At 46.9% G+C, this 72,089-nt stretch overlaps 2 protein-coding genes and 1 long non-coding RNA gene across 3 annotated transcripts; 2 read left to right on the forward strand and 1 right to left on the reverse strand.

Moving 5' to 3' along the window:
* The first annotated feature begins 34,343 nt into the window (after window positions 1-34,343).
* On the forward strand, window positions 34,344-36,111 carry LOC124674016 (thioredoxin H-type-like). Its single transcript, XM_047210054.1, has 3 exons — window positions 34,344-34,508; window positions 35,550-35,672; window positions 35,747-36,111. Exons 1-3 carry the CDS (start codon window positions 34,419-34,421, stop codon window positions 35,891-35,893), a joined length of 360 nt encoding a protein of 119 aa, XP_047066010.1. The 5' UTR covers window positions 34,344-34,418; the 3' UTR covers window positions 35,894-36,111.
* A 10,177-nt stretch (window positions 36,112-46,288) lies between these two features.
* LOC124678632 lies at window positions 46,289-47,506 on the reverse strand. The gene is made up of 3 exons (XR_006994564.1): window positions 47,372-47,506; window positions 46,737-47,122; window positions 46,289-46,563 (listed from the first exon to the last, which is right to left on the reverse strand). It is a non-coding gene; the product is annotated as an uncharacterized LOC124678632 (long non-coding RNA).
* A 2,858-nt stretch (window positions 47,507-50,364) lies between these two features.
* On the forward strand, window positions 50,365-50,970 carry LOC124677000. Its single transcript, XM_047213009.1, has one exon. It carries the CDS (start codon window positions 50,569-50,571, stop codon window positions 50,812-50,814), a length of 246 nt encoding a protein of 81 aa, XP_047068965.1. The 5' UTR covers window positions 50,365-50,568; the 3' UTR covers window positions 50,815-50,970.
* Window positions 50,971-72,089: the final 21,119 nt, after the last annotated feature.

Here is a 72,089-nt window from a genome sequence, read left to right on the forward strand (position 1 = left end):
TTTATGGGAATGTACGAAGGTTGAAGACGCTAGGTGTCCCGATCCTCCAACTAGTTGCACACTAACATTAGTCGCATATCCATGTAAGCCATAGTAGCTTCATCATGAAGTTGTCATGATTTTATGGGTAAAATAATGAGTGAAATTGTTCATCACATTAAAAAGTTACTAATAGTGAAATCCAGAACACTTGTCATGTGATGATCAACTTCAAAGTGAGAACCTCAAGGTTATTGGTATTTGACCAACAAGCCTAGAAGTTATTGATGTTGAAGTGTTTTCTGAAATATGAGGAAAGTCGAAAGAGAAACTACAAAAAGGATTTTGGCAGAAAGAAAGAAAAGACTAGAAAGTCTAGCTCAGGTGTATATAGATGATATACATGTTATGAATGTATTCTTTGATTGGTCACACAATGAAGTTCTTGGGTATTTGTACCATATTGGTTGGTATGAGATGTCATACAACACAACGCAATAGAAGAATACAATGGCCTAAGTGACTAATAAGGAATGTGGTAATAATGCACATCTGGAACAAAATAAAGTGTTATTATGTTTGTCGTTGGCATTCTACCTAGCCCTTCAGATTTATAATAAATAAGTTAATAATTGTTATTTTGCTCTGGTCAAATGAAAACAATGAGTTTTTCAAATTATGACCTTACTCCATGTACGATGGATAAGTTATTATAAATCTTAAATGGTGAAACACACATGCATAACACTGACGTTAAAATGCCATAAGGCAAATGATTTGAATTCCACTTATATGTGGAACCGCCATTTAGGTCATGTTAGAAAGGAACGCATGAAGAAAATCCATGCAAATAGATTTTTGGAGTCATTTGATTTTTGAATCGTTTGGCACTTGCAAATCTTTTCTAAAGAAAAATGACTGAAATACCGTTCATAGGCCAAGAGTTGAATGGGAAACTAACTTAGTGAAAACATACATGATGATGTATGTTGTTCATTGGGCATAGTTGTGTGCGGAAGATTCTTCTACTTCATGAAAACTTCCAACAATGAACTGAGTTTATATATATGGATATATTTATTTGATAAGTAAGAAGTTTGAAACATTTGAATAGATTCAAATAAATTTCAGCATGAAGTGGAAATCATCGTAAGAGAAAATTCAAATATCTATGATTTGATCATGGTGGAAATATTTGAATTACGAGTTTTAGCGAACATCTAAGAGAGTTGCAAAATTGTTCCACAACTCACGTTTCTTGGAACACCATAGTTATGATGGAGTATTCAAAAGACATATCCAAACCTTGTTGGATTAATGATGATATAAAATAAAATGATGCCATTATATTTTATAGATTATGCTTTAGAGACTACCGCTTTTACACTAAATAGAGCGTCATCATAATCCGTTGAAATGACACCATATGAGTTATGGCATGGGTATAAGCCCTAATAGTCCTTTCTTAAATTTCGGTATGCATAGCATAAGTAAATGAGTTTACAACCAAAATCAAATGAATGTCTTTGTTGGTTATCCCAGTAGAATAAAATGGGAATTCTTTCCACTATGAAGTCAAAGACAAAAGTGTTTGTCGATGTTACTTGCTTATTTCCAAGAAATTGTTTCTAGCGAAGTATTTGAGTGGAAGGACAATGGAACTTGATAAGGTTGATGAACCTGAGCATGATGATCGTAGTAGCGCAGCATCGGAAATGGTTCCGGAAGCGGCCACGACGATCATGGCTCCCATGTCTACAAAGTGTTATAGTCATGGAGATCGAAGTACCTATAGGTATGGTTTACTTTGTGATCAAATAAATGATTTGTGAACAATGAATTGATTTTGAAACAATGATAAACCAACTACATACAAAGAAGCTATGATGGACCGTGACTCGTTAAAATGGCTAAGAGACATGAAATCCAAGATAGTATCTAAAATCAAGCTTGGAGCTTGGTAAACCTTTTGAAGGAATAAATACTTTTTGAAAGTAAATGGATCTATAAAATTAATAGACTTGGATATAATATCCTTGAAGAAGCTCGACTTGTCAAAATATTTTTTACGATAAAGTTCAAAGAGTTGACTCGCGATAAGATTAGATCTTCAGTAGCGATGCCTATAGTCTATGTGGATTGTTCTAGTAATTGCTACATATTTCTTTTATGAGATATGCTAGTAGGATGGCAAAATACATTACTTAACAGAAGTGTGTATTAAAGGTGTATACAAGATACTAGAAAGGTATACAAACTTCACTGGATGAAGTGAGTATCTCGGAGTTGGAATCTTCACTGGATGAAATAATCAAAGAGTTTTTGATTTCATCAGAAACGATGAAGATGCTTGCATTTGCAAGAAATTAAGTGGGAGCGCTGAGATATATTTATAATACTTTATGTAGATGACATATCGTTGATTATAAATAATGTAATCATGTACTTGATATGATTAGAAAGCTTCATTGAAAATTAACTTCAATGAAAGGATATGGACTAAAACCATATTTAGCGTCAAGATCTATGAACATAGATTGAAACACATAATAAGTTTAAGTCAAAGTACATAGAATGAATATTTAAGTCGTGCAATATGAAAACGTTAAGAAGGTGTTCTTTTCCATGTGGAGGTTTAATTAAACAAGACTTGAGTGTATTTGACACTCAATGAGTAAAAACACATGAGTGATTTTAGATCACAAATAATATGTACACAATCAGATGTCCTATGCTCTAAGGTGTTAGGAGCATATATCAGAATGATTCATATGATGATCATTGGACAACGGTAAGAATATCCCTGAGTGCTTTGTCAGAGCCGAGGATACATATATATACATATATATATATATATATATATATATATATATATATATATATATATATATATATATATATATATATATCAGCGGATTTTCTAACTAGGAGGATAGCTGCGCATGGGGCTAGCACCGTTGGATCCTATCCACCTCACGTTATGATTAACAACAACATCACGGTCGGTTCGACCAAAATTCTATAGCTTTGCTCACCGGCACGCACATGTCGTCACAGTGCTTTGAAGGGGTACTGCTATAGTACTTTCTCTCTCATGCATTAAACACTGCTGCTATTAAACCGTAGAAGCTCTTTTCACGTAGGTCGTACGGTGAGCTAAATTAACAACCGGACCTCTGACCTACATCAGATTTTGGTACGGAAAGAGTAGAAACTTGGATGCAAACGAAATCGTTCTGTTAATTATCTCGTAAATCCCAATCTGACTTGTTAAGCATAGATATCAGATCCCATGTTCATTTCAAGTAAAAAAGTAAAAAAAAAAGATTTTATAAGAAAGGGTGTACATGAGGTCCTTTAGTGTTAATAAACACAAACTAAAAATCGAAAATATTCAATCATTCCAAAGACTCCTTCGAATAAATCACAGAAAATCACAGACAAACAATATTTATAAACATCAAATTTTCAATTCATATGAAAGTAAGCTGAGCATCCCATGTCGTTTTTTCTCCAACGGTGCTGCCCACTTTCTCCACGGTGAGCCTTCTCTCGCCTCGCTCCGCCGCCGCCGGTGCCCTCGTGGCGCCTGGTTTTCCATTTGTAGGCCGTTGGCCTAATCCTCCTCCACAAGCTTTCAAGAAGATCAACAAGAACTGAATCACTCAGAACCGCGGACATAACCACCACAAAATCTTCACATAAATCTGCAAATCAGCATTTTTTAGACGCAAAATCCATCAACCTAGCTCTTAAAACTACAGAAATATCAAAAATAAATCAGACTAATTATCTGATGGAAGCAGCAAGCCTTTCCAACCTCAAATCCATGTGCCACGAAGGCAACAACAACAGGAATAAATAACCTCAGATTCCAACCGTAATTCCATCATGGCGCTGGGTGAGCACAAGCACGCTTAGGGCATGAGCAATGGAGGCAGCTATCCAACTAGGCTTGGATAAAACTTTTGACATATGCATGTCATGTTATGGTCCCATTAATATGTCTTTCTCTCAAAAGCTGATTTGGTTTTTCTCTTTCTATCTCACATTTTCCACTTTATGGCTGAAGAGGTTGCCTCCTGATGAAGAGGCTGCCTCCTCATCCGAACCTACTTTGGACCACCCGAACCTAGTTAAAGGTGTGAGGCAATACCCTAGGGCTATGCATTGGGCATGCCCTTACGCGCGACAGGTAGTGAACCAAATTATATTCAGAATCAAAACGTCGATTCAGATAATCGATGCATCTCCCTAGAGAGAGAATCAGAGAAAAATAAATATCTTCAGTGTATACACCCTCTAAGTTTCTGAATCAATGTAGAAACATGGAAAAAATTCAATCACCGGCTCACCTCAGCACCGGGCAAAAGTAGAAGAAAACATAGAATGCCGCAGCAGCGAGCATCTGCATCCTAGCGGCGACGCACGAGGGCGAGCACAACCACGACGCAGCCAAATCCAAATGCTCCACATACATGACAGAACAAATCCAACTCTATTAGCATTGGAATAGCAAATCCAGATCGGGAAAAGTTGAAGAGCAAATCTAGAGAAAAAAAACCAAGATGTGGATCCAACTACACGCTGTCTCGTCGCTTCCCGCCGACAGCCACGACGTATCTTCCCGACGCCCCTCCTCTCCACCAGGCATGCCGGCTGACGGAGGGGAGTCTCCACAGCGGGATTCGCCGCGTTCCACCTCTGCGCCGTTGGAGGAAGGCTGAACGGCAGCTGGAGAGAGTGGAGGAGGGGCGCCGGCCGCGTCCACGTAGTGAAGTTTAATCGGGCGGCGCGCGGTGCAGGGAAGAAAGCCGGGGTGTAGATCTCGTATCCATGGACAGCCCTCTTCCTGTTGGCGGGGCGCGGGCTTCCCGGTGTGCCGGAGCGCGGGGGCTCGGTGCCAGAGCACGACGGGTGGCGGTGAGGAGCGGATCTCCTGTTGAGCGGCGAAGGAGACGTGGAGTACTTGCCGACGCAGTGGGCGGCTTGGATTTGGGGAAGGGGCGGTGCGGAGATGCGGTCAGGCGAGGAGGAGAATCAGGTGGCATGGGCGACCCGGCCGGCCTAGTGGATTTGGGCTCGATGCAGTGCTTGATGTGGTTCTGCCGCGGGGATGGAGGCGGCGCCTTGGTGCTGCCTGCCGTCGAGGAGGAGGCGGGGCGAGGAATGGGCCGGGAAGAAGATCGCCGCCCCGCTCGCCACCACCATGAACGGCGCTGCTCCAGCTCGCAAAAAAGAGGGATGTGCCGGTGGCGTCGGGAACTCTGGTGGCCCCATGGTGCAGCGCAGTGGATGGGCAGCGGTGTTTCCGCGGCAGGGCGAGGGAACGCCGGCCGACGTTGGATTTGGGATCGGGGTTGGTGGTGGTGGTGTTGGTGGTGGTGGTGCTAGAATAAAACGGAGGCGTGGGAAAGGATGGGATAGGGAGTGCGGAGATTGGTGGTGGACGGTGGGTTTCGACCGCGTGGTCTATGGGAAAAATGGGCTAACGGCGTCAGTTTAGATGGATGGTGAAAAATTGCTCTATATGCTGATCTAATGGTTAGATGGGTGTGCACAGCTAGCCATGTGAGTAGCTCGCTATTTCCCATATATATATATATATATATATATATATATATATATATATAGTTTTATATGGGGTAATGACAAACAAATCATTGTAAGGTGTTACACCGATATTAGTTTGGTCACATATTAAATAAATTTCAATCTCAATTAGGCTAAATGTGTTCATTAAAAGGTAGCACAATGGGCCAGAAAGAGTCTATGCTCTAAATATCATGACGGATTCTACAAACGAAGGCAGAGTATCTCATTGTTTTGACAATGACCAAGGGTGTTTGAGTCGAAGAGTTCTTTGAGAACTTGGTGTAGTTCCGGTAGTGTCAGAACTATTAAATTATATTGTATGTGACAATATTGGTAACATATTTCAGATCGCGGAATTAAGGTTCCACCAGAAGACCAAACATATACGATTAATGCCGACTCGTTTGAAAAACTGAGTAATGCGTAGAGACGCAAATGAATTGCAAAATACATACGTTTCTGAGTATGTCAGATTCGTTGACTGAAACCTCTCCCATCAGCAAACATGATAAGCACCGAAGACCAAAAGCGTTATATCTTTACAAATGCAAACTAGATTATTTACTCTAGTGCAAGTGGGAGATCTGTTGGAGATACGCCCAAGAGGCAATAATAAAAGTGTTTATTGTTATATCTTAGTGTTCATGATAAATGTTTACATCCCATGCTATAATTGTATTAACCGGAAACATTAATACTTGTGTGTTTTGTAAACATAAAGGAGTCCCTAGTAAGCCTCTTGTTAAACTAGCTTGTTAGTTAATAGATGATCATGGTTTCCTGATCATGAACATTGGATGTTATTAATAACAAGATCATATCATTAGGTGAATGATGTGATGTACATACACCCATAGTAAGCGTAGCATATGATCAAGTCATTTAGTTCTTTATGCTTCAAGCTTTAATATGCATAGTAACTTTATCCTTCGACCATGAGATCATGTTAATCACCTACACCGGATGGATGCTTTGATGACACCAAACACTACTGCGTAAATGGGTTGTTATAAAGGTGGCATTAAGTGTTCGGAAAGTATAGGGTTGAGGCACTTGTATCAATAGTGGGATTTGTCCATCCTAATGACTGGATAGATATACTCGGGCCCTCTCGGTGGAATGACATCCAATTAGCTTGCAAGCATGTGAATGGTTCACAAGGGATATCATATCACGATACGAGTAAAGAGTACTTATCAATAACGAGGTTGAACTAGGTATGAAGATACGGACGATCAAACTTCGGATAAGTAAAATATCGCGAGACAAGGGGAATTGTTATTTTATGTGAATGGTTCTTTCGATCATGAAGTCATCGTTGAATATGTGGGAGCTATTATGGATCTCCGAGGTCCCGCTATTAGTTATTGATCGGAGAGGAGTCTCGATCATGTACGCATAGTTCTCGAACCGTAGGGTGACACACTTAAGGTTTGATGTCATTTTGAGTAGATATGGAATATGGAATGGAGTTCGAATGTTGTTCGGAGTCTCGGATGGGATCCAGGACATCATAAGGAGTTCCGGAATAGTTCGGAGAATAAGATTCATATATAGGAAGTCACTTTCCAAGTTTGGAAATGATCCGGTGCATTTATGGAAGACGCTAGAATGTTCTAGAACCTTCCAAAAGAAATCACCATGGAAGGTGGAGTCCCTGGATAGACTCCACCAACCCTAGGCCGAACAAAGGGAAAGGTGGAGTCCATGGTGGACTCCACCACCATGGCCGGCCATAGGGGAAGGAAAGGGAGGTGTCCCACTTCCCCTAGGTTTCACCAATATGGAAGTTTTTGAGTTGGACTCTTATTCGGATTTTGGGCAAACCCTAGGGGGTTCCACCTATATAATGAAGGGGAGAGGGAGGGGCTGGCTACCTCTTGAGCCGCACCACCAAAGGGCACCCAAGGCCGGCGCCCAAGTGCCCCCTCTCCCAAACCCTAGCCTCTCCCCTCCTCCATCTTCTCCCGCGGTGCTTACGGCGAAGCGCTGCCGAAGATCTCCACCACCACCATCACCACACCGTCGTGCTGACGGGATTCCGAGTAGGATCTACTACATCCGCTGCCCGCTGGAACGGGGAGAAGGACATCGTCATCAACACCGTACGTGTGATCGAGTGCGGAGGTGCTGCCCGATTGTGGCACCGTCAAGATCTTCTATGCGCTTTTGAAAGCGGCAAGTGATCGACTACATCCACCACGAGATTTATCTCGTTAACGCTTAGCGACCTTCGAGGGTATGTTGATCTTCACCAGGTTGCTACCATCTGCTAGATTAGATCTTGGCTTGTTATTCGTTCTTGCGGTAGGAATTTTTTGTTTTCTATGCTATGGATCCCTACAGATCCGCCTTTCCTTATATGTCGTATTGGATCCGGCTACCCCTAATGGGCCAGGCCGGATACGACTTCCAGAGTTGGTCAGTGGTTCCGGCTCCTTGTTCCTGTGTTGGACTTCATCCATCTTGATCTACATCAACTCGGGCTGCCCGATGGGCCATATGCCACCATCACTTGTCTATGGGCCACCCGGGTTTGCCGGATTTGAAGCACTCGTCGATGGTACACCCATGAAGTATACCCACAACAAAAGGCATCACTAACTACATCAGAATGGGAAGCTATGAGAGATGGCAATAATCTTTTAGCAAAGCTTAGATGCCACAAAGAGTTAAAATGGGATCAAAGTGCTATACTAAATAATTTCACCTTATAGCTGACCATAAGCTTAGAAGAAAAAATAGATTTCAATACTTGAACATGACGACGGGACGATTGTTGGAGAATTGAATCTGAAATATTACATCATAGATTGTTTTGAGCACCGACGCAAAACTCTTGAACTTTGATACAATCTAAAACTCGGGATATTACACAAATATCTCCATAAGAGAATGGTATTATTACGTCTAACTTCACATAAAATAAAGTGTATGAAGCTATCTCTCAAATGAAAAATATTAAAACTCCAGGACCAAACATGTTTCTTGTTGAGTTTTATCACAAGTTTTGGGAAGTTTTAAAAGGGGATATGAGGGCTACGTTTCATGACTTGCAACAATGGGAGGTGCCTTTGTTTCAACTGAATTTGGGTGACATCACCCTTTTGCACATAAAAAGGATAAATTCAACAGCTGTTGGAGATATGCCCAAGACGCAATAATAAAATGGTTATTGCTATATCTTAGTATTCATGATAAATGTTTACATCCCATGCCGTAATTGTATTAACCGGAAATATTAATACTTGTGTGTTTTGTAAACATAAAAGAGTCCCTAGTAAGCCTCTTATTAAATATGATCATAGTTTCGTGATCATGAACATTGGATGTTATTAATAACAAGATCATATCATTATGTGAATTATGTGATTAACACACACACCCATAGTAAGCGTAGCATATGATCAAGTCATTTAATTCATTTTGCTACAAGCTTTAAGATACATAGTAACCTAATCCTTCGACCATGAGATCATGTTAATCACCTGGACCGGATGGATACTTTGATGACATCAAACACTACTTCGTAAATGGATGGTTATAAATGTGGCATTAAGTATTCAGAAAGTATAGGTTGAAGTGCGTGGATCAATAGTGGAATTTATCCATCCAAATGAAGGATAGATATACTATGGGCCCTCTCGTTGAAATGTCATCCAATTAGCTTGCAAGCATGTGACTGGGTTACAAGGATGTCATATCAAAGTATGAGTAAAGAGTACTTATCGGTAACGAGGTTGAACTAGGTATAGAGATACCGACGATCGAACCTCGGATAAGTAAAGTATCGCGCGACAAAGGGGATCGGTACCGTATGTTAATGGTTCGAATATGTGGGAGCCATTATGGATCTCCAGGTCCCGCTATTGGTTATTGATCGGAGAAGTGCCTCGATCATGTCTGCATAGTTCGTGAACCATAGAGTGACACACTTAAGGTTTGATGTCGATTTAAGTAAATATATGGATTATGGAATGGAGTTCGAATATTGTTCGGAGTCTCGGATGGGATCTAGAACATCACGAGAAGTTTTGGAATGGTCCGAAGAATAAGATTCATATATGGGAAGTCATTTTCCAGGGTTCGTAAAAAGTTCGGTGTTTTGACCGGAGCTTCTAAAAGGTTCTATAAAGATTGAAAGGGTTTGGATTATTATGTAAGGTTTCGGAAGTGTCCGAACGACCCGAGCTGTCTAAGGAAGTTCGGAGGGTTCCATAATAGGTGTATCCAAATTTTCCTTAAGGGTTAATTCGGATTTGGCGAAAGAGCCCTAGTTCTAGTAGGTTTTGGCCGACAGAAACCTACCGAAACTCTCCCAAACTTTGGGGAAGGTCTTGGACGACCCAAGGACCTTTTCCACCTATAAAAGGAGGGCAAGGGGAGCCCCAAGGGTAGCACAAGTCGCAGCCCAAGCTCCCTGTCCCCAAACCCTAGTCGCCCCCTTCCTCCTCCTCCCTCTTGCACGGCTTCGACGAAGCCCTGATGGATTTCTACACCACCACCGTCATCACGCCATCGTGCCGCCGGGATTCCGAGGAGGATTGTGGTGACCCTGCATACCACTGCATGTTGTAGTATGCCAGTCGTTGATATAACATTCGCGAAGTACCATTCCGCAAATATCACATCCCTCAGAGTAGTACAACAGAACATAGCAAGGTCCATAACTCATTCACATATTATTACAATACACATACACAAGACGTCTCGGAGCTCCTCTTGGGTCCTAAGAGGATATCTCCTGGGTTCGAGGTGAACCCAACTCAACTTACAATACCATTGTCTCATTAAACAAAACATTTATTTAATCGAGCAGCTACATGTAAGAGTTTGTGCTTTGCTCGGCTACTACTACTCCTCGGATATCTCTAGGCTTGTTCTTCTCCGGAAGCCTCCCGGATCCGTAGACGATGATGTAGTCTACGCCTTCAACTCCTCCCGAGAGGTCAGGTGCATCATAGCCGATAACCTCGGCTCCTTCATTGTTGTCGTAGTCCTCCTCCGGACGGTTCGGACAATCTAAGCATGGGATTTAAGAGTGGTATGAGTACGAGCGTACTCAACAAGTTCATTATAGATAAGAGGTGTTTAATGCACTAGCTACGATATTAGACCGAGAAAGTCTAATACCAATGCAAGTTTTGATAAACATTTCTTCAAGAGATTGCTTTTATTTCAAAGAGCTATGTCCGTCGGCCTTCACCGGTTTACTAGAACTTCATGGAGCTCCTTTCCGGCCGCGTTCGCAGTTCCTCAATCCGGAACAGGGAGTGACGAGTCACGATTCTTTACACTCGCAGAGGTGTGTTGCTTTACCCATAAGAGATCTTAACCTTGGTGCCAACCGGGCAGCTTTCCCGTCCACACTTCCTTCGGTGTGAGGCCCGGTATAAGGTCTAGCCAATCATGTTCCTCCGCTACCTCGAACACCCACCCTTTTGTAAGAATGTCCTCCCTATATCCATGATGAGACCGTTCCGGGCATTCATATGCCTTCCCCTATCATCATGGATAGACCGTTCCGGACACCTTACAATCCCTCATAGACCGCAATACCGTGGGGACTTAAGGCTTCCCCGACCAACCGCTTGCACTTCGAACGACAAGTGTCTACGGACTGTGCCGTGGGGACTTAAGGCTTCCCCAGCCTACCGCTTGCCGCCGACAGATACAAGTGTCTACGGTAAAGCGCATCCGTTGATGAACGAGAGGTGGAAACACTTTTGACTACTCCGTCCCACTCCGGATCTTATGGTTAACACGGGTATTACGGCACAAGAATCATCGGCGACATTTGTTGTTTAATCCTAGATGGATATAAACCCGTGCAATGGAACCTCCACCATATCAACACAATCCATGGTTCCATTGCCCACCACTTAGTCATATTCATAGTTATGAAAGTAGTGGTTTTGATTTTTGTGCAATAGTGATAACCATAATACTTTGCAAGTAATTTGATAGAAATACTCAAATGACATGAGCAAGTGATGAACTTGCTCGAACAACTGCAAAGTTCTGCAGTTGGAAGGTATGGACTGACCCTTGTCCTCTTGTTCTGAAAAATAGCATCATTGTCCGATAAGGGCAATGGTTAAAGAAGCAATAATGCATGATTCCAGTTTTAGGGTTTGTTTTCCCCCCCTTCCGATGTCGTTGTTATTTTATGAGAGGTTATATACTAAGAACATCTTAGGGATACTTGATTTAGGGTAAATCCAACCTTGAAATGTTGTCAAGGTGTTTTGAAGTCCAAAGGCATTAATGGACTTATTTTTATTATTGAAAAATATATGTGTGATTTAAATGATTATTTAAATCCTCAAATTAAGACTCATTCTTAATTGTCTTCAAAAATTCTCTTTGATATTTTATTTAGGTAGAGAATTTTATGCTGATACATTTTCATATTTTTATTTATTTTTTTGGAGTTATATTTTATTTTATAAAATTCCTGGAAATTCTTGTTTTATTGGGTATTTTGGAAAATGCCCAAAATACCCCTCGGCCCCACTTGTCAGGAGACCGAGCTGGTTAGGTTGGACCAGCCCACTGGGCTCGGTCCAACCGACCCAGTCGCGTCGTCTTCTTGCTGTGTCCTAACCCTAATCCCCCTCTCGGCTCCTGCGACGCCGAAATCGCCTCCGCCGTCGCCGTTTTAATCGGCCGCCTCCGGCCATCGCCGGCGACGAGATGGTGTGGATCCGGACCGCCTCTCGACGGCGGACATGGTGGTCCGCGTCGATCTGACGCTTGCGTCCTCGTTCGCTCGCCATCGACTCCCCCGTGCGCCAGACCTTTGGCGTCCGCCGCCACCGCGCGTTGGAAAGGCCGTGGACCTTCCCCCTGACGCTCCCCTGGCGTGTGGTGCTGCGCTGGGGTGCCGTGGTGGTCGCCGTGGCTTGGCTTGGCCAGGCCTGGTGCCGCCGTGTGCACTGGCGTGCGCCGCCGTGGCCGCCGTGGTCATGTCGACCACCTCCTCCCCGGTATGTGCTCCTCCTTCTCCTCTCGCCCTCTCGTCCTACCTCTTCTCCTTCCTCCGGGTGCTCCGGCATCCACCGATTGTCTGCCGCTTCTATACCTATGTGCTCTGCTGCTCGTGCTTGCTGATGCCATGGATCCTAGCCGATGTGATTTGTTGCTGCTGCCAAGCGTATGCTGCTGTTGTGCATAGGCTGCTTCTGTGTGTGCTGCTCTTCCCTGTATCTTGCTGTTGTAACTCTTGAGCTCTTGCTCAAGAGATAATTGTGATGCTTAGACTCTATTAAATTGTTCCTGCTGTTGCTATATAGATCCTGTCTCTCCTGTGTGTGCATTTCCATGCCCCTGGCTTGATCAGTGTGCTTGATCCTTGCATTATGCAAGTGCCAGTGCCCTGGGTGTGATGTGTATAGGGCTGTGAATCTTGGAAATGCTCAATTGAGCATGGTCATTGACTAAACAACACCATCCCTTAATGGTGTGCTTCGGATACAATTGTATTTAATTTATTTACTTATCCGTGATGCAATTCTTTATGAGATGTGGCTATATAGTTGATCCGGTTAAATGTGTGGTTGCTAGTCTTGGCTCTAGCATGTCTCATCATGCTCCGGCAAGCTTACGTGTTTATGATCGTGCCTCTCTTACGCTCATCTTTGTGACTCGTGTGACACCAAAATCTGTATCGATGCATGCTTTGGCTTGCTCAAGCAGATTCTTGATGCTTGTAATGATCCATTGGATCATCTTGCTAGATCCGAGTGCATAAGTAGCTTAATTATTTCATTTATCCGTGCGGTTCTTGTTGTTTAAATAGATAAATGATGTGAGCTGTGATACGGTGATGATCATAATGATTTAATTTGCTTGGCTGGAGGGATGCCAACACTGGTTGGGTACCCTAGCCTCTCTCGAACCCATCCGGGTGATGATGCAAGTACTTGGCTTGGTGGTTTGATTGTTTTGGTTGGTTGAGGTGGCCTTAGCGGCCATTCTTGGTCGCTCGGGAAGCTCCCACCATAGTTGGCTTGATGTGAATAGACAAATGCTTTCCGGGTGATCCATTTATTGGATTGCCGGTAGCCCTTTGATGTTGACAATATTAGTAGAAACTTGTATTTCTACCATTCTGATGGTGTAGCTGGACTGTTAGGTGCTTGGTGACTTTGATTGGCTAATTAGGATCAAATCCATGATGGATTTCTCTGGTTGTGTCACTGTGTTGACACAACCAGTGTTCCCTTGGTTGTTTTCCTGCTAGCCTTTGCTTTATTTACTGGCACCAAATGGTTTTGCAACCAAGTGATGATAAATCCAGGGTTTCCCACCCTTATTTGATTCTGTGATGCAAGTGTATGCTTATTTATGAGCAAAACAGGGTTTTGCTCAGGTTGATCTTATTTATACCTCACTCCAGCTCCTAGAAAATGAGTGTTGGTGTAGAGGATTGCTTCTGTGATGCTTGGTTTGCTTGTCCTTCTCCTCCTTACAAGCTTGTGGTGCTTTACTCCATCCGGTACTTGCTCACGGTACGACAGTTCTTGGTGAAACTGTCCCTGGATGGTTTCGATGGCTTGTGGTTTTTCCTGTTCTAAGTGTTCTTGGTGTTCTTGATGAACTTACCACTCTGCTTGCTCGATGGATGAACAAATGACTAGGGTTCATCTGTTGGAGAAGCTTTTATATGATCTCCCTCTCCTTCTGCGGTCGACAACACAGACCTAACAAGCTGCCGGTGACTCACCGGCAGTGTGTGTGTGGTGTGCTTGCATGCACACTCGTCGTGTGAGCAGCCAAGGCTGTGTGTGTGTGCAAATTCGAGGGTACCCGGCTTGTGTCTTAGGCTGTGAGATGATCAGCTCGGCCACTTTGAGCTTATCAGCTCATTTCACCTTTCCATTTGATTTCTAACTGGCCAAGTGGCTTTGCCACTTGGCATAACTTCTCTTTGTTGTGTTTTTGTGCAGGGATCAACAATGGCTCAAAATGGATTTGGAATTCATCAAGTTCAAGATCAAATGAAGATGATCTTGTAGAATTTAGTCTAGGATCATTAAGTTGTAATTTTTCTTTATTTTTCTTTCTTCTATTCCGCCCATTTATGTAATGTGTTGTAATTCATTTATTTCCATTATGAATAATGTAAAGACAATGTATCTTGTGTGTTATTCAATAAAGCTCAAAGTTTTCTCTAATGAGCTTTACTTTAATATAATTGTTCATCTTATTTATTATTGATCATTTACTTAATGAATTTCCTCAATTAAATTATTTAAGTGATTATTTAATGTTTGAATTTGAAATTCAAATTCAACCTTGGTTTGAATTCAATCATGTCATAACATTTAGAATTCAATCATGTGAACTCTCCCCTCTCTTCTCAAAACCCTAAACTAGTGAAGTGAGAAGCAAGTTTGTCGCACTCTCGAAACCCTAACCCTGTAAGGTGTCGAGAGAGAAACTTGTCCCCCTTCGATGCAGTTTTTGTTAAAAAGCGCGAAATTTCCCCGGAATTTACTATGCAATGCACATCCCTTTCTAAAATCTACCCCTCGATCGTCTCTAAACCTGGGACATTACAGCCTTTCCCCCTTAAAGAAAACTTCGTCCCGAAGTTGTGGTTGTAATACCTGAACAGCTCGGGGTATGTCTTCCTTAGGTCTTCCTCTTTTTCCCAGGTGGCTTCCCTCTCGGGGTGGTGCTTCCATTGTATCTTGCAATACTTGATCGCCTTATTTCTGAGTTGTTTCCAGCTTTCCTCGAGAATCTTGGCTGGCTTCTCGATGTATGTCAAGTCTGGTTGTAACTCAAGCTCCTCATGTGATATTGGTTCATCTGGGGTCTTCAAACACTTTCTGAGTTGTGACACATGGAATACATTGTGAACTTGTGCTAACCTTCCCGGTAGATCCAATTCAAAAGCTAAACCTCGATTCTGACTCAGTATCTTGAAAGGTCCTATAAATCTAGGACTGAGTTTCCCTTTAACTCCAAATCTCTGGAGTCCTTTCATTGGGCTTACCTTAAGATAAACCATGTCTCCAACTTGTGGCTCCCAAGTTCTCCTCTTCTGATCTGCGTAACTCTTTTGCCGGCTTTGGGCTATCTTAAGCCTGTCTCTGATAATGTCAATGATTTGTTGTTTTTCCTTGACATAATCAGGGTTGAACTCTTTGCTTGCTCCGGCTTCATATCGGTGATCTACACTTCCTTCCATAGAGAGCTTCAAATGGTGCCATCTTGATGCTGCTTTGATAGCTATTATTGTATGAAAACTCTGCTAGTGGCAAGTGTTCCTCCCATGATCCTCCGAAGTCTAGGGCACAAGCCCTAAGCATATCTTCTAAGATCTGATTGGTTCTCTCAGTTTGTCTGCCTGTTTGTGGGTGATATGCGGTACTATAATCTAACTTGGATCCTAAAGCTTCGTGAAGTTGCTTCCAGAATGCTGATGTGAACACGGATCCTCGATCCGACACTATCTTCTTAGGCACTCCATGTTTACTCACGATCTCTTTGATGTAAAGATCAATGAGTTTCTCTCCTTTGTCCTGCTGATTTACCGCTAAGAAGTGGGCGCTCTTCGTCAACCGGTCCACGATTACCCATATCACGTCCTTCTTTTTATTAGTCATGGGTAGTCCGGTGATGAAATCCATCCCTATTTCCTCCCATTTCCACTCTGGAATAGGTAGAGGTTGTAACTTCCTCGCGGGACTCGATGTTCAGCCTTCACTCGGCTGGCAGGTATGGCATTCTGCAACATATTGTGCTATCTCCCTCTTCATGTTATTCCACCAGAATAGTTCTTTTAGGTCCATGTACATCTTTGTACTTCCCGGATGTATGGAATATGGGGTTTGATGAGCTTCTCGGAGTATTACCTCCTTGATTTCAGCAATATCCGGAACGCAAATCCTCTTCTGGAACCACAGAGATCCAGATTCTCCTCGGTGAAATTCTGATGGTCTTCCCTCATCTATTCTCCTCATCTCTTCTACAATGAATGGATCGTCCAACTGACCCATCATTATCTCATTCTTCAGGTTGACATTCAACTCATCGGCTACTTGCAACGCCGATAATCCTTCATGGGCTTCCTTCTCCCAAAGTTGTATTTGGGCTTGGCTTATTTCCTTCCTCAACTCCGGTGATATTTCTTGTTCCACTCCTCCGGTACTTTTTCTACTCAGGGCGTCTGCTACAATATTAGCCTTCCCTGGTGTATAATTGATTGTCAGATCATAATCCTTAATCAATTCTAGCCATCTTTTCTGCCTCATGTTGAGTTCTTTCTGAGTGAAGAAATATTTGAGGCTTTTATGATCTGTATAGAGCTCACACTTAGCTCCATAGAGAAAATGTCTCCAAGTTTTGAGTGCAAAAACGACAGCTGCTAATTCTAAGTCATGTGTTGGATAGTTCACTTCATGAGGTCTGAGTTGCCTCGATCCATAGGATATCACTTTCCGGTCTTGCATGAGTACACAACCCAATCCGTGCTTAGATGCGTCACAGTACACGGTGTAATCCTTGCCAACTTCCGGAACTGCTAACACCGGTGCTGTGGTGAGTTTCTCTTTCAGAGTTTGAAAACTCTTCTCACACTCCTCTGACCACACGAATGGTGTGTTTTTCCTTAACAACTTCGTCATAGGTCCTGCTATCTTAGAGAATCCTTCAATGAATCTCCGATAATATCCTGCCATTCCTAGGAATCCTCGGATTTCCTTGACAGTCTTGGGTGCTTCCCATTCTAGAACTGCTCGCTACCTTACTCGGATTAACAGCGATTCCATCTTTACTAATGACATGACCAAGAAATTCCACTTGATCTAGCCAAAATTCACACTTGCTGAGTTTGGCGTAGAGTTGGTGTTCCCTTAGTGTTTGCAACACTAACCTCAAATGTTCGGCATGTTCCGCCTTATTCTTCGAATATATCAAGATATCATCGATGAATACGATGACAAACTTGTCTAGATATGGCATGAAGATCTTATTCATGAGGTTCATGAATATTGCTGGGGCATTTGTTAATCCAAAAGGTACTACAAGGTATTCATGATGTCCGTACCTCGAAACAAAGGCTGTTTTCGGAACGTCTTCCTTCTTGATCTTAATCTGGTGATAACCGGATCTTAGATCTATCTTGGAAAAGACTCCCGCTCCTCTAACTTGATCAAATAGATCTTGTATTCTTGGAAGTGGATACTTGTTCTTGATTGTGACGTTGTTCAGATTTCTGTAGTCTCCGCACATCCTTCTTCCTCCATCTCTTTTATCCACGAAGATCACGGGTGATCCCCATGGTGAAACACTTTCTTGAATGAATCCCTTTTGTTCCAAGTCATCCAATTGCTCCTTCAGTTCTTTCAATTCCTTAGGCCCCATTTTATATGGTGCTTTAGCAATCGGAGCTGTTCTTGGAATTAGGTCGATAGTGAATTCTATCTCCCTATCTGGTGGCATACCCGGTAATTCCGCAGGAAACACATCCTGGAATTCATTTACTACAGGTATATCTTCTATCTTCACCTCCTTCATGCTATTCAGCTGTAATTCAACTTCAATCTGTGTGTGTTTGTCTCCTTGGTAGATCATTCTACTTCCATCGGGGCTTTTCAAAGACACCGTTTTGTTTACACAGTCGATCAATGCTCCATTAGCTTCTAACCAGTTCATACCAAGAATGACATCAATGTCCTTCATCGGTAAAATGAACAGGTCCGCGTCAAACGCGCACTTATTGATCATAATGACTTGTTTTTGTTTGGCATGGGTTACTAATATCGTTCCCCCCGCGGAAGTATGGTTATGGGTGTATCTAACTTAGTGCAACTAATCCCATGTTTGATGATGAATTGTTGAGAAATGAATGATGTAGTTGCACCGGTATCGAAAAGTACTTTGCCGGGATGAGTGAGTATCCGGAGCGTACCTATCACCGCCCGGTCGGAGTTGACCACCTCCTCCCAGACTGGTACAATTCAGCTTGCCGAAGGGCTTCTTATTCTTCCAGCTCCCTCCGGTGTTTCCTCGACTTCCTCCTCCTCCAGATTGACCTCCTCCCGTGTTTCTCTTGGGGCAGTCCTTCAGCATGTGCCCCTCCTGGCGACAACCAAAGCATATAATCCTTGGTTTCTTGCAATCCCTGGCAAAATGCCCTGGAAGTCCACAGCTCCTGCAAACGCTTTGATTTGCAGTCTGGAATGCCTGATTCTTCCTACTACCATAGTAGTTGATGTTGTTGTTGTTGTTGTTGTTGTTGTATCTAGGCTTGAAACTCAAGCTGGTGTTAGGCTTGTTACTAACAAACCTCTTCGGCTCATACTTGGCCTTCTTCCTCTTTTCTTCTTGCAGTTGTTTGAAGTCATCTTCAAGAGTGATGGCTGCATCCACCAGCTCTTGGAATTCCGTTGCTCTCATCATCCGCAGCTGTACCTTGAACTGGGGACTTAACCCCCTCAGAAATCTCTTCTTCTTCTTATCCTCGGTATTAACTTCCTCAACCGCATACCGAGACAGCTTTGAAAACTCCCTGACATAGGTCAGGATTGCCTTGTCCTTCTGCTCGAGACTCTCGAACTCCCGACGCTTCAGTTCTACAATACTTTCAGGGACATTGGATTCCCTGAACTTCCTTGCGAACTCCTCCCAGGTAAATACCTTTCCTGCCGGATACACAGCTACAATGTTGTCCCACCATGATGCGGCAGGTCCACATAGCAGATGGGTAGCATATCTAACCTTCTCTTGATCATTGCATCCAACAGTGTTGAGCTTGCGCTCAGTATCCATCAGCCAATCTTCCGCATCCATAGGCTCTGGCGCGTATGCGAAGGATATCGGCTTGGTGTTTTGAAAGTCTGCTAATGAGACTCCCTGGTTCTCAAGTCTCTCCACCCTATTCTGCTGCATCGGATCTCGAAGGAATTTGTTCTGCAGCTCCGGTGTTACACGCTGCCTCTCTTCACGCCGGTTGCATGTACTTGGATAAAGTTTTGCTGCGTCATGGGTGGTGGTGGTGGTGAAGCCGATCTCCGGCTGCACCCTCGGCCTCTTCCTTTTCCTTTGCTTCGCGCTCCATGCGCTGCGCTTCGATCTCGTTTCCTAACGTTCCCGACATATCCCCCTAGTTACGCAACACAAGATGATACTCATAATTACTCCATGCGCAAGTTTTACGAGCTCAACTTAGTGCACGGAACTAGTCACGCAATGGAAATCAAGAAGCAAATCCAAATCATACAAAACATATACCATATATTTACATACATAAGTGGTCTTATTACATAACTCAAGTCGATGTGAGTATGCAAACTCACTTATTAAAGTATATGTACAAATTTATACAAATGTTACAAACTATAATACACGTGGTACTTGTGTATTATAGCCACACCTCCCTTGGTGGTCTTCTAATCGGTCTTCACTCCCGGTACATTCCAGGCTTCCATCCAGTCGAACGTGTCATCCTCCTGATAGACCCTGGAACATAAGGTTTCCCCGTTGGCTTGTAATCCGAGTCGGATGATGATCCTAAGGAGAAATCAGTGTTCACAAACTGATCGTTGAGTGCATCATAATCCACCCATCGGGTGTACTCTCCTGTAGCCCCACCATAAGGATTACCAAAACCCATACCCGACTCAACCTGTGTCGGATATCCTCCATACACTCCTTCATTACTAGGATAGCTCTGGTTCTGGGTTGTGGCATCATCGTTCATCTCTCCATCATAATACTCAGTAGTACTATGGGTTCCAGTATCACTACCCCAACGCCAACCCCTGGAATTCTCAATTGGAGTCTCGGAACGCTGGTTGTTTCCGGATTCCTCGCCGCCTTCGTATCCCCCATAGGAACTACCCGAGATAGTTCCCGGGTGTAACAGTGTAGGTTCACGTGCAAGTGGATCAAAACTGATGTAGTCACCGAGCTGAATAAGCCGGTGTGTGTACCACATTCTCCATAGGTTCTTTGCCCCTACTCTCCTCCTTGGGTTCAGTGAACTCCTCAAGCATCGTATCAATTGCTCCTATCAGATGATGATTCAACTGAAAGAGTAATGATATGAAGTTACTAGCTGTTATCCATGTATTTGGCTGCTTCGGCTGGTTTACTTTTGGCATATTTGAAATGGTTCGAGCATGGGATCATTATCTTCCTCCATATGAGGAATGTGGGTGAATTCGGAACCCATAAGCTCTTTCGTCTTATGCTCCCGAATATCGGATATGGCTCTCATCACAGCTATATGATAGGCTGTATTGGTTGTCCTTGCTTCCCCAGCTGGCATGACTACGCTCATTCCCAAAGATTCGGGAAGTCGCAGTCCTACTCTGCACTTGGCCAACACCGGACCATCATAAAACATGTACTTCTTTACTGGAATCTGGGGATCGCACCCAAATTCTAGTAACATGGCTCGTAAGATATCAGCAAGTCCTCCCTGGTACTCGTTCAGCGTTGAATCCATAACTTTCACGTTTCTTCCCGGTCGTGAACTTGCCATATTGGCTGTAGAAATAGAAAGATTATGAGATTAGTAATAATACATCATAATAGAGATAATAAAGAATTATCGCACTAAAAGATATGGTTGTTGTATTCTCAATTGAATATACACCATATTTTTAGAGAACTCTTTACTAATCCTATTTGACTCCTAACGTTTTAGTCCCATTTACTAGGTTCCAACCTAAGGTCAAAGCTTTTGCTCGATACCTACCGTGGTGACCCCGCATACCACTCGCATGTTGTAGTATGCCGGTCGTTGATATAACATTCGCGAAGTACCATTCCGCAAATATCACATCCCTCGAGTAGTACAACGGAACATAGCAAGGTCCATAACTCATTCACATATTATTACAATACACATACACAAGACGTCTCGGAGCTCCTCTTGGGTCCTAAGAGGATATCTCCTGGGTTCGAGGTGAACCCAACTCAACTTACAATACCATTGTCTCATTAAACAAAACATTTATTTAATCGAGCAGCTACATGTAAGAGTTTGTGCTGCTCGGCTACTACTACTCCTCAGATATCTCTAGGCTTGTTCTTCTCCGGAAGCCTCCCCGGATCCGTAGACGATGATGTAGTCTACGCCTTCAACTCCTCCTGAGAGGTCGGGTGCATCATAGCCGATAACCTCGGCTCCTTCATTGTTGTCGTAGTCCTCCTCCGGACGATTCAGACAATCTAAGCATGGGATTTAAGAGTGGTATGAGTACGAGCGTACTCAACAAGTTCATTATAGATAAGAGGTGTTTAATGCACTAGCTACGATATTAGATCAGAAATTCTAATACCAATGCAAGTTTTGATAAACATTTCTTCAAGAGATTGCTTTTATTTCAAAGAGCTATGTCCGTCAGCCTTCACCGGTTTACTAGAACTTCATGGAGCTCCTTTCCGGCCGCGTTCGCAGTTCCTCAATCCCGGAACAGGGAGTGACAGGTCACGATTCTTTACACTCTACGGAGGTGTGTTGCTTTACCCATAAGAGATCTTAACCTTGGTGCCAACCGGGCAGCTTTCCCGTCCACACTTCCTTCGGTGTGAGGCCCGGTATAAGGTCTAGCCAATCATGTTCCTCCGCTACCTCGAACACCCACCCTTTTGTAAGAATGTCCTCCCCTATATCCATGATGAGACCGTTCCGGGCATTCATATGCCTTCCCCTATCATCATGGATAGACCGTTCCGGACACCTTACAATCCCTCATAGACCGCAATACCGTGGGGACTTAAGGCTTCCCCGACCAACCGCTTGCACTTCGAACGACAAGTGTCTACGGACCGTGCCGTGGGGACTTAAGGCTTCCCCGCCTACCGCTTGCCGCCGACAGATACAAGTGTCTACGGTAAAGCGCATCCGTTGATGAACGAGAGGTGGAAACACTTTTGACTACTCCGTCCCACTCCGGATCTTATGGTTAACACGGGTATTACGGCACAAGAATCACTTGGCGACATTTGTTGTTTAATCCTAGATGGATATAAACCCGTGCAATGGAACCTCCACCATATCAACACAATCCATGGTTCCATTGCCCACCACTTAGTCATATTCATAGTTATGAAAGTAGTGGTTTTGATTTTTGTGCAATAGTGATAACCATAATACTTTGCAAGTAATTTGATAGAAATACTCAAATGACATGAGCAAGTGATGAACTTGCCCGAACACCGCAAAGCTCTGCAGCTTGGAAGGTATGGACTGACCCTTGTCCTCTTGTTCTGAAAAATAGCATCATTGTCCGATAAGGGCAATGGTTAAAGAAGCAATAATGCATGATTCCAGTTTTAGGGTTTGTTTTCCCCCCCTTCCGATGTCGTTGTTATTTTATGAGAGGTTATATACTAAGAACATCTTAGGGATACTTGATTTAGGGTAAATCCAACCTTGAAATGTTGTCAAGGTGTTTTGAAGTCCAAAGGCATTAATGGACTTATTTTTATTATTGAAAAATATATGTGTGATTTAAATGATTATTTAAATCCTCAAATTAAGACTCATTCTTAATTGTCTTCAAAAATTCTCTTTGATATTTTATTTAGGTAGAGAATTTTATGCTGATACATTTTCATATTTTTATTTATTTTTTTGGAGTTATATTTTATTTTATAAAATTCCTGGAAATTCTTGTTTTATTGGGTATTTTGGAAAATGCCCAAAATACCCCTCGGCCCCACTTGTCAGGAGACCGAGCTGGTTAGGTTGGACCAGCCCACTGGGCTCGGTCCAACCGACCCAGTCGCGTCGTCTTCTTGATGTGTCCTAACCCTAATCCCCCTCTCGGCTCTCGCGACGCCGAAATCGCCTCCGCCGTCGCCGTTTTAATCTGGCCGCCTCCGGCCATCGCCGGCGACGAGATGGTGTGGATCCGGACCGCCTCTCGACGGCGGACATGGTGGTCCGCGTCGATCCGACGCTTGCATCCTCGTTCGCTCGCCATCGACTCCCCGTGCGCCCGACCTTTGGCGTCCGCCGCCACCGCGCGTTGGAAAGGCCGTGGACCTTCCCCTCGACGCTCCCTCGGCGTGTGGTGCTGCGCTGGGGTGCCGTGGTGGTCGCCGTGGCTTGGCTTGGCCAGGCCTGGTGCCGCCGTGTGCACTGGCGTGCGCCGCCGTGGCCGCCGTGGTCATGTCGACCACCTCCTCCCCGGTATGTGCTCCTCCTTCTCCTCTGCCCTCTGTCCTACCTCTTCTCCTTCCTCTGGGTGCTCTGGCATCCACCTGATTGTGCTGCCGCTTCTATACCTATGTGCTCTGCTGCTGTGCTTGCTGATGCCATGGATCCTAGCTGATGTGATTTGCTGCTGCCAAGCGTATGCTGCTGTTGTGCATAGGCTGCTTCTGTGTGTGCTGCTCTTCCCTGTATCTTGCTGTTGTAACTCTTGAGCTCTTGCTCAAGAGATAATTGTGATGCTTAGACTCTATTAAATTGTTCCCTTCGTTGCTATATAGATCCTGTCTCTCCTGTGTGTGCATTTCCATGCCCCTGGCTTGATCGGTGTGCTTGATCCTTGCATTATGCAAGTGCCATTGCCCTGGGTGTGATGTGTATAGGGCTGTGAATCTTGGAAATGCTCAATTGAGCATGGCTGTTGACTAAACAACACCATCCCTTAATGGTGTGCTTCTGGATACAATTGTATTTAATTTATTTACTTATCTGTGATGCAATTCTTTATGAGATGTGGCTATATAGTTGATCTGGTTAAATGTGTGGTTGCTAGTCTTGGCTCTAGCATGTCTCATCATGCTCTGGCAAGCTTCTGTGTTATGACTGTGCCTCTCTTCTGCTCATCTTTGTGACTGTGTGACACCAAAATCTGTACTGATGCATGCTTTGGCTTGCTCAAGCAGTTACTGATGCTTGTAATGATCCATTGGATCATCTGCTAGATCCAGTGCATAAGTAGCTTAATTATTTCATTTATCTGTGCAGTTCTTGTTGTTTAAATAGATAAATGATGTGAGCTGTGATACAGTGATGATCATAATGATTTAATTTGCTTGGCTGGAGGGATGCCAACACTGGTTGGGTACCCTAGCCCTCTCTGAACCCATCTGGGTGATGATGCAAGTACTGGCTTGGTGGTTTGATTGTTTTGGTTGGTTGAGGTGGCCTTAGCAGCCATTCTTGGCTGCTCAGGAAGCTCCCACCATAGTTGGCTTGATGTGAATAGACAAATGCTTTCTGGGTGATCCATTTATTGGATTGCCAGTAGCCCTTTTGATGTTGACAATATTAGTAGAAACTTGTATTTCTACCATTCTGATGGTGTAGCTGGACTGTTAGGTGCTTGGTGACTTTGATTGGCTAATTAGGATCAAATCCATGATGGATTTCTCTGGTTGTGTCACTCGTGTTGACACAACCAGATGTTCCCTTGGTTGTTTTCCTGCTAGCCTTTGCTTTATTTATCGGCACCAAATGGTTTTGCAACCAAGTGATGATAAATCCAGGGTTTCCCACCCTTATTTGATTCCGTGATGCAAGTGTATGCTTATTTATGAGCAAAACAGGGTTTTGCTCGGGTTGATCTTATTTATACCTCACTCCAGCTCCTAGAAAATGAGTGTTGGTGTAGAGGATTGCTTCGTGATGCTTGGTTTGCTTGTCCTTCTCCTCCTTACAAGCTTGTGGTGCTTTACTCCATCCGGTACTTGCTCACAGCTGACAGTTCTTGGTGAAACTTGTCCCTGGATGGTTTCGATGGCTTGTGGTTTTTCCTGTTCTAAGTGTTCTTGGTGTTCTTGATGAACTTACCACCGCTACTGTCGATGGATGAACAAATGACTAGGGTTCACTTGTTGGAGAAGCTTTTATATGATCTCCCTCTCCTTCTCCGGTCGACAACACAGACCTAACAAGCTGCCGGTGACTCACCAGCGATGTGTGTGTGGTGTGCTGCATGCACACTGTCGTGTGAGCAGCCAAGCTGTGTGTGTGTGCAAATTCGGGGTACTGGCTTGTGTCTTGGCTGTGAGATGATCAGCTCGGCCACTTTGAGCTTATCAGCTCATTTCACCTTTCCATTTGATTTTCTAATCGGCCAAGTGGCTTTGCCACTTGGCATAACTTCTCTTTTTTTGTGTTTTTGTGCAGGGATCAACAATGGCTCAAAATGGATTTGGAATTCATCAAGTTCAAGATCAAATGAAGATGATCTTGTAGAATTTAGTCTAGGATCATTAAGTTGTAATTTTTCTTTATTTTTCTTTCTTCTATTCTGCCCATTTATGTAATGTGTTGTAATTCATTTATTTCCATTATGAATAATGTAAAGACAATGTATCTTGTGTGTTATTCAATAAAGCTCAAAGTTTTCTCTAATGAGCTTTACTTTAATATAATTGTTCATCTTATTTATTATTGATCATTTACTTAATGAATTTCCTCAATTAAATTATTTAAGTGATTATTTAATGTTTGAATTTGAAATTCAAATTCAACCTTGGTTTGAATTCAATCATGTCATAACATTTAGAATTCAATCATGTGAACTCTCCCTCTCTTCTCAAAACCCTAAACTAGTGAAGTGAGAAGCAAGTTTGTCGCACTCTCGAAACCCTAACCCTGTAAGGTGTCGAGAGAGAAACTTGTCCCCCTTCGATGCAGTTTTTGTTAAAAAGCGCGAAATTTCCCCAGAATTTACTATGCAATGCACATCCCTTTCTAAAATCTACCCCTCGATCGTCTCTAAACCTGGGACATTACAAGGATCTACTACTTCCGCTGAGCGCTGGAACGGGGAGAAGGACATCTTCATCAAGACCGTACGTGTGACCGAGTGCAGAGGTGCTGCCCGATTGCGGCACCGTCAAGATCTTCTACTCGCTCCTGAGAGCGATAAGTGATCGACTACATCATCCCCGAGATTTATCTCGTTAACGCTTAGCGATTTTCGAGGATATGTTGATCTTATGTCGTTGCTACCATCTGCTAGATTAGATCTTGGCTTGTTGTTCGTTCTTGCGGTAGAATTTTTTTTATTTTCTATGCTACGAATCCCTACAGTTTCGCCTATATATTTGAACACTAGCTTTAAGATTTTCATGCATAAAGTTGGTACTAAGCGTATAACAGGAATCACCCATAAGGCTATTTGATCAACTGAAATGATCTTCATAGAAAAAATAGATGTCATTCTTTTCAAATTGATTTGGAAAAAGAGTGTAATAAGGTAAATTGGGTCTTTTTGCAACAAACATTGTGTATGAAGGTTTTTGCTGCGAGTGCATTAAGGATTTTACACTACGAGTGAGTATTGGTATGAATATCAAAGCTGATATTAGACACTATTTTCAAACACAAAAAGTCTTTAAGAATAGGAGAACTCTTGTCTCCTATGCTCTTTACTATTTATAGTGTCACATATGTTAGTGATCTTGATTGCTAGAGCAAAGGAGGATTACCAGTTAGCTTGACCAGTTTTTCGTTTAGTTAAGGGAGTAGTATCCATCCATCGTATGAATATGATAATCCCTCTAATCCAAATTAGTTGACATGGATTCATTAAATCTTTGAGAGATTATAGGCAATTTTTTTGGCTAAATCCACGTCAATTAATCTATACTCCTATATAGTGTAGCAGTTTTGAAATTTCTAATCCCAAGACTGAGAGGCAATTTTAGACGTTGATCAGAGTCAATCCGATGGTCCAGAATGAAGGGATTTGCCTCTACATTAACTTTAGGGCATCTCCAACCATGCGATCCAAACGGACGCAGTGGACCGTCCGTTTTGAACCGTTTGGGTGGCCGCGCGGATACCCGGACAGCGTTCCGCGTCCGCGTGTCCGTTTGGGTCGCACGCTGCGGCGAACGCGCGGACGCAGCGCAAATTCCAAAAAAACAAAAATGAAATTTAAAACGTTAATTTGACTAAATTTTATTAAGAATATGCCCTATTTTGGGCACATTTGTACATAGCCTTATTTTGGGAAAATGAATTAACAAAAGAAGCCCTCAATATGGGCTTTAAAATTTAAAACAAAATAAAAACCCTAAGCTAGGGTTTGGTCGATGGCGCGGTGGCCGCCGGTGCGCCGCCTAGTTCCTGTGGGCGTCGTCGGCGTCGGCGTCGACGACGTCCCCGGGCGGCGAGGCACTGTTGTGGCTCGACCGCGCCGGGGACTCCGGCCACGGAGACCATAGGGCCTCCTCCCATGCGGAATGGGGGTCCGGAGCCACCCGAGGAAGCGGCGGCGCGGCAGCACGGAGCTGCGCCTCCTCCCTGAGGCGCTGCTCCCTCTCCTGCCAGGCGCGGCGCCTGGCCTTCTGGCGTCGCTCCTCCTCCGCGCGGCGCCTGGCCTCCTGCCGCATCAGCTCCTCGCGGCGCTCCTCCTCCGCGCGGCTGGCCTCCTGCCGCCACGCCGCTTCCTCCTCCTCCCGTCGCGCCTGGCGGGCCTGGGCGTACAACTCCCAGGCCTCGGCTTCCTCCACCGCCTGCCGGGCCTCTTCCTCCATCGCGGAGGTGCGAATGGCCGCTTGGAGGTGCGGCCATTTCGCTTCCTCCTTCGCCGCCGAGATGAGCAGAGCGGCGCGGAGGTCGGGGTCCTCCTCCGAGGACTCCGGCTTCGGCTCGAGCAGCAGCGGCGGCGGTTGCGCCAATGCCGCGCGCGCCGCGGGCGGCCTCTCCGATGTGGAGGCCGCCGCGGTTTCCTCCGGCCCGCAGCACCGGCGGAGGACGGCGGCTGCTGCTCGCCTCCTCGTCGTTGGCTCCGGGAGCGAACCGTCGCTTCGGGGCCATGGCGGCGGTTGCGCTGGGGGAGTGTACAGTGGAAAGGGAGTGGACTGGAGGGAGATCCAGTCCACATTTAATAAGCCTCCCCTGTCACCGACAGGTGGGCCCAAGGGAGATGAGCAGCCAAGCGGCCGGACGCGACCGGACGCCGCGTGCCATCCGCGACCACGCAAATCTAGCCCAGATTTGGGTCGGGTTTGCGTCGTTCCGGACGCTGCGGCCATCCGCATTTGCGGTGCGTCGCCACGTTGGGCCGCTTTTTTGTCCGACTGGACCCATCCGGACACGCGGGCGCGGGATGGGCCCCTTAGTTTGTTCAAGAGAAGTCCAGGCCCTATCAGATTTTTTCCGCTGCTGCATGTTGTGCTTGCCGCAATGCTCCATTCTAACGGTGGTTTGGACTTGTAGAAGCATCAAAAATCTAGAAGAAGACCATTGACATTATCTATTTGTCCTAGTCCTTAAAATAGTTTCACATATCTTCCATGATACATAATGTTCTATTCGCATAGAGAATAGATAAGAGACGATTTTATGTCCACCTGTGGTTAGAATATTATAACACTTATTTGGTATGTACGTATTGTTAATCTGAGAATACTGGGTATATAGCTTCTCTCACGGTTTGCATCCATAAAATGATTCTTCCAACCAAAAGCGTGACCTTTAGAGAGTTCTTTATTTTTGTGTGCATAATGCTTATTTATTTTTCTACAATGCATTGAAATCTCCAGTAGGCTGATTAATCACAATAGTTTTAGATACAAACAAAAAGCTTCAACGCATGAATGATTGACCTGTTTGATTTTCAAGAGCTTGCCTGTTACTTTTTCTTTCTTCCAAAACTCATGCCAAAACTTTCTCCAAATGAATTTAACTTGGACGTATAGCACGTACCTACATACTAGTTTGGATTAGAGAGATTATAATTTTATTCATAGAGCATGACTTAGAGAAATCAGTAAATATAAAACTAATTATTCACATATATGAGCAATTATCTTGTTTAAAGATAAAACTTTCACCGTAGGGAACTACTTTCAATGTTAGTTTTAAGATAAAACTTTCACCGTAGAGTGTCTCAATTTTATTAAAATTTAGATGTATCTAGATGTTATCTAGTAGATAGATATATTCAAATTTTGGCATAGTTGAGGCACTTTTGGTGGGATGATATCTGGACCACCGGTCATATCGTTCAGATTGGTGCCTGGCCTATTTTTCATTTGGATACGAATCGCAGAAAGTAAAGTATTGATGACCCATTGTAGGCTGTCTGTGTACGGTGGGCCCTGAAATTAAAAGTCCAGCCGTCTAGTGGTGGAGCGACAGGTGACGGCACGCAGCACATCAGTTTGGTGGACCGGGGGTCCAGGAAAAGATTTGACGGATGCAGCATGCTACATGAAATTTATAGACGACTGCATTAATTCAACCCTTGTCGCATGTGGGATGCATGCATGTGTGAATGCATTGCTTTTTGCTTTATGCATGGTCGACGGTACAGAATAGCATTGCTTTTTGCTTGTTATCCGGTCTTCCCCGTGCCTCCTCTTTCCATCCTCACCAATATCCGACCTTGCTTCACGCGTTGGCGGTGGCTGCCGCTTCCTGAGCATGGCCGCGCCGGCGACCGCACGTGTCTCGCCGCCCACCGCAGCTGCTCCTGCCGCCAGGCGCGTCATGAAGCCTCCGGTCCACCCCGGTAAGGTTCTGGAGGCCTCCCCTGCTCCCACAGTGCCGGTCACTCCGGCTCAGCCGGCCACCTCCGCCGCCGCGCTGGCCGCGGCCGTCCTAGCCTCTCGCAAGGCCGACCTTGCCTATTGGGGGCCGTTTGGCTCATCCTCGACGTCCCCATAAGCCCGCGATGGCGGCTGCACCTTCGCCTTGCCCATGCATCGTCCCTGCTACTCCCATGGAAGGTGGTTCAGTCACTCTGCTGCCGGTCCCCGAGTCTGTGCCGGTGGCAAAGTCGCCCAACATCGTCAAGTTGCCTGTCTGGGTTGGCGTCGGGTGTATGTGCGGTTGTGCTGGCACCCAGTCCTACAACACCGGCCGCCACCGCTGATGCTAATCCTGCCGTGGTCGATACCGGGACGGGCGATGCTGGTCTGGAGGAGGCGCCTTGGGTGCTTGTCCAGCCTAGGCGCTCCTTGCGCCGGATGGCCTTTGCTCGTTCGGCTTTGAAGACGTGTTCTCCGCCTCCTGCTTGGTGGATGATCCCATCTTTCAATAGCTTTCCGTTGTATGTAGTGAGCTTCGTTTTGAGAGTTTGTGGCCATAATAGGTTGGAAGAGTTGGTTGATCTAGTTTGGTGATTGAGAATTTGTGGACTTTGGGTTTAGTCCCCATGTGATATTGTATCGGTTTTACCCGGTTTTTCGTTAATAAATTTAGCATTATTTTCTTAATTAATAGATTGGACAAAGCTTTTGTCTACCTTTCAAAAAAAAAAAGAGCCATCCGTGCATGTCTAAGCATGAATGTACGATTACCTTCGATTATTCTGTGTAGCTAGAGCGCCGGCCTGTGTTGGTGTAGAATCGTAGATGGCCTACGAGGCTAGGCAATGACCATTGTGTGCCACCAGCATGACGTACGTACACGGCGGTCACGATGACAGACGAGATGTACGACGTGTTGACGTTCATACCGATCTTGATTCTTACTAATGACAATCTAGACTTTACCCGACGAGCTCCAACACGGCTTTGATAATGTTCTCGAGAGCATCTCTAGCAGATCCTCAAAACCGTAAATTCTATATCCATCTATCTAGACCACCTTAAACGCGTTTTGAAAATCAAAAAACGGTCGTACAGTTCAACGAGCCAAACGTAGCCCGCATAACAGCATATTCGTTTGACGCGTCTAGACTGCATCCGTTTTTCGGCCCGCAACCAAAAATCGCAAACACAGGGTTTATCCGAATTATTCGATAATTCTTAAATGCAACAACATAATCATGCAAAATAGATTGTTCAAAGTACTCAATCATACATGAAACACGGCACCAAAAAATGATCGAACATCACATCATGAAGAGGGAAGTGATCACGCTCACCGTCGTTTGTTGGCGCATCGACATGGCCGCCGCCGCTCGCCGTAGCATCACCACCTCCGTCAGTCATCGCGGCAGCCATGGCAGCACGTGCAGCTTCCCTCCTCCGCGCCAAGATTTGCGTCTTCGTGAGCTTCCACCACTCAAGGGTCTCCTCATCCATGGCGGTCGGGTTCATCAGCATAGTGGCATTCTCCGCCGCGATGAGCTCGGCCATGACACGGTGCTCCTCCGCGCGTACTCTCTTCTCCGCAATGTCGGCCTTGCGCTTTGCATCCTCCAGGAGTGTCGCCCACTTTGCCTCTTTCTCCCTTGCCTTCGTGTTCATCATCTCCTTCTTCGCGCCAAAGTCTCGATCATCAACGCCTCTTTGGATTTGACCATCACATCGATCTTGAGAAACAATGAAGCGGCCTCTCCGGCGCGTCATCAACCGCGGGACTTTCATCGACCACCTTGCGTGCATTGGCCGGATCTGGCGGTGTAGGCACCAACGCCGCTGTCAAGGCAGTCAGCGACGCCATCTTTGCCGCCGATGGCTTCTTCGTAGCCTTCTTTGGAGCCGGATTCTTCGGCGTCGGCGCCGCGGCCACCACCTTGCTGCTCGGCCGCTTTACCCGCTTGGCCGGGATGGCAGGGGCAACTGCAGCGGGGAGCGCCTGGCCAGTAGGAGGTGCGGGGACGACGTGTTGGCCCAGCCGCTTCCGCTTTCCGGCAGCAGCAGCGAGAGGCAGGGTGACCACGACGGAATCGGTGGTGGCTTCCGCGGCGGCACTAGATCCAGATGCGATCGCTGCATCTGGTCCGCGCGGTACGGCCTTGCCCGGGAGCGGCGGAGGGGCGACTGCGTCCATGTCGGGGGCAGACGCGGGGGCTCCAGTGGCTGGAGATGGGCGGGGGCGGCGAAATCGGGAGCGGCGGGTGGAACGGAAGCGAAAAAGGGGGGAGCTGAAACTTCCTTCGCGCCAAAGGGGGAAATGGATGGAGGCCTGCCTCGCAAAGCCCATCCGACCCGGGAACTTGGGGATCGCGCGGCGCGAATCGGGGCGGTCCGGATTTTTTTTTGAAAATGGGGGGTTCGATGCGGAATCTAAACGGGCTCTTTTTTCTCTCCGAACCGGAAATCGGCGGTTATTATGCGGATACGGGTCGGATGGGGGGTCTGCTAGAGATGCTCTAACGACCCTCCTCCCGACAACTACGAACTCTATATGGCGTTGGCATTGGTCTTGAGTGTGGGCAACACCGCCCGTGAAGCTCCAATGTGGTGAAGTCTTCTTCATTGAGACCATAGGCGGATCTAGCATCCCCTTTCCGGGCAGCCGCCCAGGCTTCCGGCCGGCCGGCAAGCCTATTTTCACCCAAATTTCATATGTATTTGATAAAAATTTAGCACACTAAGCTTGTTTGCCCAGTCTTCAAAATTTTCTTGGGTCTGCCTATGATTGAGACATCGACGTGGTGAGCATAACTCATGGGTGTTGTGTATGACATCGAACATGGAAACAGACTGGCGTGCGAGAGGGGCCTCACCAGTTTGGGAGGCGTCAGTGACGGAATGGAACGCGGCTGCTTAGACTGCTCATAGTGGGAGTAACATAGCTAGTAACATCACACAACCCAATGTATTTTGGTGACATGGCATAACAATGAATGAAGAAAGAGAGTGAGGTAGTAACTAGCTATGTTACCATAACATCACACACCCCAAAATAAGATGAGTCTACAACATAATAAATGACACAATGCATGATACCACATATAAGTTTCTACCCACTATGAAGGTAGTAACTTAGACTAAGTAACATATCGCACGTATTCTTGATCCAAGTTACTCTCACTATGACTAGCCTTAGTCCAACGAGAACAACGGCCACGGCTGGCTTGTCCGACGAGAAGACGGATAAGATGTGGTTGCTTGGGACGGCCACCGGGGATCGCTCGACGAGTAGACTATGTGCGTCGAGCAATCGGCGGTGGATCCGTGGACTATGGGAGTTTGGACTGTTATTAATGCTTGGTTTGGAACATCGAATAACTATTCGTTTTGGCGTGACTAATATGCAAGGCTTGGTTCGTTCATGAGCGCTCCAACTGGATCCAGCTGACAGGATTGGAGATGAAGACTCAGCTGGGTGAAACTTTGGAGAAATAGAGATCGACAGGTCTTTGATTACACGTCGTACCCGTCAGAGTGCCGTTGGGCCGACATGACCGGCGGTCCAGGACGATGGCATTGGTCTAGGACGTGGCCCACCATCTGTACCGTCAATATTGACAGGAATGGATCATACTCAATATAGAGCCTGGTGGGCCATAGTACACTGTTCAATAATCTATATACTGAGACCAATACCTGAAGCTATACGCAGATTAGTTTCCTGGTGGCAGGGCGTGACTGGTCCATGAAGCGGGAGCAGGTAGTCCCGGGAGCCAAAACACATTTCCGCGCTCTATACTCTCCCTTGCTAGCAAAAGGTCAGCAAGATGATACTTCCACAATTTATATTCCTTTTTCCACTTGAAAGCATCTTTCTATCCAAGCTGAGCATGACCTTGCATGTCGCAACGATGACAACATATGTTCCGTTCTGTTTTCACCAAACAATTATGCAGACGATTTGAGATACACAACTATCGTACTAGTACATCACATCAGTATGTTGTTCATTCTGAACAAAAACAAAGCACCGTGGGAAAGAGTGGAGGTTGTTCAACACCACGGGAGACGGAGGTAGGTTACGTGCCGACCGACGCTCCGTGTATTTCCTGGAACACGGCGGCGGAACATTCGGGAAGGACGCGTCCGAGCCTGGTCGGAGACGAGCGCCGTGACGTCGTCGTCCGTCTACGCGGTCAGCGGATTGGAACACGACACCTCCCGTCCCGAGGGCACCGCCGTAATTTCGCTCCCACGCTCCTTCTCTATAAATCCGTCCCACCTGCGCCGAGGAGAGCACAAATCTAGCAGATCGATCCCCAAGAGAAAATCAAGCACCTTCGATCTCATCATCAAGCAAGCAAGGAGGAATGGCGGCCGAGGAGGGATGCGTGATCGCGTGCCACACCAAGGAGGAATTCGACTCCAACTTCGCCAAGGGCAAGGAGTCCGGCAAGCTGGTACGCGCACGCGATCGATTCCCCGATCCCATCTCTCTTTGTTGTTTCCCGTTAATTTCTACTGATTCGGGGGTGCTAGGTTATCCCCGATCCGTGGCGACAACAACGCAATATTTGTGAAATTCGGCCGGATGATTTTCCGTTGTGCCCGATTTCCTATTTTTTTGTTGGTAGGCGTGTAGCTATCATCTCGATTCTCATGGGTTGCCCGATTGGAACCGTGATTACATGCTGGTGGAGAACATCCCTTCCCTGATCCGTAGCTTTGTACTGTGTATCTGGGTGTCATGCCCATGATTTTGCTGATTTGACCTGGGCTTATAAGGCGTCAACGAATGGTCAACGTCTGATTATTGACCTTTGACGAATTTGTTGTATGCCTTGTAGGCATAGTTGATGTAATCTCTTGACGATTTGTGTAGTCACCGTTGATATTGCCATGGGTTCTGAAGCTTTGATACAATAGCATGCTGCAGATTTTGCTTGTTCTAAAGGTGGTAGAAATCAGCGTTCCTTGTCTTCTGAGAATGCCAATACTTTTGTATGCAATCTGAGATACGTTCCAAAATAAGCGTCACAAATATATGGATGAATCTACAACTAAAACATGTCTAGATACATCTCTAAATTGCGAAACTTTGGAACGGAGGTTGTCCTTTTTGGTTTTGTTAGGAAATGATGCTGAAATGTTCATGAGATTCTGGCCTTCCGTATGCCAATAATTTGGAATTGTTGTGAATAATTCAGGTCTGTCGAACTGACCCTGATTTTGTTTCGGCATGGGAATTTGCTCTTTCTGACAGTACCCAGATGTTACCAGAGAATAGTTTGTAGCCAGATATGATGTCTATTCAATTAGATCAACCTGTGGTTCTCGTTTTCTTGTCACATGCTTAGTTATCTACCGAATGGTACTTGCTGCCATGGCACTGGAGCTGTCATAGTTTCTTGTAATTTTCTTCCGTACTATTGACCTACTAGATACTTGTGTCATTTTCCCCAACCTTACTATGGATGTTCTGCACTCGTTTGTCTCTACAGGTGATCATTGACTTCACTGCTTCATGGTGCGGACCTTGCCGTGTCATCGCCCCAGTGTTCGCTGAGTACGCCAAGAGGTTCCCTGGTGCCATCTTCCTCAAGGTGGATGTTGACGAGCTGAAGGTATGGACAGTACCATAAACGTCCGACAGGTCTCCCTTGTGACACTGAACTAATATGGTTTCCTTGTTCAACAGGATGTCGCTGAAAAATACCAGGTCGAGGCGATGCCCACCTTCCTTTTCATCAAGGACGGTGAGAAGGTTGACACCGTTGTTGGTGGCAGGAAGGACGAAATCCATAAGAAGCTCCTGGAACTCACTACCGCGCCTGCGTCTGCCTAAGAAACTGTTTATCAATAAGGGCAAGCACAACATCATTGTCCGCTTGTCTTGGGTGTGACTGGACATCGTGTTGATTTATTTAGAGTTAAGGACTTAAGATATGTGTGCCGTAAGATTTGAAATTCCTTGTGTTCGCTCTACTTCGCTTACTGGGAAGTAAGAATCTGACTGTTATGTCTGAATGTTAGTACCACAAAGTAATACAATGCTGTTTGTCATGTGCGCATAAGTTGTTCCTTGGTGTTTACTTCTGGTGACACAAGTTCTGACGATTTCTTTCTCTTTTCATGAGAACTTGTTGAATTCGATCTGTTTGACTGTAGGATTGACGAGCCAGAGGCCAGAGCTTGCTGAATACTATCTGTCCTGCTGTAGGAGTCTTTGCCGAATTGTGGGCATCTAGAGTTTGTATGAATCAAAATTTACAGCTAGGATTATTGCTATCCTAGGGCTGCTTCCAAGGAATTCTTTGCTGTTGGCTGCTTAAACTTTATAGCACTTCTCCGATGCTGCTGGCCCATCCCCATAACAACAAGCCCACTGATGTTGTGGCCCATGGTAGTAGCAGACGTAGTTGCTAACAAAACTACGTGAAGAGTCTCAGCCCGTCTATCTCTCCTGACTGACATACACTAACAGCACGTAAGTATCCTTGTTGTGCCATATTGGGAAAGGTAGAACTCCTGGTGTTTTTTTTTTAAAGATGGAACTCCTGGTATTGGTGAAACCCTGAAAGGTATGGTTGTGCTGGTGGTCAGAGAAGCAATTAAGAAGCTATGATTTAGCAACAGCCGATCCTGGATCTCTAGCCTGGCGAGTTAATTTTTCCAGCCCGGAAAATTCGCAGTCTTCGGTTGCTACTGGCCGGTATTATTAGCCCGATTAATCCCGTCCAATTGAACTTTCTCGTTTTGGATTAAATTCACCCTCATCCAAGCAGTGGAAAAATTTCTACAACTTAAGCTGAGAGCGAGCCAAGGGCCGCGAAAGGTCTGAACGAACATGTTCTTCAAGACATGGATTAGAAGTGATGAAGGAAATAGGATTAGACGGGATTGGATGTAAGATCTGGATCAACCAAATCCATGTCTAGATCAACAAATCCACTCTCATGTTTGAACGTTAGCTTTAAGATTTTCACGCATAAAGTTGGTACTAAGCGTATAAAAATAATGACCCACAAGGATATTTGATCAACTCAAATGATATTCATGTCTAGAGGTTATACCATGGAGGAGGTAGTCGTTGTTCATGTAGCATTCATGAACTTCATAGGAAACAATAAATGCCATTATTGAAAGAGCAAGCTCTATCTCTATGTGTTTGTTAACAACACACAGAACGAATTTTACTGTGTGTGCTCAACTGTGTGGGATTCATTTTTAGCACTACGGATTATATATGATCCACCTTTTTTCAAAGTTCACCATCTGCCCCCCTCACCCAAGTGCCCCGGATCAGGCGCAGAAGTTTCCCTGAAGAAAAGTGGGGCCGGACCATCCAAAGTGCTAGAGGGTCAAATTTCCGGCCCTTCATCCACCCCCGAACAGAAGGTTGGCACACTATGGAGGGTTGGAAGTATTTTTCATTTCCACCCCCTCCCCGGCTGAAATTTACGTCGGCCCCCTACGCCATATGGTGGTCATCTCCAACAAGGGGGCGGAAATTTTAAACCTATCATACGTGCTCCTTATTCCTTGAAACGGAGGTAGTATGACTTAAGTACTTCATGGTGCGACCTTGCCGTGTCATCGCCCCCGTCTGCCATCTTCCTGAAGGTGGATGTTGCGATCTGAATGTAAACACGGTGCTACATTGCTGCAGAACAGGTTTCTCCTATGATACTGAACTAATTCGTTTCCTTATTCGACATGATGTTGCTGAAAGCCTGGAACATAGAATGTACAGGCAATGCCAAATTTCATGTTTATCAATGATGGTGATGTAACTCGGGACCGGCAATGGTTGCACTGTGGGAGGAAAGACGACACCCTAGGCATGATCGTTAGCCTTATCGGTTCTGCATCCGAGGTAAGAGCTATATCGGTTATCACCTGGGGTCGTAGTCACTAGTCACCACTGCCGTCGGCTTGGCTTGGTTATGAGTTATGACTGAACTTTGTGTCGGTTCAGTCTAGAGTTGAACAATTGAGACTGAACTGAGGCTGAATTTCAGATGTGTTGCACAGGTTGTTTATCAAATTCCTGATGATTACTACTACTACAAGCGATTTGGAGTTTGGATCTGACTAATTTTGTCCGAATGTTAGTACCGCTAAGCAATATGCTGCTGCCAATCTTGTGGCAGAGATGCTGTTCGGGTCGAGTTGTTCCTTGCTAACTGTGGACCGTAAACATTTGGCAACACTAATTTCATCTTGTTTCCTTGCATTTTCAGGAGAGCTCTGTTGAATTCAACCGGTTCCTCTCTCTGATTGCATTGCCAGGATTGCACTTAATTAGTCCTGCCAAAAGAAAAGACGAAAAACCTTTTCTAAATAGCTGTTTCATACTCCATCTCACCTCAAGGCTGAATCAAAGGTGTGATTGGGGCGGCCGTGGAACCAGTAGCACCGACGAAAGAAGCTGGGAGGTGGGTCGCAGAGACGACAAGTTGTGAGCTCGATCGGGGCAAAGTTGACAACGTCGGAAACAGGCTAAGGGAATCCGTCGTGTTTATTTTAAGAATGTCAAAGCTGGAGATCGAGAAACTACTAGCATGATCTGTAACAGCTAATTAGTATTATATAAATACAAAAATAACAAGGTTATCGCCAGCTGCTTGCTAGTAAGTAGGATCAGTACTCCTTTACCTCAAAAAAAAAAAAGTAGGATCAGTACTGTAAAACAATATCTTGGGCAGTTCAAAAAAGTAAAACCGGGAGTGATGTTTTGGAACATGGGAGCATATGCTCCCTTTAGTTTAAAATGCATCTTACACACATTTTGAATTTCAAAAAAATTGAAACGAAAAATTCGCACGTACATATTCACGTGCTACACGCTTACAAAGTTGTTTCATAAAAAATCGACTTGTTATGTGACGTGTGTAAAAAAGACAAAACTCAGTGTTAGAAATACTGTTTTTTACAAGATAAAATTTCTCTTTTTTACATAGTCCACAAAAAATGTTGGTTTTTCTTGAAACTTGACGAACGCACATATATTATGAAGATGTACATGTCGAATTTTTTGTCAATTTTTTTTGACACTTCGAAATAAGGTTTTTTGGTAGAGGGAGCATACGCACCCGGGAGCCGAATTGAATTTCTCAATATCTTGGGCATCTTAAACTGAAGCGATAGCAGGCATGTGTTGGACCGAAAGCGAAATGTGAGAGCCTGCGACTTTTATTTTATTAAAGCATAGTGGCGTGTTGCTGGTGGACGGACCAGATCAGACGAGAGCCCAGAAATGGCAGTAGTGGTTGTACAGCATGTATGAACGGGGCAATAAGTCGACACGTGTGTACGTGCAGGACGCTAGCATGAAATAAAGTAGACCTCAGAGCTCAGAAGTCAGACATGCCGCTGCGCGAGTGCAATGCAAAGCACGTTAGGTTCGTCGGTACGACCCAAGACCAGGAGGCTTCATCTGGGCGAGGCCGCAACCAGCGAAACGTTCGTGTGGAAAAAAACAACAACGGTGGGATCCGAGTTTGAATTATGAGATGGATTGGTTTGTGGAAAGGCTAATGTGCAGGAAGCTTTAACAATCTCCAACATTTTGAATCAATTTTGTCAAGCCTCTGGTCAAGTCCAAATTGGAATAAATCTGCCATTTTATTCAGCAAAAGTGTACCTTTGCAGGTGAAGCATGACCTCAAATAGATCTTTCAGGTTCCAGACATGGATAACACTACTACTCACCTTGGCCATCCTCTTATTCTTCCAGCGAAAGATAGATCCGTTGCTTACAACTTTGTTCATGACAAATTTAAACAAAAATTAACCGCCTACAAAGCTAATAGACTCTCACATGCTGCTAGGTTTATCCTTATAAAATCTGTCTTCGCCTCTATACCTGTCTATTATATGTCTAACATTCTTTTCTCCAAGAAATTTCTTTCAAAGCTCACGGCTATCATTAGGAATTTTTGGTGGATAGGAGTCAAAGATGAGGCTACGACAAAAAACTTGTGCCTAAGGGCGGGCAGACATCTGCATAGAAAAGAAAATTGGAGGACTAGGCGTTAGGATTTGCAGACAATGAACCAAAGTCTTATTCTCTCGGCGGCCTGGAGATTAGCAAAAGAGCCTCGTAGTCAACTAGCCTTGATACTCAAAGCAAAATACCATCATGACACTTCCATCTGGAGAGCCAAACCAGATAAGCCCAAATCTGCATTTGGACTGCTATACTCAAGGTAAAACCTCTTTTAACTTCAGCAGCTTTTTATCAAATCTTTGATGGAAATAGTTCAATCTAGAGCACCCCCTGGTTCTAAGAATGGGAAACCATTTATGATAATCTTAATATTCAAACTCCACCTTTTGTATACCCAGCTGTTGTCAAAGATTTATGGTTACCTAACCAAAAGGCTTGGAATGCAGAATTGATTCGTTCTCTTTTTGATCCTAATAATGCCAATGCCATTCTTCAAACTCCGATCATAAATGCAAATGAGCGAGATACTTCAGTATGAAAATTAACTCCTGCAGGCCAGTGTACTCCTAAGAGCGCCTACAAGTTTTGTTTCAATAATCTCTCACTCCCTGTTAACCAGCAGCCCAAGGAAGTATCCCAGCCGATTATCTCTTTGCTCAATCAGGTTTGGCGAACTAATACGATGGCACCTCGAGTCCAAACATTTACTTGGAGACTCCTTCGTAAGGCGCTAGCCACATGTAAACGGGCAAGGAGATTATCAAGGCATATTAAACCTGAATGTTCTAGATGTGGTTGTGTAGAAGATGACATGCACCTTTTTTTTCCTATGCCCTTTCTCCAAAGCAGCTTGGTATTGTCATCCTTGGTATCTTAGAACTGAAGTCCTAGCTGCTTCGCACAGTAATATTCCTGACATGATTCAAGTTTTATTATCATCCGGGCATCCCCTGGTCAATATAGAAAGTTTATACACTTTCCTATGGTGTTTGTGGAAGGCAAGAAATGATTGTCTTTTTAACAGGATACATTCTAGCCCTGGCCATGTTTTTGTTGTTTCAAATGCTATAATGCAGGGTATGAAGCTTGAAGGACCAAAACCCTCTGCGGATAAACCGAGCTTACAACAACTCAGCTCTTCGGGGCATGTAATACACACTGCTTCCAATCTCGAAGGGGTAACCATTTTTTGTGATGCAGCCTGGAAGTTGCAGCAAGACGCCCGAACGGCTCAAGCAGGCATAGGTATATTCATCAAAACAGAGCACATTGGACATTGCAATCAGCTATACATATCGGCCAGGTCCCCTCGGCGTCTTCACCTTTGCAGGCAGAAGCTTTTGCCCTTTTGCTGGCCACTAAGCTTGCTGAAATACTTCAGTTACAGCAACCACACTTCTATACCGATAGCTCTATCTTGGCGTCTGCAGCTGCTACAACAAATATCGTCACGGCTCCAGGACATTGGACAATCAGGCCACCCATTGCAGTTATTCAAGCAAGCTCTTCCTTCCAACCTAGGAGGATTACTCATTTGCAGAGAAGCTACTATGTTAAAGCACATCATCAGGCTAGATTAGCAACTAGAATTCAAACAAATGTTGTTTCCACCAGGTGTATATGCTCTGAGTCAGGTCAATGTCCAACTCAGGACATCTTCTCTGCAAATAGCGTGGCTCCCTTCACGCTACTCTATGTAAAATGTGCTTAAGTAATAAAATTTTCTTTCTATTCAAAAAAAAAATTATGAGATGGATTTAGCATCCAAAAGATCAAATGCACATCATTCCCGTGATTTCATTCACACGGTAACTAGGGTCTAGGGATCATGTATATATGAGCTAGGTTTTTTTATTTTTCTTTTTCTCTCACCGAAATATGTGCAAAGAAGATGCCCCATCCTAACACTTGCTGGCTCCGCCAATGTGTCCATCGGCCCGCCCGCGTCTCGCCTTGCATGGAACGACCACACTCTCTAGGTCCAAGCACGTCGCCGCTCCGTGCTCCAGCACCAGTCTGAAGAGTGTACAACCACATATCAACTTCCCACTCCTATCGGTAGGCTTCGAGCTCTAAAAGAATAGTAGCGCCACCTAGCTAACTAATTTCGTGTATCGATTTGATGTAGGCAACTTCCAATCAATTGGGAAATTGCTAATTAAAGCTGAGCAAATGAAAGAGTTTTGTAGGCTTTATCTTGTTGGACCGAATGTCGGCTCTTCAAGCATTCTAGGATGAAAGAAAACCCATGTTTTACAGTAAATTTTACCTACCAACGTACAACTTTTACCAGATACATGTATAGCATATATACTTAACAGTTTGATCTTTAAGCCAACAAAGAGCGTGAGAGAGGTGCATCAATTTTTATACTGAACAGTTTGATCTTTGAACGATCCATAATAATTTTGGAGTAAAAATATGAATTTTAAGGCCCGCCTTAATTCGGGTCCAGAAGTACCAAGACCTCTTGTGTATTTTTCGTGGCTTCTAGCTTATTTTTGAGGTTTTTTACCTGTGCCGGAAGGGTCCCCGGTTTAGGAATTTTCTGCTGAGACTGTGGTCTAGTGTTTAAAACTAAGGAATTGCTAGTTCTTGGTGTGCTTAGTAGATTCCTGCAATGGTGGATTTGCATCACGATTCATGCATTCGAGTTGTAAATGTGGTTGCAACTAAGATTATTTTTCAGTTGCAAGTGAATTTGTTTTTGCAATAAAGGACCTTGTCATTAAGAGAAACATCGAACAGTACAAAGCATCTCAACAAAAAGGAAAACTACAACCAAATTCTTGAGATGTCCTTCGTCTTCAACCTCTAGACCATGTGGACGGCACGCCGCTGCTGCCGCTCCTCCCTAAGTCGGCCTAACATTGTTGGATGCGGATGAAAAGTCGCTGAATGGGTCAAGAAGACTACATCCATCCCAGAGATGAGAAAGAAGGAATAACCATTGATGAAGATCCCCAGCCAGAAATGGTCCTCGAGAACCACACTACTCACACAAACTTCTCGACATCGTCGCCGAGATGGGGCTGAAGCTCGGGAGACTTTATTGGAGAAGACGTCGCCGCCACCACCTGAGCGCTGCCCCACCAAACCTTCAACCTAAAACCAAAAAAATGGAGCCCTTCCCGCCCAACGGAAACTGATCCACCCCTCCTCTTGCAAGTAATTTTTTTTGCAACTATGAAAAGCAACTCCAAATCACTAGATTTGCTTCGTGAATTGGTAATAGTGAGTTGCACCATAGTGGCGTTATTCTAAAAAAACTAAATTATTCAGTAGACTTAGAACCAATCACACCTTCAAAACTATCATAGCAGCACGCGGCAGTGAGACAAGGAGCCGAAGTGAGAGATCTCCGTAGAATTCGTCCGGTCGAATCAAAGCAAATGGTCAAAGCTCTGAAAGTCAGTAGGCAGTTGGCTGTAGGAGTAGTAGCATGGACGGAGGAGCGGCCTCGAGGCAACGACGGTTCAGAGCGAATTAGCGGAACCAACGGTAGGTAGGCGAAGGCTAAATGCGTGAACGGGAGCCGCAAGTCGAACGTCGCCGCATAATTTGCCAGAGATCACAGCGCAAGTGCACACTAGGTTCCTTGCAAGAACCCAGGCTTGATCCTGGTGAGGGCGCACCTGGCGAAAAGCTCCTTCCTTGAAGCAAAGCCGCAAGTAGTTGTGTGTTTCCGTTAAGGAAAAAAAAAGAGTACGTAGTTGTGTACTACAGGTTGTAGCGCGATAGCAATGGCATCTTGGCATGGCTTGTGGACTTCACATTTTCCTGAAATAACGATTCCGCAAGGATTCTTTTCAAAGGAGGATTTGTCGCTTGTGTTTTGCTACAGTCCCACTTGGGAAGAAACGCTGAAACCATGAAAGCCGCGGCTAATTGTACCGATTTTTAGGGTTGAGACATCTCTTTGCGCCGCCTCTCTCCTATCCTCTCCACTTGAGAGTCCACCAATGGCTCCCGACTCCTCTCCCCTCTTTTCCGGTGGCTTAACCGACTAGAGACAACGGAGGAGAGGAGGCCGGACTAGTAGGTTGTTTAGGTCCAGGGTTTGGGTTGTGTCCCACTCTAGCGACATGCCGATGGAGATCTAGATCTAGGGCCGAGGCTTATGGGCGGCGCTCGGTGGCTGGTGGTGGTGTTGCTTCTCCTTACAGAGCTCTAGAGGCCGAGGCGGAGATGAGTTGCGGTGTCGCTCCACCCTCCATGAAAAATAAGCTCGAGGTTCGGAGCAGGTCTGAGGCCACTTTCCATGGGCTTGATCTCCTCTCCAAGCTAGTCGTGGAGACGAGGAAGACAAGGAGATCCTTGCACGTGCGAGTTGCGTAGCAGATCTGCGGTAGGTGACATGGGGATGACTTACTCAGTCCGCATCTTTGGCGTCCCTGACACAGATCCAGAAAGGAGCCTGTAAAGACCATAATGAAACAAGATCTAGAAGCATCTCCAGCCCAGGAACTTGACGTGAAGAACAAGTCTAAATCCATCAAGTAGCCAATATTGGTATATGCCCATCTATAGCTGACTCGGATTGGACACTGCGACCTGGGATCCCATATAAAGGTTGAGAGGAGCCAACGGGGAGGGCACGTGTTACATTTATTCGTGGCACATCGTTGTAACCCGAGATTTTTTTTCCAAGAACTCGGTGACTTTGAGCATCAAACTAATAAGATCAGACCAACTTGTTTGTCTGATAAGCCAACGAAATCGCCCTCTCTCCTCTTTCCCTGAAACCGAAGTCCATAGCCATGGACATTGCTGAGATCACCCCCCCCGTCAGCAGGGGAGAAGTGGATCTTCACTCGAGATATTCATCACGGCGACGACCCCATCGTCGATCTGTGGAATCGTACGGCGACCCCTCCCACCTCGCATGATGGTCATAGTCTTATCCGGCCAGCGCATGAAGGACATCGACAACCCCAGGCTCTCAAGCCATTACGCATGCCATTCAACTTCGTCGTAGTTAGCTCTCGCCTCTCCACGCCAAGTGGTTTCGTCCCCAACGGTGTAGAGGTTGGATGCGGCGAGCTAGTCAGCGGTGGTGGTGTAGGAGCTATCCTCGACCGCTTTTCCAGGAAACTAACAAAGTGCTTTATTGCAAAATGCAAGGATTTGTTTGTAATTTTTATGAAGTCCCTTTATGTAAGTTGTACATCCACCACTGTTTTTTAATGGAAGTTGTTGGTCCTTCCGGACGGACCCTTGTTCAAAAAAGGTGCCTATTTTGAAATCTTTGTCTAACCCCAGTCCAACACTAAGAAGCCCTTGGTACCATCACAGAAGGACATATTCTTGTTCGAATAGATTTTAAAAGCATCTCCAAAAGCCCTACCACATGCCAGCCATAGGTTCGAAATGGTCCGGGTGGCATCTGTTTGGCCAAAATTGCGTCCAGCGGCGCTAATATATGAATCCAATAGTATATAATGTTTATGACATATATATTGCATATTTTGGTAACTAAATTAATATTTAATTCTTTGATGACACGTCAAAGCCTAATAAACCGGTGCGGATGGAGGGGGACTAATTGTGGCCTAACCCTCTGTGTATACTAGATGATACCCCGCGCATTGCTGCGGGACATCAATGCGCCAAAGATATAGTTTATTAACAATTAGATGCATTTTACAAAGATATAGTAATAATATATAACAAAAAAACCATTCCCATTGATCTCTCACAACAATTATAAAATATAATTGACATGAATGATAGCTCTCAATTGCTCAAATTATTGAATACAATGTCGTTTTCAAAACTCAGTACAAACCTTGTCAAATGACGGGAACAATTTCAGTATATCATTGATTCAAGTGGTGTCAATATGTATGACAACAAATAGAAAAGAACCAATGTAATGGGGAAAAAGGAAATCTAAAGTATATTGATCGTCCATACTGTCACTTAACTTCACTATTGACCAATGAAGCCCATCAATCTGGCATTTCCTTATTGATGACTTGGCGGCATCAGGAATGAAGACAGAGTATTCTTCTTTTTTTACTATCATCTGAAACAAAGGAGAAGTATTGATTAGAGCTTGTCACCCCAAAAATAAAACCAAACTATTATCTGTCCATGCACCAAGGCAGAAATATAACGCCTTAACCATGGCATGTCTTATGTAAAGGTGACATCAGAAAATTCACACAAAGTGATGGGTATTAGTGAATGAGAAAATATAACTATATATTTGAAGGGGTAAAGCAATGACGATAAGACACCTCGTACAGGTAGTACGTATAATAGATTAAGCACTTGCTAAATAAACTTATGCATTTGAACACTCGCTGGATGTATGCACCGCCCTAAAAGCTGTCTCATGTAAGACGATAAGTAAATTAAACAGATTCATTATTCCAACAATGAAGAAATGGCTGAAGATAACATCAGTATACTATAACATACAATGGACTGACCATAGATCCAATGTGGTTGGCAGTAGTATTATATGAAAATGTCTTCTTCCCATTCCTTGGTAAAGAACAGAAGACTGACTTCTCTGCATTCCTTGGTAAAGAACTGAAGACAGACTTCTCTGCAGTCTTCCTATATGGTACAACATCACCTGACTGAATTGGAAGATAAAGAGGGCATCTTGCAATATACTAAATTGAATAAAAAGTGGATAGCATCACGATTGTAGTGCTAGTGCTGTGGGTAAATAATGTCTACATATTCATAGAAGTAGCCAAGGTCAATCAAACTTGATTCAGACCTCAAAAGATATGCTCAGTAGTTGGTAATTGCACATAGCTGAGCAAGAATGCAGACATGAAGAACCTTCTTGTGACTCATGGCCAAGATTGTGTATTGAGCGAATACATTCATACATTTTGTAACACAACCCGGAGCAATGGTACAAAAATCAACGCAGAATACTTCTTTTTCTAATGCACTTGTAATATTAACCTGCAAGAAGAATACAAAGCATGTGCTTAGAGCACCAATTGTATGCTGTTGACAGAAGTTATTCAGCTAGCATAATTTGGAGGACCTTTTATCCCACTATAAATGGCAGCCCAATCGAGGTTTGTATGAACCACGAGACTGTCGGAAAAAAGTTCCTTATGGTGGCAGCGATCCTGATGAAAATATAATATGCTGCCATGACAACAGCGGCTTAAAACTGTGAGTCATCGTACATTAGAAGATCATCAGTTAAACAATACACATATGATTGATGCATAAAAATCCAGGGCATGGATGTCAGTTCGCGTGGGAATTTTATCACACAGCAAGAAAGTAACATGATTGCAGAAAGTGGCAAGAAGATGGAGGTGGATTAGAAGATGAACATGAACACAAATGAGGGACCGAAATTTTATTATGAATGCAGAGAGCTACTCTTACTTTGGAGATTCGGAGAGCACGAATTTTCCAGATCTCTACCCGTGGTGTTCCTCAACGAATTTCAGATGCGGGTGGCCGCTTCTCAACGAATTTTGTGGATCTCGAGCAGCTTGTATAATCCAACCAAAATCCAATCAAATCAGGTAGCGGGGAGATTTATGGATGAACTCTCGAGCCGGGCGGAGCACAACCTAAAAGATTGACAAACATATGGTGAGGGATTGAAAAAAATAGGAAATTAAAATGGGGAGCGGCCATGTATGGAGGCGCGAGCATGATGTCCTGGTTTTTAACCCGGAGTCGGCAAGCAACGGATGAGTTCCATCGATCCGTCTACTAACCTGATATCCTGAATTGGCACGCGGGACGAAGTGGAGTGTTGGCGCCTGCAAGGGCTTGAGTTCAGCACGCGCGTTCAACCTGGCGATGAGCATGGATGACACAGGCCAGCAAATCCGTCCCGTGGATTTAAAATATGATAAATCAAAAGCCTCAGTGGGATAGCTCACCGGCGGGGATTCATATCGAGCAGGGGCACCGCCTCCCGGCTTATGGTGGGGATGAGGATGATGGAGACAACGCAGGTCTAGTGCTTTTATGGGAGAGAAGAGGAAGATTTGTTCCATCGGTTACTGTTGTTTGCAGAAGATGAAGAGAAAAGAATGAATCCATCAATGCGATGGGTAAAGAGGGAGGTCGTAATGGAGGAGACAAAAAGTGGAGAGGCAGTTGGCTCCGAGGACATGCAGACCTGCGGAGAAGACGGGGCGGAAAAGAGGAGAAAAAAGTAAGCGAGAGGAACCGAGTGTGTCAATGCGAAGGGGTCGCTAATTAGGGTGACGTGGCTTCACAGCAGACCAGCAAAATGGGGTCAGCTATTTAGAAAGAGAAGATATGGTTTGGCCAAAACTTTCGTAGCCAAAAACCCTCCACTTGCAAGTCTTGTGGAAGTGTGGGAGAGAGACTGTTTCCTACACAATGAACGAAAGAAGATGACTGTCCAACTCAATAGCTCACCCATTGAACCTGGACTACAAGATTTGTTGAGCGTGAGAACACAGTGAAACTCCGAAAAAAGGGCGAAGCATATGTGAAGAAACAAAAGCTTGTGAGAAAGCAAAGGCGTGTGCTAGGGTGCGGAAGCAGACCGCCGACGCGGAGCAGGGGAACCTAAGGGCATCTCCAACGGGGCGACCCATCCCGCGCCCGCGCGTCCGGATGGGTCCAGCCGAACAAAAACCCGGCCCAACGCGGGGACGCACCGCAAAAGCGGACGGCCGCGGCGTCCGGAACGACGCAAACCCGGCCCAAATCTGGGCCGGGTTTGCGTGGCCGCGGATGGCACGCGGCGTCCTCGCGTGTCCGCCCTGTCCGCGTGGCTGGCCCACTCGTCGGTGCCCCGGTCCCTATTAAATGTGGATCGGGGAAGTGGACTGTCCCTATCCAGTCCCCACTTTCCACTCCGGCCGCACGCGCGAGCTCGAAGCTTCCGCGCCGCCATGGCCCCGAAGCGCGAGTTCTCGCCATCCGCCAACGACCACGAGGCCGGCAGCAGCCGGCCAGCCGCGCCGGCGCCGTTCGCCATGGGGCCGCCGGCGACGCCCGGACGCGACCGGATCTACGTCACCGTAGCGGTGGCGCGGATGTTCCGGGACGCCGGCGTCCCAATGCCGTGGGGGACGTGCACCTCCCCACGGCCGGCACCTGAGCCCGGATCGGGTTCCGGTGCCGCCCATCCCGGCGTCGGTCGCGCCCGCTACGCCGAGATCCGGAGGCGCCGCGCTCGGCTGCCGGCGGACCTCCGGCGAGGACCCCGCGTACGGCGACGCAAGTCCCAACCGGGACTTGTGGTTCGAGGTGGAGCACGATGCGCGGCGGCGCACGTGCTTCACATCCGCGACGGCGCGGCCTCGCGCGCGGCCGAGCACGGCCGCTAGGCGGGCTGGCCGCCGCCCGGCGGCCTCTACATCAACGAGCCGCGCGCCCCGGCCCCAGCCCCGGCCGCAGCCGCAGCCCCGGGAGGAGGAGAACGACCCGGAGGCTGCAGGCGGCGCCGCGGCGTCCCGCGAGCAGCGAGACCTCGACGAGCCGGCCAAATGGCCGCTCCTCGCCGAGACGCCGCGCACCTCCGCGCCGGGGAGGCGGCCGGAAGGCCCGGGAGGACGCCCGGGCGGACGCGTGGGCCTTCCTCCGACCCGGCGCGCCGTCAGGAGGAGGCCGCTACGCGTCAGGCGGCGCTCCGGGAGGAGGAGCGCCGGGCCGCGCGCCTGGCGGAGGAGGAGCGCCTGGCCACGCAGCGGAGGAGCAGCTCCGACAGGAGTCCGCGCGGAGGGCACGGCTGCGCAGGCCGGCGAGCCCGCCGAACGCGCACTCCGCCCGGGAAAGGGCGCGATGGGACCCCCGGCCGGAGTCCCCGGTGCCCTCCGGCGTGTCGAGCCGGAGCAGCGCGTCGCCGCCGGGCGGCGTCGTCGTCATCGACGCCGAAGATGACGAGTACTACCGGGGTAGTATCGCCGGCGGCCATCGCGAGCTCGCAAACCCCGGCTAGGGTTTGCTTTTTTTAGTTTAAAGCCATATAGGGCTTTCTTTTGTGTAAAATTTGCCCAAAATAGGGCTAAGTTTAATGACCAACTAGTTTAAATTTATGTTTTGTTCTTTTCCTTTTTATTTTCATTTCTGTTTTATTTTATTACCAATGCGCTGCGTCCGCGCGTTGGGCGCAGCGTGCGACCCAACGGACACGCGGACGCGGGCCGCTGTCCGGGTGTCCGTTCGGCCACGCAAACGGCCCAAAACGGACGGCCCAGCGCGTCCGTTTGGGTCGCGCGGTTGGAGATGCCCTAACTGACGCCAGCCCAAAACCAACGCGCCAAATAAATCAATAATTAATTCCTAATTAATACGGCCAGCCAGGTCAAGAAAATCAATAAAATCCTCCCTCTTTATTTCCTGCTATAAAAGCCCTTCCGCCTCCTCCATAGCCTTCCCAAGCATGAGCTCCTCTCCCCTGCGCACCTCCTCCCGTTCCATGGCCGCCCCCAGTTCCTGGGCCTCCCCGTTCCACGAAAGAAGAGCTTAGCGCTTTCTCCAAGCCTCCTCCGCCCTCCTTTCGAGCTCTCGGGCGCCGTCTCCGTCCGTGCCAGGTTATTCTTCGTCGAGCAGCGAGAGGTAAAGGAGCGAGATTTGAAGCCAGATCCATGGGGAAGTACGTGGAGCTGCTGGACATGGGGGTGCGCATCGCGGCGCGGTTCCACTCCCACTGCCCGCAGACGGCGCGCATGTACTACCACCCCCCGGCTTCCTCGGCGGCCGCCAACCACGCCGGCGACGGCGCCGGGATGCTGCCGACCGAGGGCGCCGCGGCGGGCGCCGTGGCCATGATGAAGAGGCAGCAGCGGGCCGCCGTCGACGCCGCGGACATCATCCTCTACACCGTCGTCTAGGGCCGGCCGATGCTGTGTCCTTGTGCCGTGGATGAAGATTTGAGGCAGAGATGCGATCTTGTTATCTTTATTTCTTTGTTTTGAGAGGGAAAGCGAGAGGGAAATGAGAGATTTATCGGTTGATTGAATGAATGAATGGATTGAAGAAATTTGCAAGTCCAGATGCGTTCTTGGTAGTTCCTTGTTTGAAATCCTCTCTCCGAATTCGTAATTGGCAGCGGCTGCTCACAGCAAGAGCATCTCTCCTTTTCTTTTTTGTTTATTCAGTTCTGTCGTCACTACTGATTATTTTTAAGATAGGCAAGTGTTCCAATTTTTCAATTGGCAGCGGCCGCTCACAGCAAGAGCCTCTCTCCTTTTTGTTTTTGTTTATTCAGTTCTATCGTCACTACTGAATTTTTTAAAAAGAAAATAGGCAAAGTGTTCCTTGAGTAATCAGGTGGTGGGTCTTGTTGCCGCGAGCATCATGGCAGATAAATTAGGGAATCCTAGGTTAGGCTCCATCAGACGATACAAAAACACGGACGCAATGCAGCGAACTGGTTCCTGATCCTATTTCGTGAATATCACGCAGCAGAATTTTTGGCTGGTTGGCGCTTGCAGCAGCAACAGGCGAGAAGATGGAGCAAGATGGGGTTGCCCCCGTCGGTTCCACACGTTTTCGATGGGTGGCACCGGACCGGGTCGCCGTCGTCGCAAGATCTGGCGGGGCCACGGCCCGCTCTCAGATTTGATGTTCTCTGCACAGCCAGAGACGCTTTGGGGTTTTCTGGACGGCAAGTCACGTCTCCCATGCTCTGCGGAGCGCGGCGGGGCGCAACCGGGGGAGGAGCCATACGGACGGGAATGGTTTGTGTGCGACCACTTTCAGAGAACTTGTGCTCTTTGGGGAAAAGTTTTTATTCCATAATTTTTTGGCAGTATTTGCCAGAGTAGGTAGTCAGTATACTCAGTACTAATACTAATCGTCGGCTCTAGACAGCGTTCCTTGCACGTTGTCACCGATTCCTCGCTTTCTTACCACTACACAAGAATTCTTTACCCTCGACGACACGACTAATTTAGAGCATGTCCAGTCGCGTCCCCCAAACCGCGCCGGATCGAGCGTTTAGGGGACGTGTTTTGTTCGTGTCGCGTTTGGGGGACGTCACTTCCCAGCCGCGTCTCCCAAACGCCTCCTCTCCAAATGAATATTGGTGCACGAAAATAAAGGTTTTCATTCAATTTTGATTATATATTACAAAGTTTGAATGAAAACGGCTAGATTTCATCTAAACCTAGACTACTGACCGCCCGGCGGTGCGTTCGACGGCCCCGCCCGTCGTCGCTCTCCCCTACGCCGCAGCTCCTCCCGCGCGCGCCTCCTCTCCTTGCGTTCGGCGGTGGCCGGACGGCTCCGCTCCCGCCGCGCGTCCTCCTCCTCCACCCTCCCTCGCCGCGCCGCCCGGAGGGAGAGCTCGACGGCGCGACGAATCCGCGCCTCTTCGCGGCACACGGGCGTCGTCCCGGAGCTTCTTCTCCGACTCGAAGGACTCGACGAGCGCGCGTTGCTGATCGACCGTCTCGTCCGGGTGCGGCCCGTCGTCGTCGGACCACTCGAACTCGTCGTCGTCGTCGTCCTCCACCTCGGTCTCCTCCGCCTCGGCCTCTGGCGCCTCCTCCTCCACATCCGTTGGCGCCTCCATCATCGCCGCCGCCAACACGTCGGCCTCCGCCGCCAACTGGTATGCCCGCCTCCCCCATAACGCCTTCAGCGCCGCCTCCCGCTGATGACGCTCCTCCGCCGCCAGCTGCTGCTGTCGCTCGATCGACTCCTGCCGCCGGCGCTCGATCGCCTCCCGCCGTTCACGGTACAGCGCATCCCGCTCAACGCGCTGGTGCCGGCGCTCGTCAGCCCACCGTTGCTCCATAATCTCCTCCCGGTACTGGCGTCGTCGCGCCTCTTCTCCCGTCGAGGCGTCGAACGACGCAACGGTGTCGCACTGCTGCTCGTGCCACGCTGCTGCCGCCGCGGCCTCGTCAGCTGCGGGGGCAGGGGCGTAGAACGCTAGATCCGCCGCGTGCGCCGCCTCCCGCCGCTGGCTGGCCTGCTGCTCGAGTACCTCCCGCCGCTGCTGACGAGAGCCAGGCCAAAGCGGCGTCCCTCGCCGCCGCCGCTCATCCCGAGCCGCGGGGTCAGTGTCGACCTGCGATTCCGGGACTGGAAGTGGAGGAGACGGCGGTGGAGGGTAGTGGCCAGCGCCGGGGCGGTTCGCCATTGCCACTGGTGGAGGAGGAGACGGCGGCGGAGCGACGAGGGCTGTGTTTGTTGCCGGCGGGGTGTGGTGGCTACCATTGAACCGGGAGACCTTTTATAGACGCCGGCGTCGGGAAGAAAGCGCGGGAACAAGCGAGAAGAGGCGGGAAGATCGCGCGGGAACGGGCGGTGGCGTGCGAACGCCGGCGACGCGTGGAGGCTACGCAGCACCGACGAGACGTCTCGCCTGCCCCTCCGTCGCCATTAAGGCAAAGATGCCGCCGTGTGTCACTGCGCGCGAATAACTTCCGTCGCGAGGTAGGCGACAGTTAGGTTAAAATTAACGGTGCCGCTGACGGGTCGGCCCCACCACTTCCCACGTCGCTTTTCGTTGTGTCCGGCGTGCCCGGTGCGTCCCCTGTGGCACGGGGATGGGCTCGGGGCGCCGGACACCGTATCGGGGCGCGCCGGACAAAAATGGGCTTTGGGGGACGCGGCTGGAACGCATTTTTTGTCCGGCGCGCCCCAAATCCCTTTGGGGGACGCTTTGGCTCCAGCCGCGTCCCCCAAAGCGTCCCCCAAACCGCGCTGGATTGAGCGTTTGGGGGACGTGTTTTGTTCGTGCCGCCTTTGGGGGACGTCGCTCCCCAGCCGCGTCCCCCAAACGCCGCCCCAATCAGTAATTCAAATTGATGCATTCAAAAGAGATCGTTCCCGCCGAATCGTCGCGATCAGAGTACTAGGCGCGCGATCATATTACAGACCATAGTGCATGATAAATTAGAAGAAGGGGTTAGTCGTTGGCGACGTATCCTAAGTCGACGCAGGCCCGTCGATCACGATGACCTCGTCGCGATCTGCCTGGTGCTGTGCATGCTCCGTCTGCTCCGCCGCCGTCGCATAGGCCGACGATGGTGTAGCAGTCGAAGACGCGTCGGCCGGCTCTTGCTCCGCGGTTGCTGGCGCTGCCGCTTCCTGGGCCGCCGCGTCGGCCGCCGCCATTTTGGCTTCGATGTCGTCGAGGATCTGGCCTTTGAAGAAGTTGTGCGCCGCCCGCGTCCGCGGAGACATTCCCTCTGACGCTCTCAGCAGGGACATGTCGTCCCTGCGTTTCTTCAGCTCCAACTTCTCCTCTTGTTTCTTGAGCAGATCCGCCCACCTTTCGTCGGTCTTTTTGTCGCGGGAGAGAAAGGTCGAGGAGACGTCCGCGAGGCATTTCGTGATCGACGTCTGTGTCTTCTCAGACGACGCGGCGTCGGCCAAGGCGGCCTTGGCAACCTTGTTGCCAGTAGGACGCCCTGCCGACGTTGCCAGCGGCGCGTCCAGATCAATGGCGTCCTTCCCCTTGGACAGCGACTGGCGCGTCAACCGCCATTTCTCGTTTCCTTTGAGCTTGGTATAGCAATGCATCAGCGCGAACGACTTGTGACCTTCCGAGTTCCTAGCGTAAACCTCCATGGCCCTATCAAACTAGCCAAAGGAAACGGAATCATTTCATCGAACACAATGTAGGCGCTACAGAGAATGGAAGAAAGAGTCGTACCATTTGGGAGAGGTCGGCGCCGCTCTCGGCTCTGGTCACTAAGTCGTGATGGTATTCATGGAATGAGTTCACCGACGCCTGGATGATGGCCCATCGTGTCGACATTGTCTTTTGGCTCCTTTTCATTATCACTTTCTTGTAGTCGTTGTTGATGAGCTTGCGCTCATCGAACTCGGCCTTGATCCTAGCCCAATACTTCCCGTATTTTTGGTTGGCGCCGATGATGGAGTCATGGCTCACCATCGCCCACGACTCACACAGACAAAGATCCTCCAAAACCGTCCACTTGGGGCCTCGTGTTCCCGACGCCTTCTTCTTCTTTTTCTTCTTCACGCCGTCCGCGTCTACCTCGACGAGATCATCGTCGCTGGCACCCTCCTCATCGTCCACGTCCTCCTCTTCGTCGTCCTCCTCGTCGTCCAGGTCCTCCTCTTCATCGTCCTCCTCGCCCTCACTCCCGCCCTCTTCCTCAGCACCCTCCGCACCGGCGCCCTCGAATTCGAGCGGCCCCCTGCGGCCACTGAAAGGGTCGCCGTCCGCACCGGGTCCTGGCTCGCGCTGCTCGTACGCCGGGGAGTAGAGGTTGTTGGGGTTGAAGCCGCCATGCGGCAGCACATCCTGGTAGTGGGGCGAAAAGTTAGGCGTCACGCACCCGGGAGTGCCGGAGGGGCCGTCGTTGTAGAAGGCGGAGGACGACGGAGAGAACACTCCCGGAACGTACACCGGCACGTTCGTACTGTATGGGCTCGCGTTGGTGGCGGCGATACACCCGGCCATTATGTGCTGGTGCTGGCGCGCCGCCACAGCCTTCTTCTCCTGCTCCGCCGCCCTCCGTCCTTTCCGCTCCGCCGTCGATAGCTTCCGGCGCAGACAGTCTTGCTGTCATTGATTGTCGGTCCATCCTTCCGGCTTCTTCTTCGGAGCCGGCGCCTTCCGCGGCTTCGCGAACGACGCTTTTACCCCTTGAGTCGCATTGCCCGGCGGCTTCTTGGCCGCTTTCTTGGCCATCTTTTTGGGGGCTATCGGCGGCGCCATGGAATGGGGAAAGGGTAGCGGCGGCGGGTGGACGGCGGGAGAGGGTTGCGGCGGCGAGTGGACGGCGGGAGGGAGAACTGAATCGGCGGCGGGATAGGAGAACTGAATCGGCGGCGGGATATTTGTTGGGAGGCCAGAAATGCGCGGCGGGATAGGCGCGATATGGCGGGATGGGCGGGATTTGGCGGGAATGGGAGACGATTTTTCACTGAGCCGCTGACGCGTCGGGCCCGCATGGGCTCGCCTCGCTTTTCGTTGTGTCCGGCGTCCCCGGTGCGTCCCCTATGGGACGGGAACGGGCTTGGGGGCGCTGGACACCGTATCGGACCGCGCCGGAAAAAAATGGGCTTTGGGGGACGCGGCTGGAACGCATTTTTTATCCGGCGCGCCCAAACCCCTTTGGGGAACGCTTTGGGGGACGCGGCTGGAGATGCTCTTATCCCTACAAAATTACCTTCTGCTTGCCATCTCAACGCATTTCAAGCTACTACACGTAAGATGCTAGAATATGCCATTTCGCGTTTGCTTAAGCTAGTTATGGAAGGAATATCTTTCGTATCAATTACATAGAATAAGATGTCGGCGGATCGATACAATGCCAAAAACGACTACAAAAAAAATAAATTTCCCTACAACATAGCCCCTGTTAAAGACTAGCCATCATACACGGGCTCAGCTTCAGTGACTTTGAGTTACAAAGTCACCAAGCCAAAATCACCATCCTCAGCCCTCATCTAAGAGCATTTTTAGCCGCGTCCCCCAAAGCGTCTTCCAAACCGCGCCGGATTGAGCGTTTGGGGGACGTGTTTTGTTCGTGCCGCGTTTGAGGGACGTCGCTCCTCAGCCGCGTCCCCCAAACGCCTCCCCCAAACATTTAAAATACTTTTTTTGGAATTTTTATTTCAATTTCCACAAACTAATACATAGTTGGAACCGTGGTGAACACAAATATAAAATATTACAAATAAACTAAACCTAACTAGACCGTGCATCGAAGGTTTCCTGTGTTCGCTGCTAAGAAAGAACACTCGAGGGCACACCCAGTCACCCAAACTGGAAAATCCAACGGGAGGATGGTGCCCTTGTTGGTTCTACCGATGAGGCGAACAGGTAGAAACCTCCGTGCACGTATTCGCTGCGAAGAAACAACACTCAAGCGTCCTCCTCGTCGGTGCTATCGTCGTGGTAGTCCCGGCGGCAGCGCGTCTCGTCAAAGACCTTGACGCTCAAGTCCCTGTCGCCGAAGTAGGAGAACAGGAGGATGAAGCCGGCTTCGAGGCTGTGGTGGCGCGCGAACTTCTCCCAGCCGATGTTGAGGTACATCTTGCCGCGCGCGTCGTAGATCGCGTCGACGATCCACCGGTAGAAGCCGCACGAAGCCTCCCGCAGATGCATCATGCGCGGGCGGTCGTCGCCGGCAACGTACTCGACGAAGGAGTCCGGCAGCCTCTGGATGCCGCGCGGGTCGCCCTTGAGGACGAGGACGAACTCGAACAACACGTCCGGCTCCACGTCCATCCCCGACGATGAAGACGACGGCGTGGGAGGCGACGGCGAGCGTTCAGTGATGTCTACGTGTGCTTCTATTCTTGTAGACAGTGTTGGGCCTCCAAGAGCAGAGGTTTGTAGAACAACAACAAGTTTTCCTTAAGTGAATCACCCAAGGTTTATTGAACTCAGGGAAGTAGAGGTCAAAGATATTTCTCTCAAGCAACCCTGCAATTAAGATACAAGAAGTCTCTTGTGTCCCCAACACACCTAATACACTTGTCAGATGTATAGGTGCACTAGTTCGGTGAAGAGATAATAAAACACAGGTGGTATAGATGGTGGTAATATTGCAGGAAGTAAAGATGCAGTAAAACAGTAAACAAGCGATGTTTGCAGTATTTGGAAACAAGGCCTAGGGATCATACTTTCACTAGTGGACACTCTCAACATTGATCACATAGGAGTAAATAACTTCTCCTCACTTGTGCTACATACACTCTCTTGTTTGATAACAAACACCATTCATTGTGTAGGGCTACAAGAGCTCCCTTAAGCCGGAGTAAACATGCTCCACAACATTCGGAGTTCATATTTAAGTAACCTCTAGAGCATAATAGACCGTTGCAATTTAGACCGAGTACTAACATAGCATACACACCGTCACCAATAGCTATGAAAGGGGGAATAGATCACATCAATACTATCATAGTAATAGTTAACCCCATAATCTACAAGAGATTACAATCATAACCTATGTCAAGTACTACATGATGCACACACTGTCAACATTACATCATGAAGGAGGAATAGACTACTTTAATAACATCACTAGAGTAGCACATAGATTAATAGTGATACAAAGCTCATGATCATATAAAGATCACATGGGAGAGAGAGATGAACCACATAGCTACCGGTACAACCCTTAGCCTCGAGGGAGAACTACTCCCTCCTCATCATGGGAGACAGCAGCGGCGATGAAGATGGCGGTGGTGTCGATGGAGATGCCTTCCGGGGGCACTTCCCCGTCCCGACGGCGTGCCGGAACAGAGACTTCTGTCCCCCGAATTTGGCTTCGCGATGGCGGCGGCTGCGTAACTTTTCTCGTCCCGTGGCTTCTCCCTTTAGGGTTTCCGAGGCGGAGAGAATATATAGGCGGAAGGGCGGCGTCGGAGGGGCACCAGGGTTCCCTCACCACCAGGTGGCGCGGCCAGGAGTTGGCCCGCGCCCATGTGTGGTGTGGGGGCAGGGGCGGGCCCACTTTAAGTCAAGGGTATTCAGTTGAATACCCAAAGATTTTGAACAAAAACTAGGTATATACGTTAGATAGTACACATATGTATGCAAAAAAAAAAATACGGAAATAAGAGAGGAGACAGAGAATTCAGGTCACGCAAAAGCCCACGTCTCCCCTCCATCTGTCCATCCACCCTCCTGTATAGGCCTAAGTAACTAATTGGCCCATTTAGCTCCATCGCTCGGCCACTCACCTAGAGACAATCAGTATTGCCGATCAATGTTCCTCATCCCTTCCACAGTTTCCCTACTCTAGATGACTTCAGGTGCTATAGAAATTTAGAAAATATTCAGATGGAATTTGTCTCAAATTCACGAGTTGCATAGGTTTCTTATTTTGGGCCAAATATACTTGAATGATTGATTGATTATATTCATTGACAGGAAATTCTTCTTCAAGTTGAGGATGCGGACATAGTTACTAGTTTTCAAACTTGAAGCTTTCGAAAATTATACTCAAATTTATTAGCATTTCTATATTTTTTCTATTTTTTATTCTATGTATATCTCAGGTGTTGCTTGTTGTGATATGTTAAACAATTGGTACTTATATACTTTGAATAATTTCAAGTTACAGCATGTTATATGAATCTACGATATTACGCTCAGATTATATCTTCTCCATATTATACATTTGGAACTATATGATTCTATTATCAATTATACATGCCGAAACTAGACTTTAGACTGTAAAAAAATTGTATCCTTTGAAATTTTGAATACACACTCTCAAAATCCTAGGCCCGCCCCTGTGTGGGGGCCCCCTGGCCCCTCTTCGGTGCTCTGGAACCTTCCCTGAAATATAAGATCGTGGGCTTTAATTTCTTCCAATTCCGAGAATATTTCCTGTGTAAGATTTCTGAAACCAAAAACAGCAAAAAACAGGAACTGGCACTTCGGCATCTTGTTAATAGGTTAGTTCCGGAAAATGCATCAAAACGATATAAAGTATGAATAAAACATGTAGGTATTGTCATAAAACTAGCATGGAACATAAGAAATTATAGATACGTTGGAGACGTATCATTCAGCTCTGCCGAGGCCACGGCCACGACCACGACCACGACCACGGCCGCGAGGACGGCCTCCGCCTCTACCAGACATAGCGTCGAGTCTTGTTGAGATGGTGGCGGTTAGAGTTTGGGGGAGAGACGCTAGGGTTTATGTGTGAGAGAGACGATGAGAAGCGGCCCTTTTATAGGCCGGAGGGAGGCGGAGGAGCGGTGGCGCTCATTAACGCCGGCACGCACAGCTAGGCGCGACGGGACGCATCGCTGCGCCTCTGCGGGAACTGCACCGTCGCTACGGAAACTGCACCGTCGCTGCAAAGGCAATTAACTTTCGTCGCGAGGTAGGCGACGGTTAGGTTAAAATTTATTGTGCCGCTGACGGGTCGGCCCCGCCACTCCCCGCCTCGCTTTTCGGTGTGTCCGGCGTCCCTAGAGCGTCCCCTGTGGGACGGGGACGGGCTCGGGGCGCCGGACACCGTATCGGGCCGCGCCTGATAAAAATGGGCTTTGGGGGACGCAGCTGGAACGGTTTTTTGGTCCGGCGCGCCCCAAATTGCTTTGGGGGACGCTTTGGGGGACGCGGCTGGAGATGCTCTAACATCTGACGTACGAGATTGATCCAGATTCGTAGCTAAAAAATCAAAGTATTTAGAAAAAATAAAAAAATGCAGTAAATCTTAAATACTCCGTTGTATATACTCTGTGAAAGTCTCAGCCCATTTAGTTAATTATTTTATGAATAGATATATTTTTATGGATTGAAACATAAAACTTTTTTTTTTGCGAAACTCGGTACAGACGCAGACGCTCAAACATACGCAAATACAGTCACCCCTATGAATGCACGCACACCATACGGTTATGAGCACTTCCGAGAGACTTAATCCGAGAAATTGACCCGAAGGGTCTTGAGATTGACGAAGTCACCACTAGCGCCTCACTGTCGACGGGAACATCGCCTCTCGCTGAAGAATATTATGCATTTTAATGAGAAACCAAAGTGTCAAATCTAGGATTTGAACTCTCGTGGGTTGGGGGTGTCACTGCCCTCCTAACTCCTAAGCACCCAACCAAATGTTGGTTCTCCACAAAACTTTATTTGATCACAAACAACTTAACAAAATGGGTTGATAATTTCTCAGAAAATACAAGTAAACACTTATGTTTTTCCTAGCTGCTAGATGCTAGAATATGCCATTTTGAGCTTTCTTAACCTAGTTACAGAAATGCTATCTTTCGTATCAATCACATAGAATACGAGATATGCGCGTCGATACAATGCCAAAAACAAATACAACATAGCCTCTATCTGAAGACTAGCCACCATACACCAACAACAACAATATACAACAGAACCAGATTGTAGTCTTCTCGGTCTAGCAATATAGAGGAAGTGGTGGATGTGATCTATGGAGATAGTGGTGGCTATGGTGGAGTTTCAGCAGGGCTTCACCAAGCTGCTGCAGAGGGGGAGAAGGGAGATGAGAACGGAGGGTGGCGGTTAGGGTTGGAGTGCTATGCCCTACCCCCTATCTTTATAGAGGCCATGGGTCGGTCAACTTAGCCCCCCTCCAAGTTTGAGGGGTGGGGGAACTTACCCCTTAAGTTTCCTTCGGTACTCCACTTTTAGGGTTTCCCTTGGGCTAGCCACATAGGCCAAGGGGGGTGGTGCGCCTGGCACAAATGGGCTAGTGCGTCATCCCTTGGTCCATGTGGCCGGGCCCCACATATGGACCATCCAAAACCTTCTAGAACCTTCCCAAGCATTTTGAAGCTCCTAATGATGTCACATCTAGGACTTGACTCAAACAAACCTTCGGTCTGACTATCACATATGTATCGTTTCTACCCTAGCGACATCGAGCGTTAAGTGTGTGTAATAATACGCGAGAATATGCGAACATGATCAAGACAAATTTCCAATATATCAACGATCAATAGCAGTACCTAGATGTCCATAATGATTCCCACACATTAAACAAGATCTTTATCGGTTGAACCATGATGTCAAGGATTTAAATAATCTCGTATTCTATTTTATTTGTCACACATATTTATTTGCCCGAGATTTGATCATCGGTATCACCGTACCCAGTTTAGTCTCATTGATAGCAAATACTGTTTACTCGCACCGTAATACAATATTCTATGTGACCAACTCATTAGTCACGTGCTTGCAAGCGATATAAAATGTAAGTTACCGACTGTGGATGTACAAATTTATGTCTTGATACAAGCAATCCTACAGGAACTTTCTGAGATATCCAAAGACACCTTTATGATCACCCAATTATAAAATAACGTTTGATGCCTTCAAAGTATTCTTCGTAACAGGGAGTGACATATCTTATGGTCAAACGATTGGTATACTTGACATTGGAAAGCTGTGATAATTTAAACATAGGGACAAAATCTTATTGCTTTGCTTAGTTTGGTCGTGTCCATCACATCGTTCTCCTACTAACATGACCCCGTTATTAATTGACAACATATGTAAATGGTTATGAAACCTCAACCATCATTAACCAACAAGCTAGTCTAGTGTAAGCTTACTAGAGACATAGTTTTGTTTATGAAACCATACGAGCATTATGTCTCCGGTTAATACAAATCTAGCATGGAGTATAAACATATATCATGCAAAAAAGAATATAGTAATAACAAACTTTTTATTGCCTCTTGGGCAGATCTCTAACAGAGTTAGTGTCTCCAAAAATGATGCTTCAAAGGAAAAAATAACCATCGTACAAGATGCCATCACCGGTCGGATAACTCGATCTCGATTTTCAGTCAGAGACACCACCCCGAGTGTGCGAGGGAGGTGTTGGCACTCCTTGATGACGTTCGTAAGTGTGGCCATTACCGGTTCCTACCGAGGACATAACAAACTTTTCATCTGGAGTGTCGCTCACATGTGTCCCTTCAAGACAGACATTAGAGCAACACCTCACCCTCTCTAGATTGCGCTGCCACCGCCACATCACCTCGATGTTGCCACTCTAGAGTCACAGTCCATAGACACGAGTGTCACCATGGCTAGAAACACGACGCTGCCTTGCGCCACACACTCCGCACCTTGGTGTTGAGGACAAAGGGCACGGACCTTGCGCCAATTGCGCACACGCTAATTGTCAAACACAATACACATCACGAAACCCACAAGTCAACTAGCGGTGCCATCGGGAGTCTTGGTAACTGACAAGGGATTAACTTATCAATGCCTATGGATTGTAGGCTAGGGTTTAGTTAGAAGTAGAGGGCAAGTAGATCTCGAAGGTTTCAGCCGAAAAGTACTCGACGAATATGAAAACTAGGGTTTGCGTACAACGATTCGATGATCTTTCGTCCCTCGACTCCCCTTTATATAGGAGGTGGAGCCGAGGGTTTCGTTTGTACAAGTTACGTAGTCCGGGACGGTTTCTAACTCATCCCGCCGATTACAAATAACACTTCCTATTACAACTCTATCTTTTCCTTTAACACATCTTGGGCTTCCGAATCTTCTTATTCCTCGGGTAGTGGGCCTTCAATAAACCCCGGGTACTATATTTGGCAGTGCCCATTTGGGATGCCTATGTCAGTAGTCCCCGAGATTTTGCTTGAATCATAGAGTCGGGAAAATCTCTCATTGTTTATTTTTACTCGAAAGCTCTAACTTTCATACTTCTTCTCATAAAATTCTATATTGTGCAGGGATATTGGTAGTTGGGGCTAGTTCATCTGACGGATCAGGTACTAGTTAACTGCTCTAGTGGCAATCCGCAAAAACCTACTTCAAAATCACGTCCCTGGACATGATCTCGGGATACCGGTGTAAACTTCGACAGGTGCCGCTTAAGGTCTTACCATTCTGTCGAGTCCCAGTCAAATTTATCGAATACCTAACGCGTCCGTTAGGATTTTTCTTCGTATCTCGTTGATACGGATAAAAGTAGCAGAGCGCAGTCTTCGGCGATGCCACGCCCGTGCAGAATAGATCTGGGGTCTTACCTTCGCAAATTTGCGGCATTCAGAAATTGATCGCAACTTTGGCGTTCTGAGAATATATTGTCGAGTGCTTTTCCGGCTGTTGGAATGGCACATTTCATCGAGTCAAATATGACTTATATTGCTCTCCCGATGGGAGTATATGTAGAGTTAATTATAACTCGAAATATACTCTCTTGCTGTTCTATTTTTCCTTTGTTAATTTCATCGGGCACGCGAACAGCCGTTCCCGATGGGAGTAGCCCCCGAGGCTACAGCCAAGAACTTGTGCTTGGTTGTAGGCTCAACATTTTAGTCCACCTTGTCGCTATATTGCCATTATCTCCCGATATTCTTTCCCTTCTTCTTTTTTTTTTTTATCTATCGGGTGCGCGAACAGCGGCTCCCGATGGGAGTAGCTCCCGAGGCTACAGCCTAAGAACTTGTGCTTGGTTGTAGGCTCAACATTTTCTATATTGTCATACTCGAAATTTTACTTTCGTCAGAGTAGCCCCCGAGCATTTGGGCAAAAACTTGTTTCTGACCAAAAGCTCACGATGTATTCAAATAACTTATCCTGTCGCCATTCTCCTTTTATTTTTCTCGTCGATATATTTTCCCTTGTCAAATTTTTCTTCAACACTATCAATGGCCGAGTTTTTCCTGCCTTGTGGGTCCACCGTTTCCACCACATTGACACGTCGTGTAAGTGGGGGACACACGTCCTCCGCTTTTTCTGGCGCACGTACGGTAACGCCTATCTCAGTAAAAATACTTTTTTGCCCTTGTAACCAGAAGATCGATTCTCACCACACGATTTCCTCATCCAACGGCTTTCTGCGACCCTCAATTCTTATATAAACCTGTCTTCAACCTCCGTTCATCCCCTTGCTTGCGCCGCTCACCTGTTCCTCTTCGCAAAAACTTCCCTGCGCCCAACTCTCTCTGATTTTCCCGCACTCATACTCATTGCTCTGCCCATTGCCATTGATGCCACCGCGCGTACGCCTAACTCGCCACAGCACTCCAGAATCCACGATGGCTGCGGAAGATCTTGAGTGGGAGAGATCTAAAATCTCCAATCAAGACATCAATCTGATGAAAAGGCTTGGCCTTATGAAGAAGGAAGACGCCATCCGCTTTCCCAGCGAAGAAAGCTATCCCAACCCTCCAATGGAGTATCGGGTTAGTTTTGTTGATCATCTCATCCGTGGCCTCTCTCCCCCAATCCATGATTTCCTCCGCGGTCTTCTCTTTGTTTACGGGATTCAGTTGCACCAACTGACTCCCAATTCGATCCTTCATATTTCTATTTTTATCACTCTTTGTGAGTGCTTCCTTGGAGTCGCTCCCAATTGGGCTCTTTGGAAGCGCATTTTCTGCCTTCGCCGCAATGGCGCGCACCACGCCACCTACAACATAGGTGGCGTAGTTATCTGTGTCCGAACCGATGTCGATTACTTCGACGTCAAATTTCCCGACTCTGTCCAAGGATGGCGCAAGAGGTGGCTCTATATACACGAAGAAAGCGCCAATTCCGTGGAACACAACATAGTTCCCTTCGACGGAAACGCAAAGATTCAACGCCGCCACTCCTGGGACGCCGAAGTTTCCGAAGAAGAGAAGAAGGCGACGTAAGCTCTTATGTCTCGTATTCATCAGCTCCAAAATACTCGAGGCAAAGAGTTATCCGGTGTCCAAATCACAGACCTATTTTCTTAGAATTAGAGTGCAGCCTCTTCAGTGCTCGCAAAAATCCCCTTTGGACATACTCGGTGCCAATGACGCCAATAGGCTCTCCGGTGATCTTTCCGTGAAGGACTTGGAGAAGCTTATTCGAAGAATTACCTCGCTGAGTAAGAAGGATCCCATTCCTTCCTCCTGTCGCGTGGCACCCTACAACTCCACCAATCCTCTCCCCGAGGTATTTTGTCTTCTCGAATTTTTATCTTGTTCTGAATTTTTCCTGCATCTCATTGTATTAATATCTCGCTATTTTTCCCTTTGTCGCTTTCTTTTTATAGGATCACCCTACTATGGCTTCCCTTCCTCCTCTTCCTGAGGATGGAGAAGTCGAAGAAATGGGTATAGTTGCCGAAGATGCTCAAGGCTCTTCTGTTCCTAAAAGTGAAGTCGCGGGTTCTCACAAATCTGCGGCTTCTCATGAGAAAGAGGTTGAGTCCGAGGCCGTTGAATCGACCGAATCCCTTCCTCCCGCTCGTTTCTCCAAAGAACAAACGGAAAAGGACTGAAGCCGAGGATTCTGGCATTTCTAAGGCTGAAGAAGTTGTTCCTTCTCATCCGAAGGCAGCTTATGATCCTTATGTTGAGTCCCTCATCAGCTCGTAAGTCAACTTTATCTCTCCCCCCTTCTTTTTTGTACTCGAAATATTTATATTGTCCTGCTTTTTATACTGTCGACCTTTTGTTCACTAGTGATGAGGAAGAAGAAGTACCAGTTACTGACGTAGCTCCTCGGACAAGCACGTCACGTATCGTGCTTGTTTCGTACACGCTAGTTGAAGGAGATGAAACATCGCCTCCCCAACAAAACGTCGTCACCACTACTCCACCATCGAGCTCCCTTGTCCCTTCGCCAAAAAGGGCAAGGGTTGAAATGATCGTTGAGCCTCCTCCTCAACCGAGCAGCTATTCGTCGCAGCTCTTGGATGATGTAAGTTTATCGAGATCTATCTTTCCTCTTTTTTGCTTTTATGGAACCGTACTTTTTGTAACGCCGAAGTTTTTTCCCCTTCTTTTCTTCTTCTTTGACAGCCTATGATCAAGGATCTTATCCGCATCGGGTCCCAATTTATCGGGTACCGCGAGTATGCCAGCAGAGCCGAAGGTAACGACTTTTATACTTGCTGTTTTTCCCGGTTTTTACTCCCGTCGCTTGTCGCTATTTTTGATCTTTCTTTTTCACATCTCAACGTAAAAACTTGCGGAGGCTAACCAACGTGCCGAGACACTTGCTCGAAAACTCGAGCAAAGTGAAACGGCTCGTAAGAAGGCTGAGCTTGCCGCTAGCGAAGCTAGAGCTGAAGCCGATGATGCCAAAGCAAAGGCCGCTAGTGTCGAAGAATTGCAGCAAAGGCTCAAAGATGCCGAATCTGCCTTATACGAGCGTAAAACCGCACAGTGCTGCACGTGAGCAAGGGGTCATCAAGCGTTTGAAGTCGCAATGTCGACGTACGCTGAGTAATATCCTCAATTTCTTCTATTTTGTTGCATTTCCCGTATCTTGGTTTTCGACTAATATTTTGTCTCGCGTGGCAGCCCAAACGGATCAGGATTTTGATCTCGGAAAATCCCGTCAACGACCCTCTCCTTGACGCGCTCTCTCTTTTGGAATTGCATGGGCGCGAAATTCGTGAAGGCGTGGCCAATGCCGCTGCGGGTTTGTCGGCGTTGTTCCCCTACTTCTTTCCGAAGAAAGAGGAACCTTCGACTTTCCTTGACCTTGCCAAGCTTTTCAATCCATCGGAAGATCTTGGGTCGAAGATGCGCCATGAAAATATGAAGGTGGTCGTTGAAAATACCGTTGCTCAGGTTGCCGACAGCCAGCAGACTCTCGATCGGATGAAGGTTGGCGACACCGATCGATAGAGCAGCCGAGGTGGAAGTCACTGATGAAGGCGGCCAAGCCCAATACGAAGAAAATCTTGGCGTATCTCGGGATTAAGCCAACTTCTACTCCCAGCTCCTCGAGGCCGGAGGTCTAGTTGCATGCCTCCTTGTTTCTTTTTCTAGTTCTTTTGCTCTTGTCGCCATTTTAGCCTTGGCGACAATTACTCACTTAGTCCTCCTGGAGAACTTTCTTTTGTAATACCCATGTAAATTTTCTAGCAAGTAATGAAATTTCCTTTCGTGCTTTTCATTGATCCCGGGCCTTTCTTTTCCAAGCTTGATATTTGATAACTACTCGTCTCCTCCTTGTTCTGCCGCCGCTTCACCTTGCATCTTCCTTCTCGAAGAAAATACTAGTCGACCACAATCTCCTCGAGAGTTCATCAAGCGGACGTTTGTCGGAAGATTTGCAAGAACTTCGACAACAGCTTCAGTCGATGAAGAAACAAACTTTGGCCATGATGGAACAATTTCGAAAAGCCTCTGAGGGAGAAAAACTTGCTCTTCATCAAGCCGAAGAAGCTGTGGCTGCTAGGGATGCTGCTGTACTGGAAGCGAAGGGAGCTACAACCCGAGAAAATAGTATGCTTGAGCTAATGCTAGAAGCTAGCACAGATATGCTAGGTACGTTTTTGCTTTCTTTTGATGCCTCTTCTTTATCTTGCTGTGCCTTTCTTCCAATTTCTTGCCCTGTCGCTTTTAACGAGCTCGGCTCTTGATTCTGCCGCCAAGATCGTAGAGTGAATGAGAGGACAAATCTTCTTGTTAATCTCTCCCTTAATCATGGGTGTTTGTTCTGGGCCACTCCGGAACGAACCCAACAAATTGTTAGGTTCCAAGATCGTGCTTGCCAGGTGCGCGATTTTCTCAGCTTTTGCACGTCGACATTAACCCTTGTCTATAGGAATCTGTTTCCGCGAAACGAGGTTCCAAAACTCTTCCCGAATTATTGGAAGTATTCAGTAGATGCCCCTCGCATCCATAACTTTGTGCGGGCTCAACTCACCGCTGGAGCGAGATTTGCCATGATTATGATAAACATTTGTTACCCAAAGTTGGACCCGACGAAGATTGTTGCCGGTTGCCCGGCCAAGAAAACGCGTCGAAAGAATGATATTGATTCAATCGATGCCATGGTAGCTCCCGTGGCCGAGTCGATGATAGATGAACTTCTTCGGATGGACTCCGAATTCTTTACCAAGGGTTCTTATGCTGAACACAAAACAACCAGGGGTTTATCGGTAGATACTATCTTGGGATTTCATTGACTTGTATCATGTTAGAAATCTTGTATCTCATATTTCCGAAGGAACTCATTGTATGTTGCTGAGGTCCTCTATGTTGTTGAAGCCCCCGAGCCTGAAGATTGCACTATTTTTCCTTCCTTGAAATCTATTTTTCCTGCTGGAATAAGACATCTTTGTTTGTCCTTTGGGTAGATTGCCCATTTTTTAGTATCGTTGATGTCGAAGTTCTATATTTGCATGGCGAGGTTTTTAAACCAAGGCACTTATGTTTTTTGATGTGTACACTATATTTATGATTGCTGTCTCCCGATTTTTTATATTTGGCGAGGTATTTATGTACCAAGGCGAAATATTTCAGTGAATCTATATTGTATGTATTTTGAGGCTTGGGCGTTTGAGCCCCCGAGCGTGTCGAAAAATAAGAAGTATATCTCCACTATCTTTATTATATTGTACCACCACGAGCCCGCCTCATTAAAAACCTTTCCCGCCCCACTCGGTGCCCCGAAAAAGGAAAAGAGTGCGTCCGAAAACTCGTGGGCGTTTCAAGTACATTGAAGTTTTTACAAGGACTATATTTTAGCTTTAGGCGTAGAACCGCCCGAGTTGCGCCACGTTCCAGGGGTTTTGCTCCTCCACACCTGTCTTCTTGTCCTTTATTCTGTATGCTCCTCCTCCAATTACTTCCGTGACGATGTAGGGACCAAGCCATGGTGATTCGAGTTTTTCATGACTTTTTTGCGTGAGCCGTAGAACTAAGTCCCCCACTTGAAAAGATCTTGGCCGCAAACGTCGACTGTGATAATTTTTCAAGTCCTGTTGATATTTGGTGACCCTTGATAATACTTCGTCTCGAGCTTCGTCGAGTGCATCTACATCGTCTTCCAATGCTGTCTTTGACGCTTCTTCGTCATATGTTGTGACTCTAGGGGAGTCGTGCTCTATTTCTATTGGAAGTACCGCTCCGCACCATGGACTAGAAAGAACGGGGTTTCTTGTGTCGCCGTATTTGGTGTTGTTCGGATGCTCCACAGCGACACTTGGTAATTCTTCGAGCCGGTATGTCGAGCTTTTTCTAAAGGTCCCAACAGACGTTTCTTGATGCCATTGCACATGATGCCATTGGCTTTCTCGACTTGCCCATTGGTTTGAGGATGTGCAACTGACGCAAAGTTCAGCTTGATACCCACCTCTTTGCAATAGTCTTTGAATTCATTGGATGTGAAGTTGCTGCCGTTGTCTGTGACGATGCTGTGGGGCACTCCAAACCTGAAGACGAGGCCTTGTATGAATTTTACTGCAGATGCTCCATCTGGTGAATTTATCGGCTTCGCTTCTATCCACTTTGTAAATTTGTCGACAGCTACTAGCATGTACTCCTTTCCTCCTGGCCATGATTTGTGTAACTTGCCCACCATATCGAGTCCCCATTGTGCAAAGGGCCACGACAAAGGTATTGGTGCCAACTCTGCTGCTGGGGAGTGAGGTTTTGCGGTAAACCTTTGACACGCGTCGCAGGTTCATACTATGTCCTTAGCATCCTCAATTGCTGTTAACCAGTAGAATCCGGCCCGAAAAACCTTGGCTGCGATAGCTCGACTACTTGCGTGGTGGCCACATATTCCTTCGTGTACATCCTTCAGAATTATTCTTCCTTCTTCGGGTGTGACGCACCTTTGCAAGACGCCCGAGATACTTCTCTTATATAATTCTCCCTTGACCACCGTGAAAGCTTTGGAGCGTCGAATTACTCGCCTTGCCTCGACTGGATCGTCGGGTATTTCTTTCCTGAGTATATATGATATGTATGGCTGCATCCATGGTATCTGTATTACCATGACCAGGTCTTGCTCTTCTTCTTCTTCCTCTTGCCTCTCCTTGGTAGCCCCCGAGGGTTTCTTCTCCTTCTTTTTTGATTTTGTCGACTCAGTGGATCTCTCTGTTATCTCTTCCCAAAATACACCTGGTGGGACTGCAAGGCACCGCGACCCGATGTTTGCCGAACGTCGGCTTCGTCGTTGCTCAATCTACTAATATGATTTACTTCGCATCCATCGAACAACTTCTCGAGCTCATTGTACACCTCCTTGTATGCCATCATACTATCATTGACTCGCGTCACATTGGTTCATAACTTGCTGAGCTACCAACTCGTGAATCGCCAAAGATTTTTAATCGAGTTGCTCCGCAGGCTTTCGCCATCTTCATCCCGTGTATGAGAGCTTCGTATTCTGCTTCATTGTTAGATGCGTTAGGGAACGTCATCCGAAGGATGTACTTCAACTTGTCGCCTTCAGGTGATATGAGTACTACTCCTGCGCCAGCCCCTTCTAGTCTCTTGGACCCATCAAAGTTCATGGTCCAGGTTCTCGATAAATCTGGGGGTCCTGTATTTTGCAACTCCATCCATTCTGCGATGAAGTCCGGTAGTATTTGCGACTTTATTGCTTTTCTTTTTTCATACGTGATGTCCCGAGGGGAAAGTTCTATTCCCCAAAGGGAGACACGACCCGTAGCTTCGGGTTGTTCCAGTATATTTGACAAAGGAGCTTCATTGACCACTATGATCGGGTGTGCCGAAAAATAGTGGCGCAATTTTCGTGCTGTCGTGAACACTCCATATGCTAGCTTTTGGTACTGAGGATACCTTTGTTTTGAGGGCGACAAGACTTCACTCACGAAGTACACTGGTCGCTGTACTCCATGGATTTTCCCTTCTTCTTCTCTTTCGACAACTAACACCGTGCTAACCACTTGGGGTGTGGCTGCAATATACAGCAGGAGAGGTTCCTTTTCCTTTGGAGCCACCGAGATTGGTGGTGTCGATATTTTTCGCTTCGGATCCTCGAAAGCTCGATCGGCTTCTTCGTTCCACTCGGAATTTATCTCCTTGCTTTATCGGCGCATAGAAAGGTAACGCTTTTTCTCCTAACCCGGCGACGAATCCGCTCAAAGCCGCGACTCGCCCAGCTTAGTCGTTGTATTTCTTTCAACTTCGTTGGCTTCCTCATTGTTACTATGGCTTGTATTTTGTCGGGATTTGCTTCAATCCCTCTTGCTGAAACTAGAAACCCCGGAAGTTCTCCTGTCTGGGACGCCAAAAGAACACTTCGTCGGGTTCAGCCTTGAGGCAGAATTTGTCGAGGTTGTCAAAAGTTTCTTTGAGATCCTCGATCAGCGTTGTCCCCTTTTTTGATGTTATGACGACATCATCGATGTATACTTGCCCGTTTTTCCCGATCTGTGTTGCTAAACACTTCTGCATCATCCTCTGATATGTTGCTCCCGCATTTTTTAGACCGAAGGGCATTGTCTTGTAGCAAAACACGCCGTAAGGTGTAATAAACGCTGTTTTGGCTTCATCGTCTTCTTTTAATCTGATCTGGTTATAACCAGAATATGCATCCAAAAAGGAAAGACGTTCACAACCTGCCGTGGAGTCGATGATTTGATCGATCCTTGGGAGGGGAAAGTGATCCTTAGGGCAATGTTTGTTGAGACACGTGAAGTCGACGCACATGCGAAGGACTGTCGTGTTTTTCTTCGGCACCATCACTGGGTTAGCTACCCATGTGGCTTCTGTAGATATCTCTCTGATAAAACCAGCTTCCTCTAGTCGATTTATTTCCGATAGCATGGATTTGCGGTTTGGTTCCGAAAACGCCGCAAAGGTTGTTTGATTGGTTTCGTCTGTTGGATCCAAATTTAGGTGGTGCTCGGCAAGTTCCCCGGGTACTCCCGGCATGTCACCTGGACACCATGCGAAGATTTTCCGGTTCTCACGGAGGAACTCGACGAGCGCGCTTTCCTATGCGATGTCC

This window comes from Lolium rigidum, chromosome 7 (genome assembly GCF_022539505.1).
Source record: "Lolium rigidum isolate FL_2022 chromosome 7, APGP_CSIRO_Lrig_0.1, whole genome shotgun sequence".
NCBI lineage: Eukaryota > Viridiplantae > Streptophyta > Magnoliopsida > Poales > Poaceae > Lolium > Lolium rigidum.

Coding starts and splice junctions, on each gene's coding strand:
- LOC124674016 (XM_047210054.1), top strand. CDS start 34,419: ATGGCGGCCGAGGAGGGATGCGTGATCGCGTGCCACACCAAGGAGGAA. Junction 34,509..35,549: donor GCAAGGAGTCCGGCAAGCTG/GTACGCGCACGC, acceptor TTGTCTCTACAG/GTGATCATTGACTTCACTGC. Junction 35,673..35,746: donor TGGATGTTGACGAGCTGAAG/GTATGGACAGTA, acceptor CTTGTTCAACAG/GATGTCGCTGAAAAATACCA.
- LOC124677000 (XM_047213009.1), top strand. CDS start 50,569: ATGGGGAAGTACGTGGAGCTGCTGGACATGGGGGTGCGCATCGCGGCG.